Source organism: Amblyomma americanum, chromosome 1 (genome assembly GCF_052857255.1).
Source record: "Amblyomma americanum isolate KBUSLIRL-KWMA chromosome 1, ASM5285725v1, whole genome shotgun sequence".
In the NCBI taxonomy this organism is placed as follows: Eukaryota; Metazoa; Arthropoda; class Arachnida; order Ixodida; family Ixodidae; genus Amblyomma; species Amblyomma americanum.
This window is the reverse complement of record NC_135497.1, coordinates 101,920,834-101,992,922: the sequence shown is the minus strand read 5'-3', so window position 1 is coordinate 101,992,922 and position 72,089 is coordinate 101,920,834. Positions and strand designations below refer to the sequence as shown.

The window sequence follows — 72,089 nt, the reverse complement described above, 5'->3', positions numbered from 1 at the left end:
ATTATTATTATATTTTATTTTTTCATCGTTAAATTGGACCAACACAGAAGAGAGCGTAAGTACGCCATTCCACCTCTCCATGATAAAAAAATTTCTTCGCTTTGAAAAAAAAGGGGGATAAATCAACTGCAGAACTCTTCATTGCACTCATCAGGAAATCACATATAAAATTATCAAAGTAAATGTAAAAGGTCGACAAGCCACCCTTTGGTTGCACAAAAAGCCGAATATCTCGAGTAGATATAATCTGTTCGACTTGAGAAAATTTATGCTCTGTTCTTTCTACATCGGCCCAACGCTTCGGTTGCCCCTGTTGGTGCGGTTGGTGTTGCCCCGTAGACAGATAAATCCTCGCATCCGGGAGGTGCAGGCTTCGATGGCCAGTGCATCCGGATACCCACTGGTGATGGCATGGGTACAAGCTTCTCTTCGCCTGGTGTTCAGCTTATTCAGGGTGGAATGCTTGTTAAAAACGACTTTGAACCCACCTTGATGAAACGAAAATATCTTGAGCAATGGCGCTCTTTGGCTCCAGACGCCATTGCACCATGAAAATTTACTATCATGAGACAAACGAACGCTATGACTCTGCAACAGCGAAGGCAGTGGACGTGCACAGAAAAAAAATGCACTTCAAAAGAGTGGCAGAAAAGCAACGCCGCCGTCATTGCAGGAGAGACCATCCTGGGAATGAATGCATGTAGAAGATGGTCAATTAACTCGAGGAATTCGACTTCTGCGTCAAAGATAGGAGTGCAGTAAGTTCGATTCTGTAGTCTTTGGCAGAGGTGTAGTCCATGTCGATGAGAATTTTTTCTGATTGTCCTTCGCCTGGGTGACAGCTGCTGTAGCTGCAAGTCCATTGTAAGTTGAAAAAGTTTTTTTGTGTGCCCTCTATTTTAGGGGTAAATAGCAAAAACTTGAAATAATATTGCACAACGGTGGACTGCCAGTAGTGAGAGTGTGAGTGCGGTGTTTTTGAACTGTTCCAAAAAGAGAGTTTAGATATGAGGCATAGCCTTTTTTTCTTTGTGTGCTGATCGTGATAGCAGAGTGGAGGTGTTCGTGCATCGTGCAGAATGTGTTGATAAGCATGTAGGAAGGCTGGACGTATTCTGTAATTCTCTTTTTACAGAGGTCCACCTTTTCACTTCTTTTCTTTTTTGAAAGAAATGGATTGCTAAATCATACACTTCTAGACCAGCTTAGTAAGTTGTGCTCTCATAATTACCACCAGTAAAGAATACATCGACTGAGAAATAATCTGCTTCCCAAGCAGTTTCGTAAAGCATGCTGCCGTCACCAGCGCACAAGAGTTGCTGCCGTGCATCAGCAAATCAAGAATTTATATCCACAGGATATAAAAATAAACTGTTCTCTCTTTGATATGTAACATTCGTTTAATGTGCTGCATCAACTTGTTAATAAAACCGACCACTGCCCTAAATTTAAAGTTCATTGAAAGAAACTTATTGGTCACTCAGGTACAGCTTTCAAGGTACCAAGAGGCTGCGGAGGAAGCTGCCTCTACACTTGCTTGTGTAGGCGCAAAATCAACGCCGGGTGCGTTTCGATGGAGACGAAACGCTAAAGCGCCCCTGTGCTATGCGATGTGATGTCAGTGCATGTTAAAGATCCCCAGGTGGTCGAAATTATTCCGGAGACCTCCACTACGGCACCTCTTTTTTCCTTTATTTCACTCCCTCCTTTATTCGTTCTCTTACGGCGCAGTTCAGGTGTCCGCCGATATGTGAAACAGATACTGCGTCATTTCCTTTCCTCAAAAAAACGAGTATTATTATTTTCATTATTTAGAAAGGAAATGGCCGAATAACTGTATCACATTTCTCGGTGAACACAAGAATCGCTCCGTAAGGGAATGAAGAAACGAGAGAGTGAGAGAACAAAGGAAGAAAGAGGTGCCTGAGTGGAGGGCTTGGGAATAAGTTCGACCAGCTGGGAATACTTACGTGCACTGACATTGCACAGCACAAGGGCACCTTCAGCGTTTCGCTTCCATCAACGTGGCTGCCGTGGTCGTGTAACCCGGTCACGGCATGTTTCCGTTTGCTAGCCGCTACAGACAAGCTCAATGTTGCCCACACCCGACCTATCTATCTATACGCGTGGTACGAAGCCGGGTACTGAGAGAGAGAGAGTTGTGGGCTGTGTGCATTAGCGCTGACAAATTTGTAGTACACACTCGGCACTCCAGCAATGGCCGCAGCGTTCATTGCGAGACCAATCTCTCGCGATCAAACATTAAGTGCCGCCTGCTGGTCTGGCAGGGTGGGCGTGCTGCCTATTCAGTGTGCGAAACGAAAAATTGAAAATTGATTTTTGAGGAAAATAAATTGCGTAGTAAGTCTCACATGACTCGGAGGACGCACGAACCGCGCTGTAAAGGAATATTGAAGAAATAACTTTAACTCCACCCGTCAACGAATCAAAGGGCGATGAAGTCGTAAGTCTTGACCACGGTCATCCTCCCTTTTCAGCAGGCTGTCAGCGGTGTCCAGGGGAAGACGATTAACTTTCTTAACGCGATAGCGTAAGGAGCTCGTGTGTGTCGCAGAAAAGCCGGTGTTGTCGGCGTTGGCCGTGAGCGTTAAGGAGCTCCTGTGTGTCGCAGAAAAGCCGGTGTTGTAGGCGTTGGCCGTGAGCGCAAAATTCCTCCCCCTCTTCCTCTCAATGTATGCCACTGCCCCATCAGATTGCGCGCGACGGAAACGCCTCCCGCTCGTCTCGTTCGGGCGCAGTGGGGCCGTGCGGGCACGCGGGAATCAAGCGGTGAGCGGCGAACAACGCAGCGCACATCCGAAGCGCATTCACCACGAAGCTTGCGGCTTGCTGCCCGTTCGTTCGGCGCGGAAGCTATGCTGGCATTCCGTGGCATCGGGTTTGTAGAAAACGATGTGCCAACGAACTACGACGCAGACAGACAGACAGAAAAACTTTATTGAGCAAGTGAGTTTTAGACCCAGCTGGGTCCCTGGGCCACTGCGCGGTCCCGGACTGCATCAAGTTGATCATGCCAGGACATGACGTCGGCAGCCCGAGTCACCGCAGCAAGCAGCGATGTCGGGTCTGCAGACATAAGCCGGACCCTCCCAGTCCTCCCAGTTCGAGATGGCGTGCTGTCCCCGCGGAGGAGGGTCAGCAGGGCAGCCAAAAAAGATATGGGAGAGTGTGGCGTGGGGGTCACCGCATAGGGAGCATGCAGTGGATGTGCCGCAATACTGGGAAAAAAGCTGGGGGGGGATGACAGAGAGTGCGTCTGGAGGCATATGAAGGGGTTCTGTTGGGAGTGCGTAGGAGAGGGGTGGGGAGGAGGGTAAGTCCGACGGTCCAAACGGGGTATTTGCGTGAGCTTCACAAAGGTGTGCGCACGCTCCCTCGAGAATCCTGGATCGAGACTGTCCTGAGCCCGGAAAATCAAACCTCGGGCCAATTTATCGGCAACCTCGTTTCCAGGGTTCCCAGAATGAGCCGGCACTCACTGAAGCTTTACCCTGTGCGGTAAATTTTGGGTCGGGGTGTTCAACAATTGGTAGGCTGGGGCGTGAATCCTGCCCCTGGTAAAGTTGGACAGAGCCGTTTTGGAGTCGCTGAAGATGTATTGGGAGTCCGAATGTGCAAGGGCTAGTGCGATGGCGGTCTCCTCGGCCTCCTCAGGCGTAGAGCCCGAGGGAAGACGGTGAGTTAGGAGGTGAGGTAGGGTTGGATTGTAGGCAAATGCTACCGCTTCATGCGCTGTACATGCGGCGTGTACCCAAACGGTATCGTGGGCTTGCCGATAATACTTATGGAGGACACTAGCGCGAGCTACGCGGCGAGGGAGATGATATTGGGGATGGTCGTGTCGAGGAAGGGGTTTCACAACGAGAGATGTATGGAGGTGTCGAGGGATGGCTATAAGGGTTGACTGGTTAGCGGGTATGTTGATGAGAAGGGAGGAGACTATATGGCGGCCAGTGGCGCTCGTGGCAAGTCTAAGGTACTGTATCTGATGGTGCGCGTCAACTAGTTCATGAATGGTGTTATGCATGCCTAGTGCAAGAAGTTTGCCTGTGCTAGTGCTACGAGGTAGGTTTAGGGCTGCCTTAGTCGCAAGGCGGATCATTGCGTTCACGCGTTCGGTTTCCGTGCTGTTCAATTTGAGATATGGGGTTTACCCGCCGCGGTGGCTCAGTGGTTAGGGCGCTCGACTACTGATTCGGAGTTCCCGGGTTCGAACCCGACCGCGGCGGCGGCGTTTTTATGGAGGAAAAACGCTAAGGCGCCCGTGTGCTGTGTGATGTCAGTGCACGTTAAAGATCCCCAGGTGGTCGAAATTATTCCGGAGCCCTCCACTGCGGCACCTCTTCTTCCTTTCTTCTTTCACGCCCTCCTTTAACCCTTCCCTTCCGGCGCGGTTCAGGTGTCCAACGATATATGAGACAGATACTGCGCCATTTCCTTTCCCCCAAAAAAACAATTATTATTATTATTAGATATAGGGTTGCGTATAGAATGCGGCTAAGCGTAAATGCGTGCGCTGCTTTCAGGCTGTCCGCTTCGTCTAAACCCTTGTTAAGGGAGGACACTCGGCGTAGAAGGTGCAAAATGGATTGCGTGGAGACCTTGAGTCTTTTAAGGGTGTGTTCATTTCATCCAGAATCCTGCAAGTGGAGGACAAGAATGCGGAGGGCGGGTGTGATGGGGATAGGGGATCCTTTTAAATTGATTTGGATGGGCGAGTTAGAGCCAGATTTTGGCCTAATTAGGAAGAGCGCGGACTTAGATGGGGAACATTCCAGCCCGATGGATGACGCGAGAGAGGAGATGGTGTCTGCTTTTCCCCGTCAGAGCCATGAGTGGTCCATGTGGTAATATCATCAGCGTACAGGGTATGTTTTAGGTGTGGGATTAGAGCCAGTTTGTGAGCTAGGGGGATGAGAGCAACGTTAAAGAAAAGGGAAGAAAGGACCGCCCGTTGAGGGGTTCCGAGCTCTCCGGGTGTATAAGGGGATGTGCTAATCTGATATATGTTCAGGGAGGAAGTGCGGCCCGAGAGAAACGCGCGAGCGTAGTTGTAGGTTTTAGGGCCTACATGTAGAGCCTGCAGTTCCTGTAAGATGGCATCGTGTCGAATTCTGTCAAATGCCTTGGTGAGGTCAACTGCCAGGATAGCTTTAGTGTGGTGGGGGATGGTATCATCAAGCACGTCATGCGTAATTTGAAGTAGGGCATCCCGCGCAGATAGATGCGCACGAAAGCCGGGCATACTGTGGGAGAAAAGGTGGTTGTCTTCAATGTACGTTGTTAATCGAGCAAGAATTATGTGCTCGAAGACCTTGCCTAGACAGGATGTAAGAGAAATGGGGCGGATGTTGTCTATGGTGATAGGCTTGTGGGGTTTTGGAATAAAAATAATTTTTCCATGCTTCCACAAGGCAGGGAGAGTACCTGCCTCCCAACATTTGTTAAAGTAGTTGACTAAGTCAGAGATGGAAGCATCGACAAGTTTTCTGATAGCTGCATTGGTAATTTGATCATCTCCGCGAGCGGTATTCCGTAAATTCAATAGGGCAGCCGAAATTCTGATTCTGTAATAAGGGTGTCAAGCTCGGGCTGGGGTGGGCCTGAATAATCAGGATACTTGAAAGGGAGACCAGCGGTTGTACAGGTGCATTTCACCTGGGCGAGGAAGGCGTCGGTGTCCTGTCGATGGTTGTGAGCGAGGCGGCGAATGCTAAGGCGCGTCTGAGATTTGGATTGCGTGGGGTCTGGCATGTGCCGTAACAGGTGCCAAGCGCGGGTTGGGGAGAGATTGCCGCGGAGACCGTCACAAACCTGAGCCCAGTTAGCTTTGCAAAGAGGGGCACTACATTGTACTATTTGGGATTGAATCTGGGCAAGTTTGAGTTTTAGTCTCCTATTGTGCCTCTGAGTCTTGCACCTTTTCGTTATGTTGTCCTGTGCTTGGAGGAGGTGGGCGAGCTTGCTGTCAATAACAGGGGTGTCTGGGGTAGAGTCGGGCGTTTGAGTGTGTTGGCGAATGTTTTTTTGCAACTGAATAATCCAGGTGTCTAGGTCTAAGGGAGCCTGTGTTGGCTGTGCTTGTCTAAATTTGCGGACCGCGTCCCAATTAGTGTGCCTAACGGGAAATTTGCGCTGAGATCGGCGATAGTTTAGCGTTATTCGAATTAGGTGATGATCGCTGCCTAGTGTGGAATACATTCTTTCCCACTGCAGGTGGTCCAAGTTTCTACCAAACGTGAGGTCTGGGCTAGTATCGGCAGTAACAGTTACCAATCCGCGTAGGTAAGCTGAAATCATTAAAGATGGTCAAGAGAAGCGCCAGCGTCTCATTGTATAAAGCTGTGCCTCTGTGGTTGGTGCGCCGATAGCCCCAGTCCACGTGAGCGCAATTCAAATCTCCAGCAATAAGTAGGGGGTTTTATCTGACTAACTGGGTTGCGGATTTGAGAAGTGAGGGGAGTAAGCTAATTGGCTGACGTGGGAGAAGGTAGCAGTTACGAAAGAACAAGCTTGATTTTGCAGGGGTGGGCGGTAAGACTTCAATAAGGCTGTTAGCGATAGGGGAGGTAATTACGTGCTCCACGTAATGCAAGGATTTACTGACATATGTGACCACCCGAGGAAGATCAGTGGGGTCTGAGGGGATAAAAGCATATCCTGGCAGCTGCCTGCAAACATTGGCGTCGTGAATGGCGATAATGTCTGGTGGGGATGACGAACTTGCGATAGTTTGCTGCAGAGGATCGCGCATTCGTCGAAAGCCCCTGCAATTCCACTGAATAATCTGTAAAGAATTAAGGCCCATCGGAGGAGCCATGTTGTTGGGTAGTGAGGGGAAGGAGGGGTGTGGAGAGTGGGACTATGGGAGGATAGTCCGTTGAGAGTCCAGGAGTGAGGCGAGTTAAGCGCTCCTCTACCTTGGTCATGATGCTACATATGACACTATCCATTAGACGGGTAATGGTAGATTCTATCATAAGCTGGCACTGTGCAGTGAGCTGCGCAGTAATGGCGCGCTGTGAGCCTGACTTTCAAGTTTTGGGCGAATTAGTGAAATTTGGCGTCTAGGTCTATTGGTTCGACTGGGCTCTCATCAGGCCTTCTTTTTTTAGGGGGAGGTTGGGCGGGTTGGGCGGGTTGGGTGGGTGAAGGGGAGGGGGTAGGATGGGGAGATACAGCAGAGGTGGCGGTAGAGAGGGCTACTCTGAGCTGCTTTACCTCCTCTCTCAGAGCCTTCACGTCCGGGTCCTGGGAGGTCCTAGTGTTCACCCCGGCAGCCTTGGAGGCCCATGTTGCAGTAGATGGGAGGGTCGTTTTCAGCGGAGGAAAGTCGTTCTTGTTCGTTTGCAGCGGAGGAAAGTCATCCTTTTTTGGGGGCATTGCCTTCTGGGGCGATGGGTTGCGTGGTAGGGCGGTGCGATTTCTAGCCATGCACGAGCCGGAGCCCGTGATGTGCTGGCCTCCACGGAGAATGCAGGTCGGGATGTAGGAGGGCACATCTTGCGGTTCAGGCTTGTCTCCGCACCGCGGGCAGAGACCAGGCTTGGGGTGCGGGCACACGTCGTACCTATGGCCCGGTCGATGACAGTTCGTGCACGCGTCTGTACTTCCCTTGTACGGCGTCCATCTGTACACTACACTCATGTAGCGTATGGTATGGGGGACTGGTCAGTGCGCAAAGGTGATCAGTACGGAATGACTCCTACCCATTCTGCGGGCTACAATGATATCAGCGTAGGGGTTACGGGTCTGGAGGTCCTGTAGCATCTGCTCCGGCGTCTCCTCCCAAGAGGCTTGCGAGATGACTCCACGCCCAGCAGCCGCCGGCGGGGCAATGTAGACTGCGAGAGGGTAAGCTGTCTCTTGGAGGATCACTTCCATGAGCTGGATGAGGTGAAGGGCGGTTGTCTCATGCGGGGTAGCGACCGTGAAGGTGTTATTCGTAGGGTGGATCGTCAGGTGAATATCCCCAAGGTCCCCGAGGTCACGGCCAGCAGCGGTGACTTACAGGGCCTGCAGGAGTGGCTGCGCCATGGTGCCTTTCAAAGAGATGCCTCCTCTTGGTCGGTAAACGATCCGTATAGTGCCGGGAGGGAGTGAAGCAAGTTGTTTGATTCGGTGTGCGACTGCGTGCGTCGCACGCAGCGGTTCTTGTTGAGGCCTGTATGTAAGCTTGAAAGTCGCAGAGGTAGCGGACGCGGACGCCGTAGGCTTAGATGGAACAGACGCTGCTTGATGGGATATGGCCAGCGTTTCCGCGCTTTAGATTTCACCCTTGTACGCGCGGAGTATCGGGGTCCACTCACTGGGACGAAGGTCTTCCCTCTGCGCTTGCACCTCCATCGCTGCTGGGTGGAGGTGCGCTGCCGGTGAGTGAGGAACGCAGCGGGCCGGCGAGGCTCGCCTCGATGAGGCGAGGCTTAGCGCAGCGGCACAGCAGGCGGAGACGTTTTCACTTGCCTGTTATTGTAAATCATCGGGCACATCCAAAAGATGATAACGGTTAGGGCCCGTGTACCTTCCTGGATCCGTTGTGGTTCTTGATGGGTCCTTGGGAAGATTGAGCTGGCCACAGGAGCCAGAAATTGGCGGAGTCGATGCGAGACGCGTCCACTCACTCGGGCCCCTAGCGGCGATCCCTTCACGAACTACGACTGAAACTTGAGTCCCGCGCTTTTAGGCAAGGCGCCTGGCAGCGCTTCTACGTGCTTTGCAGCTCCGCGCGTCCATTCACCATATGTAGCAGAGCAATTTGTCTAACGGGCAAGGCGTCACGCCGAACAGGCGATGGCGTTCCGTGGACTCACTGGCAGTGCTGCAACACGCTGTCGCGTTCCACTCTTAAAGGCAAAGCTTCAGCGTCCCCCAATTTTTGTTTGTCTGTGTAGAAGTGAGCGCGTTCTTTTATTAATGCGAAAGCAATAAATGGACACTTTCAAGGTCATACCCGCAAAAAGTGTCCGCAAGAAACGGCACCAGGTGACGTCACGAGCCGACGAGTCATGCGAATAAGATGATCATGATGTCACATAATTAATGATTATTAGTATAATTAGACAACGCTAAGACTAATAGTATAACTGGTGATGACATCATATGAGTGCGACGTCATACCAGGTCACTTGACTGCGATGTATTAGGCCATCAAACCTAGGCACGTGATAATGGTGTAATATGACATCACACCTACTCACGTGACAACGATGTAATTTCTTGTTATACCAGGCCTCCATCCAACACCCTTCCACCCCCATTTCTATGTCCATATAGATCCCACATTACTACACATGCAGCCGCCGCGGTGGCTGAGTGGTTATGGCGCTCGGGTGCTGGCCCGAAAGACGCGGTCGAATATCGTTGGAAGCGAATTTTAGAGGCCAGTGTTCTGTGCGATGTCAGTGCACGTTAAAAAACCCCAGGTGGTCGAAATTGCCGGAGCCCTTCACTGCGGTGTTTCTCATAGCCTGAGTCGCTTTGGGACATTAAACCCCAATAAACCATAAACCATCACTACACATGCGCGCATGACGCATTACAAGGAGTGCCCACACACCGGTCCTCATTAATGACATTAGGATTGTCCAACAGGTAAACGCGCCAGTTCTCATTCATGACATGCTGCTAAGATCATGCAACGACGCATGCCTTTGACTTTCTAGATGATAGCGATAATGATGATGCTAGCAGTGTATCTTTATGAACGCCTGGGGAAGTCTGATATACCGCTACCAATTGAAAAGTTGTCAGAATATTTATTAAATATTGTATATTAACCAGCAACCGAAGACAGTTAATGTGCGGGAAAGTAGAAATACCTGCAGCTAATAAATAGGGAAGATGATGTTGATGTTCCTGTGAGGGCAATACCCTCCCCTGTTTCCGCCACATTCATCCAGGTGGTGATGGCAATGGTTCCGAAATCCTGGGAATTCTCCGATGACTCGGTGATCCCACGGCATTTTGAAAGAAAGGGCTAGATCACATCTTTGAACACTGTGCCAACTATTAAAATCGCACGGGTCGAAACAACTGGCGTAGAGTGGGCAGCGTAGACCGCTCTCTGTGTCATGAGTACCACGGCTCTCGGCTCAAATTTTTCCGCAGCGAAATCTATTTTCCAACCCCCCCACACCCCAAGGAAAAAAAATCGCTGAAATACTCACACGCCTCAACAGAATTCTGAGACAAGCTGCTTTAAGTCAATCACTTGCTTACCTTCAAAACTGAACTACTCAATTATACGCCAGCATCCTGGACGTTTTTTAACCGCAGGCACCGCTTGAGCATTCTGCGAAGCCTTTTAAAGTGAACGATGGGTCTCTGCAAAATAGTTAAAGGAAAGATAACGTTTAGCGCCTGGTCGTCTGCAAGGCAGGCCGCCAACCTAACTGATCCCCCAAGAGAAAAGAAAAAAAGAATGATTATAAATAAACAAAAATCGAACATTAAAAACAGAAGAGAACACTGTGCCCCATTCAACGTCATATTAGAAGGTTTGAAACAGCGACTCAGCAGCACAGCGCGAGCATGTAATCAGTTCTATTCACATATCTTCATTACAAAAAAGGAAAAAGAATCAGCTACCACATCACCATACCTTCATTATACTTTTGCATATTTTACCGCTTTAACACCGCTATGCTGGTGTGTTCGCCTCGTGTTGCGGTGTTTCGGCATAATAAGCAAATTTCCGAGAAGGAATAAGGAACCGGAGACTAAAAGAGAGGTTGCTCGGAAGGATAAAAATGGAAATTACGTTTGCATCTGATTTCATTACCGAACGGAAATATACAGAATTAGAGTGAGATTCGCAAGGGGAAGTCACTGATAAAAAGCTTCGACGGTGTTTACAGGTTTTCCTGGCTTCGGGCGTTTTTAATAAAATCAGCAGATGTCGTCGTCAAGAACAGTATTAATCATATTCTGTCGCCTGTGCTGACTACTCTACTTTCTGTTAAGTCAGCTTGTGATAATAATAATAATAATAATAAGTTTATTCTGAGCATGGCTAGACAGTACAGTTGTTGACTTAATTCTAACAGATACCTTTTTAACTACTACATTTATATGTGTGTTGGTATTTAGAGATTTGGCGTTACCAATAGCCACAAGCTGTAACAATACCACAACTGGATTTTGTGAGGCGCTGTTGCAGAAATAATATTGGCTCTCCGTACGCATCGAAGCCATATTGCTTGCCGTTATAGATGTGCATACAGCCACACACACGAGTACAGATCACACTCGATACCTATGACCAGATGGCGCGCGGCAGTAACCATGGCAGTCGATCAAGCGAATGCGTTGAGCACGCGGTTATCACCGTGCGCCTTGGGCATGACACTTATCACCATTCCTGTTATCGCTGCTCAGCATGCACGAGTTGCTCTCTCACCATGCCGGGTGTCTTGGCGTGCTTCATGTTGCTTTTGTCCTTACGGTCCTTCTTCCTCCGCCTTCCAAAGCTTTAGCGGGGCGTGAGAGCGGGGGAAGAACCGAAAGAATAGTGGCAATAACGCAACTGCTCGCCGAATGCAGGCTAACTGCTTTAGCTGAATATTACCCATAGCAACAATGCGCCGGCGTTTGCACTGATATTGAATGTTGACAAGAATATAAAAGTAGGGAAGATGGCATATTTGCATTCTCCGCTATCTGCGACCAGGAATGCCACATGCAATCGCGAAGGCAACATTCAGGGTGTTTCATCTAAGATTTTGCACAATTTTTTAAAATAGGTTTCCTGAGTTAGAAGAGCGCTTGTTTCGGCATAGTATTGTCATTGGCAGTACAGTACATAAAATATAGCTAAGAAGTGCTATCTAGCAGGATGGTTAAGTAACATTGAATAGTTAACTTTTTAACTGTTACAGTTAGGCTCCTTCATTACTGAGAGGCCTGTAGCCCACCATACGCAATATCCATATATGTTTTTAGAATTTCGAAAACGCGGTTACCCTCGGCGCTGTGACCCAACAAAATATGGCGACATCGAGCCAAAATACATGTGCTTTCCGGAAGATTACAGGCAAAGCAACCTCTCCAGTGCATGTAACTCATCGAAATGGCCAAATTTGTTGGGCTATACCGCCGAGGGTAACCGCGCTTTCGAAATTCTAAAAACTTATATGAATATTAATTACGGTGGGCGATCTCCTCCCAGTAATTAAGAAGCCTAACAGTAATAAATAAAAAGTTAACTATTCTATATTAGTTCACCACCTTGCTTGCTGGCACGTAATTATGATGTACTACACCGCTGACAATGATATGCCGAAAAGAAAAGCGCTCTTCTAACTCAAAAAGCCTATTTTTGTTGTTGTTATTGTTGTTGTTGTTATTGTTGTTGTTGTTATTGTTGTTGTTGTGCGCTGGCGGCCGTGTATCCTCGCACTTTGCCCTTGATCTTGAACTTCCCCTTTACTTCCTGCAGCAGGCATGACTGCAGCACGCCGGAGTTGGTGCCCAGGAAGGCGGCGCCGTTGCCGCGGCCATGGTTGTATAAGTCCGTTTGCTCGAAGCCCTCCTCGACTCGCTGGCCCTGGGTCTGCTGGAAGCCGCCGCACTCGCAGAACTGGCCGCCGCCGCCTCCTGGCAGAGTGCCGCCTTCCGCATCCAAGGGACCGGCTACAGCGGGGCTTCCGCCGTGCTTCCCTCTGCCCTGGCCGTGACCCTAGCCTTGACCGCGACCTTGGCCGTGACCCTGTCCTCTCCCGCGACCGAGGCTCTTGCCCTGGCCTTGGCCGCTGGTGTTGCACACTCCCAGCGCCAGCAGAAGCAACAAGGTTATCGCCTGTTCCGGATTAGAGATCAGAACAGGGCGGGCGGTCTTTCAAACTCACAAGTCGCATGTGGCGCGGCAATCGCCTGTAAGAATGACTTTCCGGGTTACTCGTCGACGTCTGCCCCAGGAGGAGGCATTGTTGGGGCATTAGACACAGCCACAATGGTACAAATCGCTGCTTCATGCAGTCGGCCGCAAAATGAACTTGAGTATAGAGTGTTGGATAAGGGGCTCATATCTCATGATCGTGCTGGTTTCTTATAGCGTTTGCTTCGTCCATCACGTCTGTTGCAGGCTCCATCTCTTTATGTCTGTATATCAACGGCACTTCATTGACTTATTATTATTGCTTGAAAAGAACGCCGCTTGGAAAATCACAACGATAGTAATTCCAACTGGTGAATCCCCGTTCTGCACCTCAGGAATGCAATATACGTACACAAACAAAATGAACAAAGGAAGGGGAAACCTCACGGAGCTTGCCAACGTTTTGCATATATGTTAGGCAGAAGCGTTCGGTTACTACAACAGACGTGTATGCATAATGCGGACCGTCTATTCGTCCTCTTCTATCGTGCGCATTCTCTGATCAGGGTGCTCAGTTTGGAACAAAAGCCAATTATGCAAAGTGCAGCGGAGGTGCTCGAAGCGCGTGGGCACGACACGAAGCTGTAATCAGAGCACAAGCAGTCCTCCGCCATCAAAGCCTCTAGGGCGCAATCACAGAGGTTGGGTGAAGAGATTGTTGAGAAGTAAAATTCCGTGTCATGGAGTCATTCAACGTCCCGTTCTGGCTAAAATTTGGTACCCTGCAGAATTTCTACAACTCAGCCATTCCCTCATCACAAATTGCAACCCCAGCTCAAACTTGAAGGGACTGCTGACGGTGTAGGCTGATTCAGTAAAAAAATAATAATGGTAGTGATTTCACGACTTTACGTGACCTTATCTTGCGGTGGCCTCTTACCGTACTGTGAACAAAATTATTTCACAGTATTTAGATCGGATGCAAGCGTCTGGCCCTTTAGAATAAACGATCCGGAGTACATTACATTACAAGTCCATTTCTGTCGTCATTCTATGCACACCTCTACTTCGTTTTTTTTTCGCTTGCGTAATCCTGTGCCGCCATAGTCAATGTTGTGTGTGTGCCCTTGTAGGTAAAACGTGACTGCTACAGACCCAGAAAAATAAACCTGGGCAGGGTTATGGGTGTCGCCATGGGTCACACACAATCGCTCATCCATCCGAGGGCGTCCGACGTATCAGGCGCAAATACAGAATGTGTGAGGTTGGGGTGCGGCAATGTAGCGGCCACCGTGGTGGAGGTGCGAGGTTGAAAGGTTGGAGTAGGGTGGTTCCAGATAAGATCAACCAAAGGGTGCCTGGTCGACCTTGTACATTTACTTTGATATTTTTGTTTGTCGTTGCCTGATGACTAAGTAATCTTTCGTGTCAGAAGGCAGCAGAAGAAATTTGGATGAATTAGTACACAGTGAGGCAGTGACATAATAAAACTGACCTCGAATAATGTTCTAAAATTTTCCTGCGACCCCTAGTGTAAATTGTTTCCCAGATTTCTTTAAGGACTTAGGAAGTGCAAGTATAAAACTAATTATGAAACGGCCAATGCACAGAGATACATAACAGCTGAAATGCAGGCTTATGGCTGTTATTTGAACTCTAATTGGTGGTAATAAGAGATAAAAGGTGCTTTATCGCCACTTGAAATGCAAGTGAATTCACTTGCTTCTTTTTTTTTTTTTACCGCCACTACAAAGCAATCATGCACTGTCTTCCACCTTTCCGACGGCGGCAGCAGCACAAGTATGAAATTAACTGAACATGGGATTCTTACGGAAATAAACCTCGTTCCATGGCTGCGGCGTATGTGATACTCTTCCTCAATGTAATGGAGAAATTTTCCAATCCCAGGTCTCAGGAGGATGTAAACACAGCAGTGTTCAAAACAGAAAAACTATGAATTCATTACATTAAGATATAAAAAAAAACGTGAAGCCGCTGCAGCACTAATAGGCCTGTCAGAATATTTGCACCCTACAGGAATTTAAAATGCACTGTGCATATCTAATGTTTTGGTATGTTTGGATGCGATCATTGCCAACTTTCGCCGCGCTGAAGCTGCCAACAATTGTTTTCTCGTCAGAGTAAAAAATGGCACCAAGAGATTTATAGAGAGTTCGCCACAATCCATATTGTGTGCTTTAAAATATGCCTTTCGCTCGAAGAACGAGAATCGCAAGGAGTAGGTTGTTGACAGTGCCCGTTCCCGAAATTGCGTTCGAATTGGGAGGATACTAATTTGCACAGGTAAAAGAAAGAATTTCTTTCTCGGACTAGTAATATGAATGCAATGAAAGGGTCTTGTTTTAATTGCATGATGTGAACGCGAGACTTGAGAAAATTACCAAACGCATGAACCATATTTCAAGGACTGCGCTGGTTCCCCTCACACAATTTTACTGACACGCCTAACCTTTCAGGTGCAGTCAAGAAGTGCCTTTTCTAAAGCTTTTTAGGCGTGTACTTGCTTTTCAGGTTTAAATTGGCTGAAAAACTCACCGACCACATCTGGGCGTTTTCTTACCTTCGGAAATTAAAGAAATATATGATCTTGCTGTTTTGCGAGAATCTAGGATGAGAGAGCAGGCATAATAATAAAAAAGTGCATGTGAAAAACAAAATAAGAATTCTCCCTCCTTGAACATACTGCTGCCGATAACACTAGCAAGCACTAATCCGGAGTCATGTTCTTCAGCATGGTTTCTAGCGATATATATTTATTTCAGTGAGCATATGTCATGTGCATATTAAGGTCTTATTTTTTTCCCGGAACACGTTAACAAAAGGAGCAAAAAAAATAAACATGGCTTTATTCATTGAAAACAAACGGGTGCAATCTCGAAACCAAAGGATTGTTGTTCGCCGCCGAAGTCGAATGGCTGGAAATCTCCAATTGGCAGTGTGGCTGTATGCTTGGTCTTGAACACGAACACAGTCTTGCCGTCGCAAAACTGAAACAAATGCAAACAAAGCAAAGCAAAACAGGTTATAAACCTCGGTGGGCAGAGCTTCTGCCACATGAACAGTCTCCCCAACGTCTGAATTTGCGCCAGCTCGAATTATATGCCACAGCTCGACGCGCCTCTTTTAACTCTAACGTGTGACCCCATATTGGACGCGCATACACATTTGTCGCTTTGCTGCCTCGCAAAAATTGTTTTTCCTCTGACGGTGCCTGCAACCAGAGTTTGTGTAACGCGTTAGAAGTATTTGATTACTTGTAACCAATTATAATTTCTTGTAAATTTGCAATTAATCAATTATGTTTTCAAACAGTAACGTTCCGGATAATTCAGTTACTTTTTTCTGTGAATGATTGCCGGCAATCACTTAGTTCTTCTTTAAGTGTTAGTAACCAACGGCACAGTATTGAGAACCTCAACATGACGGCAAACACTGGTGCTAGCGGGGATGTGGGATGTTTCCTTCGTGAAAGAGCAAGAACGAAATGGCTACGGAGGAGCATCGTGAAAGATCATGTCCCTACCACAGCCGGGTGACCACCGTCCTCTACGACAATTCTCGCCCCAGGAAGTATCACGTGCACACTCTGTAGGCACGCCCCGTCCTGTCACATGGCACCGCAACTTCCCTCCCACTAAACCGAACTCGGCTGCTTCTTACAATTTTTTCTCAAAGTTGTTACTTTTCAAGAGGAGTTGTTTTTTGAAGTAGTCTTCTCTAGTACAACTTCAAAAAACAACTCGTCTTGAAAATTAACTTGTAAAAAAATTGGAGGGGCACTGAAGCTCCTCATTAAGGGTATGACGCGATAGCGTTAAAGGGGCGTTAATTCTCATGTGTGCGGGATTAGTCATTCTCGACTTTACATTCATAGATCCATGGGAATGCGCATACACACTCCCGGCGCAGGGATTGCAGCGGTTAAGTGATGCACCACTGCCCTGCGATGGCAGGTGCTCCCAACGGTGGCGCTTTTGCGACACGGGCCGGTCTTTCTGAGCAACCTCTCGCGACATATCATTAATTTAACTGCCATCTGCCGTGGTTGTCGTGAGTTGGCTCACAATCCAGTGGACAGGTTGAGATAACACGACAAGGTCACGTGACATAGGTGGCCAAATTAGGTTGCTTCTCTGGTGATTTTTCGCTCACAGCGCCGACGGTGATGACGCCAGATTTCCTGCGGAACCGGAGCTTTAACGGTATCGCGTTACCAAACTGAGCAATTAGTTTCAGTAGTTCATTGAAGACTCAGTAAATATGTGCTATGGCAATAACCGTTCGAAGGCAAATAACGCAACAATAATCAATTAATTTTCTGTAGTTTTTCAGTTACTATTTTGTGGCTGTAATTGACCACTGTAATTATTAATAACTCAGGTGGAGTAACGGTAATTGCCATCGGTGTCTTATTTTCTGTAATGTGTACAAGACTACCTACGACTAGCACCAAAAACTTCTAAATGTTTGCTTATACTGAGTTTGTAATGCCGGTCTTGAGTATGCAAACATTGTTTAGTTCCCACAATCAGTTACTAACAAACACCATGTGCCTGGAGAGGTTTCAACGAAAAGTAGTAAGGTTCAACCATGACAAATACAAATATTCTGATTCTTTTACCAACCTTGCAGGCTTCTGTAATCATCATCTAAAGCGAGGAAAGATTGCCTTAAGTTTTTATTCTAGTTGCTACACAATCTTTACAGCATAAACCCGCTAAAATATGAAGTTCGACAAAAGCATTTGTTGGGCGAGTTGGTGTTTACGATGATCCATAACTACAGCGCAAACGACAGGACAGCGCTGTGTGGCGTCCCTTCTTCATCTCTGTCCTGTCGTTTGCGCTGTAGTTATGGATCATCGCTAAAATATGTGTCTCTTTCAAAGTCATGGCAAACAGAGAATAAACACGAGCATACACTGAACGAATACACATGTCGTACCGACGCCTTCAAGAATTAATTTTCAGCTCTAGTCATTCGCAAATTGAACCAACTGGATTCATAAATCACCAGCTCAAGTTCCCTTTTTAACCTCAAGGCAATGGAATCTGTCCCAAAGCGGTAACCCGGTGATCGTCGTCCATCCTTCCAGCCGGTAGTGCAACCTGTTCACTTTCCATCCCCATATGGCCTTTTCTTTTTGTTTTCGTGCATGTGCGTGTGCTGCTCGAAGTGGCTCTTTTTTATTTTTGTTGTCTTATTCATAGATACAGGCGTAAAATATTATACCTGCAGGACTAATTGCTACCATCAACCACCATTATTACATTATCAGTTTACGATTGTTTTCCCACGCAGGGTTTTGAGTTTGATGTTATTGAATGTTAACCTGCTAATTAGTTTGTTATAGTTCTTGACTAGATTATTGCTAATATATAACTATGATGCATTTTTGTTTATTCTCAACTCAAAGTAGGACTGAGTATCGACTTGTGAGGGCCTCATAATTATACTTGCAGTATTGGAAAAAAAAATAATGTAATTTAGATGTCTGACGGTTCTCACTGCTCATGTTTGCAGATACATTTCGAGCGACGGAACGCAAAGCAGTGATCAGGGAGACTAGAGCGATTGTCTAGCACCGCCATACAGAAATACACACATTCAACGAACGCACACAGCGCTATAAGCAGCTGAACGCGGGGCATACATTTGCTCAAAGTGGCCTTGTGAGACACCGTCTTAACTCCCCTCCCCCTCCCCCAGCCATCGCCTTTCATACCTTCACCATTTTAAAATGCGTCTTCCTCCACAGCTAGCAGAGAAATGGCCATCATCATGACGGACATCATATATGTGTAGGACGAGAGTACGCACCCCATGTATAGGGGGAACTCGCAACGCTCCTCGTGTGGCTATATTTTGGATTTCTCTAATATACAAATTCAGGTGCAACGAGGCACTTTTGTATGACTTTTCTCAGTGGTGACTAATCACTAGCACAAAAAAGTTCATCTTCATCATTTCTGTCACTTCTAACTGCGACAAGAAGGCCTTGTTTTCGATGTCGCCTTGGTTATTTTTGAAAATGCGTTTGGGGATTTTCCGGACGGTGCTAAATGATAACAGCGCATTCATATCTATCAATGCAGGTCTCCACCATTCTGAGCGGGCATGCACCTATCTCTATCGTTGCGAGCAGTCAGAGTACAAGTCGAAAATTACAGCCTTTGCATTGCCTAATACTTTTAAATATCCAGGAAAGAAAATAACAACTCTGTTCACGCCTTTCACTGACTCCTTTCGGAGCACGACAGAACGTTCACAGAAAGCACCAGCCATCGCTGATGAGCACGCGTATACATCCTGTCGCGTTTCGTTAAACTTCGTCGCATGTTCGAAATAAAACGGCGCCTTGAAGAGGCATCCAAAAAAGCAGCGTCTTGAAGTCCGCGGCAAGCGTTCCCACCTGGCAATCGTCCACGGGTACCGTGGGACTGTCCTTCGCGAAGCTCATCTGCGCCTCGTTGCGGCCCCGGAAGCGAAGAGCGCGTGCGTGGTCTTTGGTACGCTGGCTGTACCAGGCGTTCACGTTGTTGCACACGAAGGTAAAGTTTTGGTACGCGCCGGTGCTCAGGAGACTGAGGAAGCGCAGCTGCACGTCCCCCACGGTTCAGTAGCGCAGCCGGAAGCCGCCTTTAAGGCTGCTGAACCACGAGGACGCGTTGCTGGCAGCGGAGGCGGACTCTGGCTTCTCCCACCGGCGCGCCTTGGTAACATGGAGGAGACATTGCAATCATACGCGCTGCCTTCAGAGACTCTGATAAGTTGTCCGTGCAATGTTAGCCGCTGAAGTATTGTCGTTTTTTTTCAACTATCGCCATTTAGCTGGCATCACTCGGGCTTCGCTTCCCTCAGCAGGCAGGGGGCCTATTATTTTTTATTCCTTTTGTTTTGCTCAACAGATTCTTTGTACATACAGGGCGATTTTATTAACCATTGGATATATATATATATATATATATATATATATATATATATATATATATATATATATATATATATATATATATATATATATATATATATATATATATATATATATATGGGGGGGGTGTTTAAAAACTGTGAAAGATACATCGGTGCAGTCTGTTGAGCTAGACTGTACAGCGAGGTGGATATTGTGTACCTCACAAGGATCCATAGTTAGACAATTAAATGGCTCAAATATAATCATATTCTTCTTGTTTTTTTTAATTTTAGGAGCCAAGATTAAGCTGCGAAATTGATGGTTATCAGCATCAAAGTTGAGCCCTGTTTTTTAATATTTTTATTCGGTAACGTGGTTTGAAATATCCATTTGAAAGCACGTTGAGTTGGCATTCCCGCATTTCCTAGTTAAATAATAACGGCGCTGCGCGTGGTATATCGTCATCGAAAAGTTAACTTCGTGTACATCATGAAATACGCAAAATGCGGCTGTTTTGATGCATAAGAAGTGCAAGAGACGAAAATTTATCAGTATGCAATGCGCAAAAGCCAACCCAACACGCTTTCAAATGCGTATTTTCGACATAAACTATTTCGAAAGAGACTGCCTATCAAGAAAATTTAAAAACGCAGCTCCCTTCGATGTTGACGGACATCAATTTCGCAATATAATCTTGGCTCCTAAAATCAAAAATAAAAAGTTTATTCGTTAGTGTTATTTAACTAATATGTTAAATACTGAAATTTACGCTCTCACGGAAACCCTTTTGGTGATGAATGTCTAGTCGGGAATAATGAACCACTTCACACATTCTATCTATTTTTTTTAGGGGCCAGCTATAGCTCTAAATGACCGTCTTTTCTGCTTCTCGCTTTTTCCTGTCCTCGTTTTCTTTGCACTTTCTTTGTCACCATTACCAAAAAAAAGGGACCAAGATGAAACCTTTGTATTTATGTTATCTTGGTCTCCTTGTGAAGAGAATGACATCTTGTAATACCACAACATTCCGTCCGGCTATATGAGGCACATTCGTTTATCTCGCACATCGAAACAATATCGCATCACACATATAGCGCCAGAAGAAAATTAAACAAGCTGTTCGTCATTCTGAAGAAAAAAGAGCCTATGGATAGAAGGCGAAGGAAAAATAACCTTATTAAACTAATCCAAGAAAGGCCAGGGTTATGCGCTGCACTGGCCAACTCTATTCTCCGGCCGACCTACCTGGACAAGCGCGCCGAGTCCGTGTCCCCGTCGGCGAACACGCAGGTCTCTCCGCCGGCGCGCATGCAGCCGAAGACGCGCCATGAGTTGTCTGGCACGCCCCAGTTGGAGTCCACCCAGTACAACCCATCAGAGGAGTCTGGATGCGCGAGCCACAGGTCGCGGCACGATCGAGACGGGTTGTGCCGGGAGCCCAAGGGGCGCCGGATCTGCTCTATCTCGCGCCGCAAGATGTACACTTTAGCGAAGATGTGCGTCAACGTTCGGCTGATTTTTTCTTACGCCACTTCGTCCACTGGCTCCGCGGCGGCCGTAGAGTTCTTGTCATCGTCGTCATTGCCGTCGTCTCCAATGATGACCACGTAGTCTTCTTCCGGGCAGGCGTTGTCTACTCATTCGAGGCTACGTTTGAACCTGTTGTGCAGGTCCCTCTGGAACAGCATCTCTGGGGGAAACTGAAGGCCTTCGCCCGGCGGACCCTGGGAATCACGCACGCAATGCGAGTTAAGAAGAAATCAATTCACCTTGTTTGACTAACCTGTTTGTTACACTGAGTGCCGTACAGAGTGCCTGTTCAGGGCTCTTTGTTCGTACCCCCAAACTTCTCCCCATGCTTGCAAACAACACTAGTTTCCATATGATTTGACTCCTGCATGCTGTAACGTTCGTGAAGAAAGTGACATAGTTCTTACACACGCACCGTATTAACTGATTCGCAGCGCTCATTACTGAAAGATGTGTGAAACACCTTAAGACCAGGTCGATTATTTTTCTGCTCCGACAAGAACGCAGATCCTGGGCACATATTCCCACAGTGCAGCATGCTGCACCGGGGCGTTTGTCCGGTGCTCCGGACTTCACATTCTCCAGTGAAGTGCGCGCTCTTCACAGCATTATATGTTCATGAACTTCATGAAGTTTGGTCTCAGGATTACTTTCAAGGTTTGCCGACACAAGCTTCAGCATGATAAGGCTATTTTCTTATTTTCATCCTACAGGTGACACTGCTTGTCTCATATGATTGGGATCATCACCGAGACATATATAAAGCGGTAACCGCACGAAGCGGTGTTCCTGGCGACGTGACATACCATGGCAACGGCTGTCGCCTACCGCGGCCCCAGGTACGCCCGCACGAAGCGACGAGACTTGGCAACAGAGCGGCGCATTTTCAGTGCCGCTATGTTGCCGCCGCCTCACCGTTGTCACCTCGTGTCATGAGGGGACTATTACGATTCTAGTACCCCCCCGCCCCCTTTTAAGTCTAAACTACGTTAAAAGCCCTGATGAGAATTCCTCTGGCAACACATTGTATTTCTAAGAGACAGGGTGCTGTGGTGTCAAACTACATTCCGCGGTGCTGAGACTTGCAATAAGTGACGGTTCTCTTTGCATTATAGATAACAATGCATACGACACAACAGGCTTTCTTTTTATATTCTTACCAATCATTCACTGAACTATTTTCATGCATGGCTCAGACGGAGTAGGCGTCAGCGGCTTCTCCGCTGAAACCATGCTAGACAAACAAACTTTACTCTCAAAATAGCTAGATTGGAACTTACATACCCTCAAAGCATTCTGATATTAGCTAGTCTCGCGAGCTGGTTTCGGGCTATAAGCGAAATTTTCTGCAAAGCCAGAAACTGAGCGACGCGATGAGCGACAGTGTCGCCAACAATTATTGCCACACGCGGTTAGCGCTTCGCAGCTCTCCCGATATTCTTCTCGTTCCCACACTACAGATTGCTTCTTGAAGAAAAAGCATGGCAAACACTGAGATTGACACGCTTAGAAAAGTCAAGCTATATAGTCAAACATCGCTATAACGAAACAGTTTATAACGAAATAATGGATATAACAAAAGAATACCTGTTCCCCTTCGAAGCTCCCTTAGGAGACCATGTATTCAATACCTCGTTTTTACGAAGCGAAATATCCTACGACGTGACATCATGAATAGAAACTGAACATCACTGGCCATTTCATGCTGAGTTTTTCCATTTGTAACGATACGCCGCAGTTCCGTAGCCATACGATGCGCAAAATCGAAATGGCCGCTTATAACAGGCTCGCTACAACGCCGCACAAGCATACGGAAAACTTTTCGCATGAGGCCCGCATGAGCGTTTCTCCGGACCCTTCGTCGCCTTCGGCGCGAGATGCCCAATCACCCATTTTTACCGAAACTCGAGCCCGCGGCCCACTCAAAAATGCCACTTAACACGGCAAGAATTGCATGCTGCATCTCGACAGAGTAGCCAAGGTTATTGGCGCACCTCCGCTCTCCAACCCACTCGATGTGCATGGCTCGCTGGGAGCGCGCTGTACTTCTTAGGTGCCGTCTGCAGACCAGTTTCGGTTTTCGCGGCCTGACAATATCAACACGCCGCTTGTTTCAAAAGGTCAATATTAGTGACAACGGCGGAATACAAAAGGCATAAGACGATTTCCGTTCACCAGAACGCGGCCACAATCAAAGCGGTCACATCGGGTCAAATTGTCAGCTAGCGAGGGGCTTTGATGTCGCTGCGCGCCAGCCGTCTGCAATATTCGGCAACAAAGAGCCAATCACTAGCACCGTCACCCGCAGTGTGCAAGGAACAGGAAAGAAGGTAAGAGACATATGTCTCCGAAGCAATTGAGGGAGCTTTCAGAAATTATAAACGGTTCTGCGGTAGACCTCAGTCTAGCGTACTCGTCCCCGGCAATACATTACTGTCTTACAGTGACGCCTGCAAGCTCATGCGTCATGCGGGGAAGAAAACCAACTCGGCCACTATAGCCGCGTAATCGCAGCGCCCTCTTTCACCTGTGTCCGTATCTGCTTCAGAACCGAGGACGTTGGGCCAAATATTCTGGATGAGTTTCATACCGTCCTCTATGACAATATTCCTTCAAGACTCATTTGCTACGCCCCGCGGGAAAAAAATGCGCCTGCGATTACACGGCTGATATGTTTAGTCGAGGGTTTGACGGCATACCATTTGGTAAGGAATCATGGTGATGCAGATTGCTGGTCACTGGCCAAACTCAAAAGATGAAAAGACGTTTCGGGAGCACTACGGCTCCCTTGTTCACTATATTTATGCAGATTGCTGGTCACTGGCCAAAGTCAAAAGATGAAAAGACGTTTCGCGAGCACAACGGCTCCGTTGTCACTGTATCTATACGATATAGTAAACAAGGGAGCCGTAGCCTCACGCTGATATGTTTAGTTCGTCTACCTATAATGAGCCGCGTCGGGAGCGTTTGGTGCGAGTGTTGGAGATCGGGGGCAGACTAAACACCACACATTTTTCCCTCGGTCAACACGGTGCCAGAATACCCGTTGACATGTGACAGCTGTGGCCAATGTTAATGCGGCTGTAATGAAGTAGCGGTTGTAACGAAATGATCTTGGACCCCCTTCGACTTAGCCATAGTGAAATTCTGCTGCATACCAAAAAAAAATTGTTGCCTTCACAGAAAAGGGCTGACGTCATAAAATAAAGGTGGCAGCGGTTATTGACCTTGCACAAGATGTTTTAGTTGCCACCGCCGTGGCTCAGTGGTTTTACCGTTCAAGTTCTGAGCCTACGATCGCGGGATAGAATCCCGGCTGCTGCGTACATATTCCGGCGGCAGGTAAATGCAAAAATAGTGTTGTGTGGCACACATGGGCAATGAAGGGACGCAGAAGTTGAGGGCCGAGACTTAATTTCGACCACTTTGGTTTGTTTAACATGCACTCTCATCGCACAGCGCGCGGGTGCTGTTGCATTTCGCCTTCATTATCGCCAGGTTAGGACTCCAACCCGCTGTTTCGGGCACAGCTGCCAATCACCATAGCCACTGAGCCACCGTGGCGGGTCGAAATGCAAGCTCGTGTGGTTTGCGATTTCATGTCTGGTCAAAAGCTTCGGGACGTTAAAGAATACAGAGTAGGTGCTTTCCTTAGCCGCGAGAGCCCAGAGATTGTCGCTTTAAGCTATGCTCTAGCTCCTGACCTTTCAAAGAGCAGGACTGATTAGTTGTGTATAAACAGTTTTCATTATGGTCGCCTACTGACTACTCTGTAATGTTTGTCTCGTTATACCACAAATGCAACCAGTATACATCTCTCCTCTTCACGCTTCCACTTTCAGCTCAAGTCAAAAGCTTCCGGCACCCCAGTTTCCAATTGGAAGAAAGGCAACGGCTTGAACCAGTGCTACCTTTCGACGAACAGTTGAATTTTGTAATAATACGGTTTGCATTTTGTAATGATATGGCCTAGTATTTAAGCGAGCTCCAGGAGTCTAGAATTAATAGCCGCTTAGGTATCTTTAGAAGTAAACTTCGGCGAGTTTACCAGGTCCAATTGGTCCTGCAATGGGCGAAAAGATTTGCAGAGCTATTTCTTTGAATGCCCTGTCCGCTTCCAGATGTTACGTTAGTATAACCTTCAAGATACTATTTACGTAACCGTTCTCTCATCCGAGATACGTTTTCTTCTGAGGACATATATTATCAGCGGGCCTAAATAATAGATTTTGCCGTTCGGTTATTGTCAGCATCATGCTAAATATTTTGAGCGAAGTCCATCATTGGTGACAATGACCATGCAAACATATAAGAACAAAAAGCAGATAAAAGCAAAAAAAGGTACTTCACTTGGCAACAGTAAGAATTCACATCACGCATAGCTAACTTGCAAATAGAGATTTCTTAAACGGTATACCCACAGGGGACCTCCGGGTCCCTGTAACAAATAAAGAAAGCAGGAAGTTCAAGTTACCGGTTATGGCCGGAGAACCAATGGGGTATTTTTTCGCTAAGATTTTATACTTCCTTACGTGAGGCCCAGTTTCACCTTTCATTCCGGCTAGCCCCTGCATCAAAAAAGAAAATGATAACATTATTTTGCGCCCCAATGCCTGCTGTGCTGCAGTGCCAGCTGTGGAAAATGGAATTTATTTAGAATAACAGCCTGAGGGGTGGGTTGGTGCATGATGAAATGAACGGCGGCGCTAACAAGGACAGGAACAAGAAAGAGAGAAATCGCTAGAAAACGGAGGCGGGTCGGATTTGCCTCCCCATTGTAAAGAATGCAAGTGTGAGCCAAGGCTTAACGGAATAAGGATTCTGGGCGGGAGTCGCGATCAGGTGGCACGGGAAATTCTTGAGGCTTTTATGATTAAAAATAAGGGAAGCACTTGTTTTAGCGACCCTTCGGTATCCCTCCGTAGAATTAAAGTATCATTTCTTGATAACTTTTTGTGACATCTTGTACTGTGCGACTTCTCAGGCCTCAATTTCTAGCGGCCGTCTGTTGTGTTTGTTTGTTGTTGTTCCTTACGAGAATGTTATTGGTTTTATCCTTTTTAGTGTTTGTCGTTTTTCGGTTTCTGACTGCTTTTGCTTCTCATGTATGACTGCTTTTGGTACGATTGTTTGACACTGGTTTTGCTAAGAAATGCCCCCTCCTTTTATTTTTTTTTATTTTTATCGTTTTATTATTTTTAGTTTTTTAATTTCTTATCTGTTACTTTATCTGCATGGATTATATTTTCTTGTTCGTTATCCTGATGTTGCTGCTTTTTTTTCCACATGCTGGGTTCGGAGCGAGTATGCGATGAGTCTCATGCTTGAGCTGAATGTTTAAATATGCCACTTTTCTCTGCAATAAACAGTTGGGATTTTTTTATCTGAACGCTTTTAGGTCCCGGAATTCCTGTGGGTCCCTGCAGTCCCTTGCCCCCCAAACAAATAAATATATAATACCTGCTCGAAAAACCAACGGCATTTGCACAAAAGACCCAGCACGCGTACGAAAAAAAAAGCCGAGACGAATATCTGCATTCGAGTAATGGAAATTCAGAGCGACAAATTTATTGAGATATTTATTTGTGTACTGCAAAAACTAGGTCAATGAAATTTTTTTGTCTTCTTGCTTTTATTATTCGCCTTGTCATTTCAAAACAGAATGATACACGCTACAATTCTCTGGAACCAATATTTACTGAACCTCCTTTCCCCAGTCTCATGAAATGTTACGCGATTCCGAGCAGGGGGGGGGGGGTGAGGGATGAGAAGGGGCACAACAAATTATAATAACGGGCTTCTTGGATTCGAGAAACCGAAACCATTCACGTCATACTCACGTCATACCCGCCTCTATCCACCATATTGGATCGTGACGTCATCATTGGCACGCGGCAGGTGGTTGTTTCTAGAATGCTATTTTAGATGGCGCTAAAGGTCTCGATGTGAGATGTGCTGTTTTCTAGTTGCAGCCACAGATGGCGCTTTCATCTCGGGGTCGTAGCAGACCTCACGAAAACTCGAATTGTCATGAGTAGTTGCTGCCACAGATGGCGCTGGGATCAAGGGTGGTAGCGGACTCCACGGAATCTCGAAACGTGATGAGTAAGAGCTAAGGCTCTTTATACGTTTAACGTCGGCTCGAACTGACCGCGAAGACTATAGTCAACATTAAAAACTGACAGAATTAGCTGTTTAATACATACCGGCTCTCCCTTTGGTCCATCCGATCCTTTGGGCCCTTCCATGTAACAGGACTCTGTAAAAGCAAGTTGGACTGAACTGAAACTTTTCCCTACCTCTCTTTGTTGATAGCCCCACTTTCAGCCGCAGCTGTATAAAAAAAAGAAAAATATTATTGTGCCAACTCATTCGGATCGAAGGCACGTCTGGTAGCAATGTACACTGTAAAGATCATTTATGCAAATAGAAATGTACTTCGAGAAATATACTACGAAAGAAGAAAAGAGAGTTCTGCTTAACTGGTGAATGAAGGTATATAAGGAAATCTCGATTATGATGCGAAAATTGCATAAAGGCAACAACCTGGCTGGGCTTGCGAGTGCTTGCGAAGTCGACGTTAAAGCCGCTTTAAATACTTCAACATTTTTCGGAGTACCCGGCAAAGCGGCAGTGAAATATCTGCAGCGCACAACCCCCACCCCACCTCTGAACTCGCTTCCTGGTGCACCTATATCACGTGACCGAAGCCGCCGCAATCCCAAGAGCTCCCTCTCCCAGGCTCACAAGGCCTCGTTGCCCGAGTCCACAGGGATAATATTGTATTTCCGCGAACGCCAGATTTATTGGTTACGCTTTTCTATGACGCAAATGCCGCAGCTATTTACCCTGGAGAAAGTACCGCACACAGCTCCCGCTAAAAAATAAAGAGAATAATAGTTCTTCCTTCTGTTTTAATAACCGAAGTGCCCGTTAGGGTATTACATAGGAGGGGGGGACGCATCATGAAAAACTCGTCAAAGCATTGCATCGTCGTCGCAAGTTAACAATACCAGTTATTTAAAAAACAAATAAAATTATTAGCTTTCTTTAGGCAACACTGAAGAAAACATACGGTAAGTGCGGTATACACTGCAGTATATACAGCGATGCGCATGCAGCCGGGTTACGATAAACACACAAAGAATAAAAGATGTATTCAGGGCAAAAGGAAAAAGTATGGATAAAAACAACGAGAGAGAGAGAGAAAGAGAGAGAGAAATAAACTGAGGGCGGGGAAACTTCTCTCATTGAAGTCAGTTATCCTGCCTTAACCACTTACTCATAGTAGCGTGAATAACTGTCTTCAAATTTTTCGTTGCTCGCGAAGCAAACAATGTCTTCATTAAGATCATTTCATTCATTATACCGCAGATAAAGAAATGAAAACCATAATAAATTCGCTCGCGCAATTGCATGGCTTCACCTCACCTCACCTCACGCAAATGCATGGTTCCACTTCACGCTGATCTCACAAAAGGTGAGATCAGCATCTGAATCACACGCTGAAACTGTATCTACATAGCTACAAAACCAAAAGCAATAAGAACAACTGAATCCAGATGCACTAATCACACATTAGCTGTCATGTATTTTCGTAGAGTATGATTTCAGCAAGAAGTTTCACGGGAACTGCCGATCCAGCACGCGGACTACTGGAAGAATGCATAAACATTGAAGGTGTTACTATAATCAACAGCCAGTTTCTATACAGTGAAAAGAAATGCATAAACTCTACCTTCGGCCCAGTAGATCCCCCATATGTCCTGAAAGGCCGGGAACCCTCTTTACCCTTGTGGAGAAAAACATAAAAATATCAGTGAATTTTTAAGAACTTCTAAAAATACTGAAAAATCATAAATAAAACGTTGTGTACATTATACTCAAGGCATGTTCTCAGCAATCCACAAGTGCCGGCTGAAAGTAAAAGAATGGAATGGAGACCATACAGATAGTGATTTTCTTTTTAACATACATCCCAGCGTAATCAAAGCTGCGCTACCGATATAGTTTCTTTTCTTTTCAATACTTCTTTCTCGCTTTATGTAGCGCTGATATCATTGGTTCTTTGTCAGAATGTCCACAAGCTTGAGCTTTTTTGCGCACAATATTTGCTTTCTAAGTCGTCGAACACAGTACGCAATAATAGCAGTAATAACGATGAAGCGGGAAAGACCTGTGACATATGCCAGAGAACTGAATATTTAAGAGAATAAAGTCAAACATGTTAAAGGTCCGGCTTTATCGGCACCTGTCTGAAACTTGGTGTCTTTGTTCAAAACAAAAAATTATAGTTAGTATGGACGTGAAATTGTCGGGATGTTGCTCTAAATTGCAAACAGAATAAAATGCACAAGTATACCACTGAAACTGCCTAGAGCTTTGCCATGTTAACCGCAATTTTCTAAAAATGAGCTTTTTGAGTTAGAAGAACGGTTTTTTCGGCATAGCATTGTCTGTGGTGTAGCACCCCAGAAAACAGCTGAGACATGCTAACTAGTAGGCTGGTTAACTAATATTCAATAGCTAACTTTTTATTTCTTACTGTTAGTCTCCTTACTTATCGAGAGGCGTGTAGCCCTTCGTAAGTAATATTCATATCAGATTTTAGAATTTCCAAAACTCAGATGCCTTCGGAGCTGTGGCCCAGCAAATTCTGCCTACATTGCGCCAGAGTACATGCGCTTTCGAAAAGCTTTCAGGCAAAGCAACCTCTACAGTGCACGTAACTCGTCGAAATAGACAAAATTTTCCCGGCCATAGCACCGAGTGCAACAGAGTTTTCGAAATTCTAATTCTCATATCAATAATACCTACGGCGGGCTACTCGCCTCTCAGTAATTGAGGAGCCTAACGGTAATAGTTAAAAAGTTAACTACTCAATATTAGTTAAGTAGCCTGGTAGCACGTCTTAGCAGCATATTCTGACAGCTCCACCGCTGACAATGCAATGCCACAAAAAGCGCTCTTCTAGCTAAAAAAGCCTATTTATAAAAATAGCTGAATATCTTAGGTGAAACACCCCGTATGCATCATTTTTAATGCACTGACCTATTCAGCTTTGGTATGGTATGCCTGCAGTATACTGTCTAAATAAAGGCACGATAGCAAGGCCTGTGGCTTGGATGCTGTGACCAACCCTGTATTTAGAACCTCTGCTTTACATGCTTTTATACATTTTTGTTAACCTCCTGTGTAATGAATGGCGTATACACCTGGCGATTCGTTAGGTACTCTGTTAATTTGATAGATTTTGAGGCAAGTTTTAAATTTTGACGAAAAACCTGCAGGTTCTCTTCAGCGACTGAACAAATTTGCCAAACGTGGTTTTTCCAGTATACATCCTGAGATACAAGGATTCCCAGATAAATGTGTAACTTCATCCACTGTGGTTAGTAGGGTAGATCCGAGTACACTGTCGAAATCGTCTCCTATTCGTGAGCGGCAGAGCCACTCTATTTCCTAGTTTACCTGCACTTTCCAATATACTTCGACTCCAGAGCATCCTGACTCGTATAGCGCATGCACCTGGCTGTCTGAGCGTCACTCGTGCTTATCAGCAGAAAACGCACAGCCTTTGTCAGGAATTGTTCGCCTGGCGGTGTAATGCATGCGTGCCTCTTAAACCAGCACACTTGTATTTTCCCCACTAACCCCATCATTACGGAGCAGCCTTGTGGCATGTTGCACTGTCGGCAGAACACAAGCGAAAGCGCAACGCCCAGCGGACTGTGTACACGGCGCAAATCCCGAATCTGCGGCTCATAAACATCCTTTTGCTAGTAGGCCTGGGTATCTTTTCAAAGGTAAACGTCCGCACAAACGTGAACGGAGCGCGGTATTGCATTTCAACATTTATCACGCATTACCTAATTGAAATTACTTGCTGGTGTTGGACGTTGATGCGCTCTCTCGTGGACAAAGTGTTTCTTCCCCTCCGATAGTAAATTCGTGATTGAATTTAAAACGCAATAGAGTGCTCCCTTTGCTTATGTCCTTATCCGTACATTTCTCTAGTAGTTACGCTTGTGTCAATAGTGCCTGTTGTGTTTCCAGAGCTGCGCTTTCCCCAAGTTAGTGCGAGCGCGGGTAGTGCTGTCAAGCCGAACTGCACACGCGCACAGGTATCCAAGGTAATCCCACACACCACTGAGAGAGTCAATTGGGCGTGTTTTCAGTCATCTTCCCGTGTCTTTCGTGTCCATAAACTACTGGGCAAAATAAAACACTGAAAATTTAAAATGCCGTCAATCGAAATAAAGGAACAAATATTTCGGGACAAAAATGCATCGAGTTGTATTCCTGGTTATTTTGTAAAGAAGTATAAACCTGCATTTTTGGTTATTACTGGTCGATTGCCTATCCTTTCCTTCGAAAATCATGCAGAAGCCTGATTACTTCCTAGTCACATGATTTCAGAAGAACAATGGCCTGCAGTAGATATGCTTCAGAAACATCCAGGTGCGGATTCGAAAAAATGTGCAATGTGTGGCTTAGGTCACACCAAGGTTAGCCAACGCACGTTAACAGCCCAGGGGAAGCCCACGCACTTGCAGATTTTACACATGAAATACCTCGTGAACCTGTTTCTCGGCGCGTAAATGAACACAAGAGTGCCCCACCTTTTCTCTTGGTTCTCCCGGTGGCCCCTTTTCTCCCCATAGTCCTTCGAACCCCTGCGACAGATTCAACAAAAATGTAGCGCACAAAGCCGAAGAGAAAGCAAAAGGCGAAAAATGCTCTGCTCCAGCAGTGAGGAGAAAAAGGCACGTAGTCCACAGCGAAGGCATCAGACAGGGCTTCGTTCTGTGCGCTGGCTGGGTATCTGCTTGGGGCTGCCAGATCGGTGCTGGGCCGCCGGGCACCTACAGTTAATCTTAATAGCTTCAAGTTACCTCCACTAAGCCTTTTCGTACGGCCTTCCGAAGTAAGAAATTTTCGAAGAATGTGCCATATGTTCCCCGCAGAAGTTTGATTTTTGAATACCCAGAAATTCTGGACAAGCGAATGTGTCATCCCGAAATAGCTTATGAACGCCATTTTTTCATGTATTGTAAGATTTCACTATAAAAATCAACGTATCCGATTATCGCCCGTCGACAGACCTGCATTTTGTTCCTATTAACGTTTTTCTTATTCCCAAAAACATTCCCCATCGGTTCTCTAAAGCAGTTTCAAGTATTCGATGCGAGCGATGGACAAACTAAAATAAAAAATTTACTCGCATCGGAAGAGTAGACCGTTACCTTCAATATTTCTATAATAGTACCTTAAAATATTTCCACAATTAAAAAAAGATCTCCAAGAATTCTGAACTTCGGAGAATGTGCCGCATGATCCCAGCAAACGCAGTTTATTTATTTATTTATTTATTTATTTATTGTTTATTTATCAGCCCCTGTACGCCATTACAGTGGGGGGAGGGGGGGAGGGGAGTAAAATACTCAAAGCAAGAGCGTAAATACAGGAATTTCATCAACAATCAAAAATATGCTAACACTGGAATCAATTCAGCATAGAAGCAAGAGAGTCATTTGATACGACAGTTGCAAGAGACCATCAAGTCGATTCCAATCCCTGAAACTTCGGGGAAAAAAGGACATTTTGAAGGGCTCTGTTCTACAGTATATTTCTTTCACTTTGTTCCTGTGATCTGTACGCGACGGAATGTAGTTGGGACTCAGTATGTACCGACCCGGCGTGGCTGGGCTTCCCACGTGGCTTGAAAAATTTCATCAATATGCAAAATTGCACTCGTGTAGGCATAAAGATAGTTTCCTTGGCTCTGTGGCCCTTCAGTACACAGTCGTGTCAGAGAGTTAGCCGAATACGTTCGCTTTTTTTCCTTCCTTGTTGCAAAGTGTCAGTCAAGATCGTAAGCGGGAAAAGCAGGCCGGCATCGCTAAAAGATCAAATGTTGTTCGAGTCATAAATACAAGCAGTTCGAATAGTGCTTGATGACTATCGCAGCACTGCACCGTAAATAGGCTGGGATAACAGAACAGCTACGCGGCTGATATATACTTGTCTTCGGACCCCCAGGGCCTCCTATACCCTGGACGCCTTCGATGCTCGGGGCCTCACCTTGGAGCCCATGGTCGCCTTTCTGGCCGTTGGCCCCGGGTGAGCCCTGTGATAACGGGTAGCACGTGTCATAACAAACGCTCCACCACTTGCACGCGCGTCACCGAGAATGGTAAGACAGGAAATCCATAGCGCTTCAAAAAAAAAACATAAAGCTCATAACGATAACATTCCTGCCTTTACTAACTACTGTCATAAATTTGTGCATGCGTAAGCCCGAATAAAAAAATAATAAAAGCTCTTCATCAACGTGAAAACTTTCCGCTGCGTCGCCTGAAAGACAGTCACTTTGTCACCTTTGTCACCAGGCGGCCCACAAGGACCGTCGTCACTCTGCATTTCAGAGGGATAGGAAAGAAGTATAAACAGGAATCGTCATTCCTTACTATAGCACGGCAATCATTCAGAGTCACTGTGGCTCAAGACAGTTGCCTAACCTCTCGTGTCGCATGACATTCCTGATACAATTTCGTATCAAAGGTACACTGAGGACAAACTGAAGCTGGGCTGCAGCTGTAGCTTACGGCATTCTGACAATGAAGGCGCTACTATGACTGAGAATGGGACTTTCATAAGCTTGAAAAGGTCAAAAAATGAATCACAGGTGTCTCTACCATCGGCCGAATTCGCAGTCGAACAACGGTGGGTAAAATTTTTTCAGTCATATCTCTGAGGCTTGGCTACAACGCCAAGCCCTTTCAGTCTACGATCCATGAGTAATTTTCGGTCTTGACCTCCATGAGTAATTTTAGGTCTTGACCACCATAGCCTGAAAAAGCCATGGAATTGATTTTACTCGGTAGAAATGTATGAATTAGTGCTCAGTTTCCCATTAAGACGCGTGTGCAGAAAACCCCTTCATACTCACAGAGAAGCGCACACGCGCGCACGCACACACGCACGCACACACTTCGTGTCCGGGCAGGGAGACCCTCAGCCGAAGCGGACATCGTCCAACCGGTGCGGGGCCTCGCATGCGCTGAGAACAGCACGCATCCAGCACCCGGAAGCGCCGGGTCTCTCGTTGGGCGGCGAAACGTGTGTTACGTGGACATAGGCACACCATCAAAAAATCTTTATTCATGTCGAAAAGCTGTTTCCACATATATAGTTCATTACATTTGTGACATGAAGCAACTGTCAAAGTAAAAAAAAAGCTCCAGCAGTACGACGACCCCGTTCTCAGTCGCTAGACCATTGTTAGGTGTGGGGCTCCGACCCGTAGCAGGCCACCAGTCTTGGGGGATTTCGCTTCGATCCCACCGCTGCCACCAGTTGTTAGGTGCGGGGCTTCTCTCCCGTAGCAGACCACCGGTGTTGGGGGATGCCGCTTCGATCCCACCGCTGCCACCAGTTGTTAGATGCGGGCCCCTGGTTCGCCTGTGCCGTCTCTCGCCAAGGTCGGTGTCCCCGGGTTCCGGATCGGGAGACTGCTGTAGTGGGGTTGACGAAGAGATGAGAGGGTCTTCGAGGTGAAGGAGAGACTGAAGGGTTTATTTACATTTATACAAAGATTGAAAGAGTGAATCGGGAGCTGGCGAACACACGCCAGATCGCTGCTTAAATAGGGTCCGCTGTCCCCAGGTCCCTAGTTGGGGAATCTAGTTCATTAAAAATGCGTCGAATCACTGTGATGTAGATCACGTGTCCAGTCTTCCGGGTCCGCCCCCAGCCACACACTCTTGCCACTTCTGGCAGATTGGGGTCCGCGCTGTCCAGGCTTCAGTGATGAATAGCCCGAAGGGGGGTCCCACTGAGAGCGTCGAAGGTCAGTCACCTGCACTTCACAGCGGTAGCGTGGGGGCGAATGGATCCCACCGCAGTTCGCAGAAGCTTTCACGTAGAGCGTGGGAAAGCACAGTCCAAGTCGAAGTTGTTTTCGAAGCACGAAGATTCCAGAGACGTTGGCTTAGTTAAACCCGGCCGCATTTGTCACGGCTGATTTGCAGTTCCGCCGCTCGCCGGCTCCCCCCGTCGTCCCCTCCGGGAGAAAAATGTCCCGGGTGGGTACGGCGTTGAGAACAAAAGACAAGTTCACCAAAGCCTTTCTCAAACAGCAGGGGGGGGGGGGGGGAAGGACCCTTGTAGACGCCACCACCTGCACTCGTAGCGCTGCAACCACATCGACGGCCCTTTGAAGCCTCGGTAGATTGATGATTCCCAGTGGCTTTAATATTCTTGGCATGTTGGCGTCTCCAAACGTAACAGCTCCTCCGCGGCCAGGACAATCTCGATCGGCCAGTGGTCACAATCACTGGTCGAGGAGAGATGACTTGAGTTGTAGCGTGGGAGGCCCTTCTTCATCTTGTCTGCAAGCACAGAGTAGAGTCCTAAACCTCGGACAACGGAGGCATTAGTCGAAATCAGCCACTCAACATGGCGCCACTCCCCAGGCAGTGCACGAAATTCACCCGAGAGCCGCCAGGCTGTTTTGCAATACTACTGCATTGTCAATGTAAACGTAAGCACAAAATTTTGTAGCTGACAGCAGTAATCTCGGCTACTAAGAACAGCTTCCATGTCTGCCAAATTCGCTGCCAAAGCCCGATTCGCCGAACACGGCTTGAAGAGAGGTGGCAAATTTGGAAGCAAAAGAAAAAGGATAATAGGACACCACGCCAAAACAAAGCTAACTAGCACCTAAAAAAAATACGAAAAGGCACCAAATTGCCACCGAACGGATACCTCAATTATGGGAATAACCTGCTCAATCCGTCGGCATTTCCATGACATTTGCCCCTTTTGTATCGCACAGAAAAGTTATATTGCTGGAGGGCTAGACTCCATCGAAGCAAGCGGCCATTCTTGGGCGACATTTGACGCAGCCATGTAAGCGGACAATGATCTGTCTCGAAAGTAAATTTCGCCCCGTAAACATAACAGGCTAGCTTCTGTGCGGCCCAAACCAGACAAGCGCATTCCTTTTCCGAAGTGCTGTAGGCTTCTTCCCTTACGGTTAACTTCCTGCTGGCATAAAGGATAGGGTGCTCCTCATTGTCGTCTCCGACTTGGCTTAATACGACCCCCATACCCCGGTCGCTGGCGTCACACTGGACCACGAATTCCTTGCTGTAGTCCGGCGCGCGTAACACGGGCCACGAAACCAGCACGCTTTCAAGCTCTGAAACGAAATTTCTTTTGCTGCGTCCCAGATAACGCTATTCTGCTTTTCTTTGCGAAGCGCATCGGTCAAAGGACTTGCTAGCTGTGAATAGTTGGGTATGTACCTTTGGTAGTACCCCACAAGACCGAGAAATGAACGTACATCCGTCTTAGTTCGGGGCTGCGGGAATTCAGCGATAGGGGCTATCTTGAGGTCTGACGGCCTCCTCGTCCCCATCACTTGTACAGAAAGCTGCTACAGCTGTTCTCCGAAGAAGTCTGTAGCCTCACTTCGTTCGCTTAATCTTTGAATAGCAGAATCGGCTAGCTAACCCAGCGCCGCTAAACACAGGTACTCAAATGGGCACAAATTCACGTACATTCATTGCCTCTGCAATGCGTTAGCTACACTATCGCGAATGAGACAAACGTTTGGTATCTAACTATGGCCCCCCCAACAAAACTTGTCTTCCGGTATCTGCTAAAGATACAAAGCGAAACGTGTGCTTAAAATTCAAACACAAAGAAATTTACTTGCTCGGGACGGTTCTACATAAGCAAACAGCTCATCGTCTACTAGGGAACTGTCTTCGCGAAACTCCTGTGAGTGCCGTTATCACTCGGTAGCATCCCAAATTAACACATGTCCTTTCCACCTGAATGACACAATAACCTTGATCTAAGTGTTAAGAAAACAGGAACACCTGATCAAATCCAAATCATTAACGTAAAACAAAGTAGCATTTCCTTCCGTTTTTACACGCACACACAAAAAAGAGGAATAAAAAAAACAGCTACTTCGAATTGCTACGCGGGGTCAAACATGGCTCACCACCCCCGCGTCGAAAGGATTAGTCCTTCAGCCGCGCCCGCCGGGGTCGCGCTCTGACTGATTGTACTGCTGTCAACTCGTGACAAAGGGCAACTGAAAAAAGACGTTCCTGATCGCTACTGTCATCTCCATGGCCTCTCGACGCGCTCAAAAGGCCCCGGTAGCCCATGCAGTGCCGATAACCGATTCCGGGCGACGGACAGCGACCGGAGCGAGAAGCTGCTCTCTGTTGTCGCCCCAAGCAAGTCCGCCTACCCTTTCGCTCTGCGCGCTTGCTCGAATACAGTGCGGAAAGTGCAGGACCCATCCTTGTCAATTGTGGGCGCTGAACACGCCTGCATGCGTGGTCGCTATTGCTCGACCCCTGAGCTCGCATGCGCCGGGTGTACCGCAATCTAGCGCCCTCTGATCTTTCCTGCCACTTTGCCTTTTTCTTTACCGCCTTTCTGTCAGGTCGGGGTTGTCTGGGTCTTAACGCTGGCCGATGCCCTTTCAAGAACCTCGCTCCTGTCCTGCTTGCAAGATGCGCTTTCCTCTTTCTGTTACTGCGGTCACCTTTAGAAGCACCTGCGCGTGCCGCCTGACCAGTAACTTTAGCTACAAAATTACAAGGTTCCATGCGGGAAGTCTTTTCTTTCCCTTCTGCCGCACTTATATCTGTGCTAACGTTAGCACCTGTCTGCGCTCCTGGATTTAGGGCTTGGCATTTCAACCGCTTTTTCTTGGTCCGTGCCCTCTTTCGGTTTTTACGCCTAGACACTTCCATTTGCCTCTCCTGATCATAACTAGCTTGATCTAGTTTTACAGAGGCACCTCGGAGACATTCATCCAATTGCAAACTGGCCGCTTTGACTTCACAGGTCAGTGTCAGCTCCACACTGCTGACAGACGAACCTTCCGCTGCCCCCGAGTTGGGCAGTTCGCTTTCCTGAAGGCAGTCATCCACCGCCCGCTTATCGGCCTGAGCGCTTACCCCTGAAACGGCCTGCTCGTCTGCAAATGAGCATTCGTCCACTGTCTCCGCGTGGCTTTCGATACTGCGTTTCAACATTACAGCTCCGCAGTCTTCCTGACGGTTGTGCGCTGTTTCACAGTACTGTTTTACGTCGTCACGTCTGTCCAACTGGAACGATCCGGCCTGACTCGCTCTCTCTGGAGTCCTGCCTCTCAAGATCTCATCATCCAGTTTCTTTAGCTCATACGTGTGCGCTGTTTCACAATACTTTTTTATGTCGTCACGTCTGTCCAACTGGAACGATCCGGCCTGACTCGCTCTCTCTGGAGCCTTGGCTCTCGAGATCTCATCTTCCAGTTCCTTTCTCTCATGCGCAAGCTGCAACCTTCTGAGCTCCCATTTCTTTTTCTCTGCCGCTAGCCTTTGGCGGTCATTTTCCTCTTGCTTTCGCTCATCTTCCTTTCTCTTTCGCTCTGCATTGAGGAGTTCCCACGTATAGATAATTATTCTTTCCTCTTCGGTTTCCAAGAGCAATTTGCAAATGTCCGAGTTTTTGATCTCAACCTCTACGTCTACACCCAACTCTTCGCACAATGACAGCAAATCTGTCCTTGGCAACTTCATTAGATCCATGTTTACTGCTCCGAGCCTTGACTTTGCTGACCAACTGTTGACGTGAGCTACACGCAATCAGACTCACTGATCAACTTCCCTCGATTCCCAGCAGTTCAATGTATTAACCCAAACAATTGAAGCCTGGCGAATCTCAAGCAAAGTTCAAGCACTCACCCACGGAAGCAACACCACGCCGCATGGTCGATCCAACCGCTGCCAACCAGTTGTTAGGTGTGGGGCTCCGACCCGTAGCAGGCCACCAGTCTTGGGGGATTTCGCTTCGATCCCACCGCTGCCACCAGTTGTTAGGTGCGGGGCTTCTCTCCCGTAGCAGACCACCGGTGTTGGGGGATGCCGCTTCGATCCCACCGCTGCCACAAGTTGTTAGATGCGGGCCCCTGGTTCGCCTGTGCCGTCTCTCGCCAAGGTCGGTGTCCCCGGGTTCCGGATCGGGAGACTGCTGTAGTGGGGTTGACGAAGAGATGAGAGGGTCTTCGAGGTGAAGGAGAGACTGAAGGGTTTATTTACATTTATACAAAGATTGAAAGAGTGAATCGGGAGCTGGCGAACACACGCCAGATCGCTGCTTAAATAGGGTCCGCTGTCCCCAGGTCCCTAGTTGGGGAATCTAGTTCATTAAAAATGCGTCGAATCACTGTGATGTAGATCACGTGTCCAGTCTTCCGGGTCCGCCCCCAGCCACACACTCTTGCCACTTCTGGCAGATTGGGGTCCGCGCTGTCCAGGCTTCAGTGATGAATAGCCCGAAGGGGGGTCCCACTGAGAGCGTCGAAGGTCAGTCACCTGCACTTCACAGCGGTAGCGTGGGGGCGAATGGATCCCACCGCAGTTCGCAGAAGCTTTCACGTAGAGCGTGGGAAAGCACAGTCCAAGTCGAAGTTGTTTTCGAAGCACGAAGATTCCAGAGACGTTGGCTTAGTTAAACCCGGCCGCATTTGTCACGGCTGATTTGCAGTTCCGCCGCTCGCCGGCTCCCCCCGTCGTCCCCTCCGGGAGAAAAATGTCCCGGGTGGGTACGGCGTTGAGAACAAAAGACAAGTTCACCAAAGCCTTTCTCAAACAGCAGGGGGGGGGGGGGGGGAAGGACCCTTGTAGACGCCACCACCTGCACTCGTAGCGCTGCAACCACATCGACGGCCCTTTGAAGCCTCGGTAGATTGATGATTCCCAGTGGCTTTAATATTCTTGGCATGTTGGCGTCTCCAAACGTAACACCATATAACACGTCCTCTGTACTAATAAGGTGGTGGCTGTTTGCGCCTCGCTGTCAAATCTTTTCGTGCATGGCAGCACTAGTTACAGGTGCGCGGAAAAAAAAAGAAAGGTCCTCTGAGGCGCGCTGCATGTGCCCTAAAAACGACGAAGTCAGCGACAGTAGCGTCTGCAGAGGAAAAGCCAAAAATAAAAGCTATCATTCCCCGCGACCAATGGCGTGCAACGTAAAAACGCGAGGAGTGTGCGTACGTGGTATCGTGCATGGAAAGTGCTGTTGGTCTTCGTCGTTAGTGCCCGTAAAAGGTGAGGATCGGGAGGCCAGGAAGGGGTGGCGGTAATACCGAATAAATTTAACAGGGGAAGTGGGGCTAGTTGGTGCTTTGTACTTCAATGCTTATTGTAACAGAGTGAAAGACAAGGGACGAAGGAGGAAACAGGGTGAACGGTGCACGCAACCTCAACTCTGCTTTGGTGCACGGACACGTCACATTTATTAGACACGTCACACTGACACTGAAGTAACAGCGGTGGTCGGTGGCGATCCCGCCGGCGCGACTAGCGTCGTTTCTGGTTGCTGCCCAAAACAGCAGACTTGAGTCGAATGAGAGAAATTGCTCAGAAAATTACACAGCCTTGAAGAAACGCCCTTGTCCTGAAAAGAACACTCAGTTATCACATGGGGTTGATGTGACAGCTTCATACGTTAGTCAGCACCCCAGTGATAAACGCGCAGCTTCGCTCGCTCAGTGTCAAAAAATATACGATTTGTCTTGAATATAAAAACCGAAGGAGCCTATATTCGCATCGGGGGCTTCTATATGGATTTGAGAATACGATGAAATGGCTATAGACCAGAACGTCGTCCCTTCACGTCTTCAGTTTATTCCAGTTTAACGACGTTATAGTGAAACCACTGTTTCTTTTTTGATGACGGTGATGGAAGTGGACGCTGTTGAACTTCAGTCCGGTCGGTCAGCCGCTGCCGCCCAGAGGAAACGTCTTGGCCTCCCGAATGACGCAAGTAGCCAGGCTACCTTGGTGTACTCTGCCACCAGTGAAGACTCTTCGGCTGACGACGGCTTCATCAGAGTCGTAAGCAAGAAGGCCAAACGGAGACTGCGAAAAGGTGAGGACTCGTCGTCGTCGAGTACGTCTGCGATTACTACGGAGCGAGGATCATGGGCACATACTGTCTTATTTGTGCCAGAGACTCCCACCGACAATCTCAACCACATCAATAGGCAAGCCGCGTTTGCGTTCCTGGAGGCTCGCGTCCCGGGAGCATTTAAAGATGTGAAGGTGAATCGTTTTAGGAATGTCGTCGCCATTGATATCATGGACCGGAACGCGCTTGAGAGTTTGAGCAAAATCAGAACGCTCGGCGGCATCAGCGTTCGTTCCCATGTCCTCCTAGGCAGTGACAATGCGGGAGGCGTCATTTGCGACATCGACGTAGCCATCCCCGACTCTGATCTGCCCATTATATTTCAACCAGCTACCGACAGTGTTGCCATACTGCAAGCTCAGCGCCTTGGGAGGACAAAGTACGTCAAGTTGACCTTCCCAGGGGACTGCATTCCAGCGTACGCGAAGGTTGGGCACTTTCGGCATGCAGTTAGGCCTTTCGTCCCAAAGCCTCTCCAGTGCCGGAAATGCATGAAGATAGGACACGTGATTAGTGTGTGCAATTTCCCCATCGTTTGCACACGGTGTACTACGCCACACAGCGGCGTTTCTTGCCGGGCAACAGTCCTTGCGTGTGCCTAATGCCGCGGCCCTCATGACGCTGCCTCAAAAGATTGTCCTCGCCTGAAAAGGGAAAGGGCAATACTCAAACAAATGACAAGAGAAAATTCCACACAAAGAGAAGCTGCCGCTAAGCTGCTACGCCGTCGTTGCCCTCGTCAAAGACATTCTAAATGTGTAGCGATCGTAGGAAATAATCATTCAAGAATTTCCGCAACCTGTCCTCCCCCTCCGCATACTACTTTAAGGTTTGGGAGCAATATGAACGGCGAGGATTAGACGGTTGTCGCAGACGGGCCTTTGCCATCTCTGCCTGAGCTACACACACCCTCTGTGACCAACCAGGTATTGCGTACTCAAAGTCCCGAGCCCATTGCTATTCAAGCACAAGTCGCAACTCCGGTCCAAGAGTGGGGCCGCCAAGTGACTTGGCCAGTACTCCCGAAGCACCCAGCACCCACCCCAGCACCGCGCACCCAGTGTGTTGAGCCTACTGCTCGTCGGGTAGTAGGTCAGAAACCGGACCAGGTCGCAGACGAGCAAGTGATTGCAATGCTAAAGCCAATCCCGAATTTCATGCGTGTGCTGCTTTCCAGCATGCAGATACCAGCTGCACAGAATGCACTGCATATGCTGTACTTGTTGAATACAGTGCTTGCAGCTGTCCAATAGGTGGCACAACGCATCCTTTACGCTCATCCGTCCGAGAGTAAGTACCATGCTTATGCTGGGGGGGGGGGGGGGGGGGAATCATCAACATTATCAGCCTCAATGGCAAGCAGCCTTTCTTGACACTGAAACGTCTGCACTGCGTTGTGATGGAGGGCCCACCATAGTTTCCACTCAGGTCGCAGCGATGGACGGCCCTCAAGGTGTGCAGGCTACAGCTGCGGTGGCCTGTGACTTACAGTGCTTGTGTCATTGCCTGCCGTGCTTGCTACGGACCGCAGGTTTCTACTTATTTTTTTAGGCCCCCTCATCCCTCTCCCCTAGTGCAGGGCAGCCAACCGGAATATTATACTGGTTAACCTCCCTGCCTTTCCTCTACCAGTTCAATCTCTCTCTCTCTCTCGCTCTCTATGTGGATTTCATGGCAGTTACAAAAAACTGCATTCTGAACCGTGCTAAGCCTGGAATACCCCACTGGAGGAATGCATGCGTTTTCTGCCGCTATGTAGTCATGTGTAGACAGCAAGCATTCTCACTAAAGAAACCCTTATGGGCTCGTTTCGTTACGTAAGTAGAAAGCAGTAGCGTGGCAAAAACACTGACGAAGCGTCTATGACATATCATCATTTCTATCTCAGAAGAAAAGGAGTATCTGCCTTTTCTTTTGCCCGGGGATGTCACACGTTCCATGTGAGGCCGGTCAGGCGTACGTAAAGAACGAGTACGGCAGGGTGCGAACGGGCGCAGACGTTTATTGCACGTGATGTGGCAACCAAAACAAGCACCACACCATCACATAAGAAAGGGGGAAATGCGGACACTGCAAGCCCCTGCGAGCGCGGACCCGAGTACGATCTAAGGTGCCCACACTTGAGCGATGAAAGCAACCCCCTCGCATCCGGGTGGGTGCTGGGTTCAATCTCCCGCACCGCCGAATACTCACCAGGTTTCAAATGTTTAAAAGATTTCCCATTCCCTGGAACACGGCTCTTCCGGGCTGAAGTGCATGGGAAAAGTCCTTTTTTTCTTTTAGAGTTAAGCATATCCAACATTTCTTGTGCCCTACAAACATGTGTGCTTACATCTACACAATCAAGTATGCTACATTGCTGTTATGCCGGCAACAATCCACAGATGCACTGAAAAACAAACCACGTGGTTTTAAATAACCTAGCATACTCAACATGCATGCAGAAGCGAGATTAAGCAATATTTTGCAAAGATAGCTCTAGTGGTGTTGTTTTGCGAGATCGTGACGTCGTCCGCGCTGTCCCCGCACGCTGCAACTCTTAAGTGGATTGATGATTGACCGTGCGTGGCGCCGCACGGGATGCACCCATAACCTGGACCCCAACTTACCCCCCTCCCCCCTCCCATCTTGCACTTACGCCCACACCCCGCGACTAATTAGTGCAGCCGGTCGCTCGAGCTCTCTCAGCGAAGTGCATTATTTAAACCTTATCCGTATACGAAACGCAGTTACTACCCTCATACTATAGCCTCAGAGTTTCGCATTGCCTTAGCAATCTCCTGAATCCACATTACCAAAAGGCTAAAGTTCTGGTCTCTTTTGCTTTCAACTTTTGAGGAACACTCATAAACCGTGACGTACTTGTCATCAGTGAGATGGCGGACCGTGAGTGCGAGGTGCGCAGCCAGCCAGCAGGACTCTTCTTGTTTGCGATCAGCAGTCTGCAGCCTGGCGGGTAGCAGTCCGTTAAGGCAGATTGCTAAGGCAATGCGAAACTCTGAGGCTATAGTATGAGGGTAGCAACTGCGTTTCGTATACGGATAAGGTTTAAATAATGCACTTCGCTGAGAGAGCTCGAGCGACCGGCTGCACTAATTAGTCGCGGGGTGTGGGCGTAAGTGCAAGATGGGAGGGGGGAGGGGGGTAAGTTGGGGTCCAGGGTATGGGTGCATCCCTTGCGGCGCCACGCACGGTCAATCATCCATCCACTTAAGAGTTGCAGCGTGCGGGGACAGCGCGGACGACGTCACGATCTCGCAAAACAACACCACTAGAGCTATCTTTGCAAAATATTGCTTAATCTCGCTTCTGCATGTATGTTGAGTATGCTAGGTTATTTAAAACCACGTGGTTTGTTTTTCAGTGCATCTGTGGATTGTTGCCGGCATAACAGCAATGTAGCATACTTGATTGTGTAGATGTAAGCACACATGTTTGTAGGGCACAAGAAATGTTGGATATGCTTAACTCTAAAAGAAAAAAAGGACTTTTCCCATGCACTTCAGCCCGGAAGAGCCGTGTTCCAGGGAATGGGAAATCTTTTAAACATTTGAAACCTGGTGAGTATTCGGCGGTGCGGGAGATTGAACCCAGCACCCACCCGGATGCGAGGGGGTTGCTTTCATCGCTCAAGTGTGGGCACCTTAGATCGTACTCGGGTCCGCGCTCGCAGGGGCTTGCAGTGTCCGCATTTCCCCCTTTCTTATGTGATGGTGTGGTGCTTGTTTTGGTTGCCACATCACGTGCAATAAACGTCTGCGCCCGTTCGCACCCTGCCGTACTCGTTCTTTACGTACGCCTGACCGGCCTCACATGGAACGTGTGACATCCCCGGGCAAAAGAAAAGGCAGATACTCCTTTTCTTCTGAGATAGAAATGATGATATGTCATAGACGCTTCGTCAGTATTTTTGCCACGCTACTGCTCTCTACTTACGTAACGAAACGAGCCCATAAGGGTTTCTTTAGTGAGAATGCTTGCTGTCTACACATGACTACATAGCGGCAGACAACGCATGCATTCCTGCAGTGGGGTATTCCAGGCTTAGCACGGTTCTGATACAGTTTTTTATAACTGCCATGAAATCCACATAGAGAGAGAGGGAGAGAGAGAACTGGTAGAGGAAAAGCAGGGAGGTTAACCAGTAAAATGTTCCGGTTGGCTACCCTGCACTGGGGGAGACAGATGAGGGGGCATAAAAGAATAAGAAGTAGTAGAAAATGCGGTCCGTAGCAAGCACGAGAGGCAATGACACAAGCACTGTAAGTCACAGGCCACCGCAGCTGTAGCCTGCACACCTTGAGGGCCGTCCATCGCTGCGACCTGAGTGGAAACTATGGTGGGCTTCCATCACAACGCAGCGCAGACGTTTCAGTGTCAAGAAAGGCTGCTTGCCATTCAGGCTGATAATGTTGATGACTCCCCCCCCCCCCACCCCAGCATAAGCATGGTACTTACTCTCGGACGGATGAGCGTAAAGGATGCGTTGTGCCACCTATTGGACAGCAGCAAGCACTGTATTCAACAAGTACAGCATCTGCAGTGCATTCTGTGCAACTGGTATCTAAAAGCTGGAAAGCAGCACACGCATGAAATTCAGGATTGGCTTTAGCATTGCAATCACTTGCTCGTCTGCGACCTGGTCCGGTTTCTGACCTACTACCCGACCAGCAGTAGGCTCAACACACTGGGTGCGCGGTGCTGGGGTGGGTGCTGGGTGCTTCGGGAGTACTGGCCAAGTCACTTGGCGGCCCCAGTCTTGGACCGGAGTTGCGACTTGTGCTTGAATAACAATGGGCTCGGGACTTTGAGTACGCAACACCTGGTTGGTCACAGAGGGTGTGTGTAGCTCAGGCAGAGATGGCAAAGACCCGTCTGCGACAACCGTCTAAGCCTCGGCGTTCATATTGCTCCCAAACCTAAAAGTAGTATGCGGAGAGGGAGAACAGGTTGCGGAAATTCTTGAACGATTCTTTCCTACGGTCGCTACACATTTAGAATGTATTTGACGAGGGCAACGACGACGTAGCAGCTTAGCGGCAGCTTCTCTTTGTGTGGAATTGTCTCTTGTCATTTGTTTGAGTATTGCCCTTTCCCTTTTCAGGCGAGGACAATCTTTTGAGGCAGCGTCATGGGGGCAGCGGCATTTGGCACACGCAAGGACTGTTGCCCGGCAAGAAACGCCGCTGTGTGGCGTAGTACACCGTGGGCAAACGATGGGGAAATTGCACACACTAATCACGTGTCCTATCTTCATGCATTTCCGGCACTGGAGAGGCTTTGGGACGAAAGGTCTAACTGCATGCCGAAAGTGCCCAACCTTCGCGTACGTTGGAATGCAGTCCCCTTGGAAGGTCAACTTGATGTACTTTGTCCTCCCAAGGCGCTGAGCTTGCAGTATGGCAACACTGTCGGTAGCTGGTTGAATTATAATGGGCAGATCAGAGTCGCGGATGGCTACGTCGATGTCGCAAATGACGCCTCCCGCATTGTCACTGCCTAGAAGGACATGGGAACGAACGCTGATGCCGCCGAGCGTTCTGATTTAGCTCAAACTCTCAAGCGCGTTCCGGTCCATGATATCAATGGCGATGACATTCCTAAAACGATTCACCTTCACATCTTTAAATGCTCCCGGGACGCGAGCCTCCCGGAACGCAAACGCGGCTTGCCTATTGATATGGTTGAGATTGTCGGTGGGAGTCTCTGGCACAAATAAGACAGTATGTGCCCATGATCCTCGCTCCGTAGTAATCGCAGACGTACTCGACGACGACAAGTCCTCACCTTTTCGCAGTCTCCGTTTGGCCTTATTGCTTACGACTCTGATGAAGCCGTCGTCAGCCGAAGAGTCATCACTGGTGGCAGAGTACACCAAGGTAGCCTGGCTACTTGCGTCATTCGGGAGGCCAAGACGTTTCCTCTGGGCGGCAGCGGCTGACCGACCGGACTGAAGTTCATCAGCGTCCACTTCCATCACCGTCAACAAAAAAGAAACAGTGGTTTCACTATAATGTCGTTAAACAGGAATAAACTGAAGACGCAAAGGGACGACGTTCTGGTCTATAGCCATTTCATCGTCGTCTCAAATCCACATAGAAGCCCCCGATGCGAATATAGGCTCCTTCGATTTTTATTGTCAAGACAAATCATGTTTTTTTGACACTGAGCGAGCGAAGCTGCGCGTTTATCACTGGGGTGCTGACTAACTTATGAAGCTGTCACATCAGCCCCATGTGATAACTGAGTGTTCTTTCCAGGACAAGGGCGTTTCTTCAAGGCTGTGTAATTTTCTGAGCAATTTCTCTCGTTCGACTCAAGTCTGCTGTTTTGGGCAGCAACCAGAAACGACGCTAGTCGCGCCGGCGGGATCGCCACCGACCACCGCTGTTACTTCAGTGTCAGTGTGACGTGTCTAATAAATGTGACGTGTCCGTGCACTAAAGCAGAGTTGAGGTTGCGTGCACCGTTCTCCCTGTTTCCTGCTTCGTCCCTTGTCTTTCAGTTGGTTACTATAAGCATTGAAGTACAAAGCACCAACTAGCCCCACTTCCCCTGTTAAATTTATTCGGCATTACCGCCACCCCTTCCTGGCCTCCCGATCCTCACCTTTTACGAGCACTAACGGGGAAGACCAACAGCACTTTCCATGCACGATACCACGTACGCACACTCCTCGCGTTTTTACGTTGCACGCAATTGGTCGCGGGGAATGAGATGTATAGCTTTTTTTTTGGCTTTTCCTCTGCAGACGCTGCTGTCGCTGACTTCGTCGTTTTTTAGGGCACGTGCAGCGCGCCTCAGAGGACCTTTCTTTTTTTTTCCGCGCACCTGTAACTAGTGCTGCAATGCACGAAAAGATTTGACAGCGAGGCGCAAACTGCCACCACCTTATTAGCACAGAGGTCGTGTTATATGGTCTAGCGACTGAGAACGGGGTCGTCGTACTGCTGGAGCTTTTTTTTTACTTTGACAGTTGCTTCATGTCACAAATGTAATGAACTATATATGTGGAAACAGCTTTTCGACATGAATAAAGATTTTTTGATGGTGTGCCTATGTCCACGTAACACACGTTTCGCCGCCCAACGAGAGACCCGGCGCTTCCGGGTGCTGGATGCGTGCTGTTCTCAGCGCATGCGAGGCCCCGCACCGGTTGGACGATGTCCGCTTCGGCTGAGGGTCTGCCCTGCCCGGACACGAAGTGTGTGCGTGCGTGTGTGCGTGCGCGCGTGTGCGCTTCTCTGTGAGTATGAAGTGGTTTTCTGCACACGCGTCTTAAAGGGAAACTGAGCACTAATTCATACATTTCTACCGAGTAAAATCAATTCCATGGCTTTTTCAGGCTATGATGGTCAAGACCGAAAATTACTCATGGAGGTCAAGACCAAAAATTACTCATGGATCGTAGACTGAAAGGGTTTGGCGTTGTAGCCAAGCCTCAGAGATCTGACTGGAAAAAATTTAACGCACCGTTGTTCGACTGCGAATTCGGCCGATGGTAAAGACACCTGTTATTCATTTTTTGACCTTTTCAAGCTTATAAAAGTCCCATTCTCAGTCATAGTAGCGCCTTCATTGTCAGAATGCCGTAAGCTACAGCTGCAGCCCAGCTTCAGTTTGTCCTCAGTGTACCTTTGATACGAAATTGTATCAGGAATATCATGCGACACGAGAGGTTAGGCAACTGTCTTGAGCCACAGAGACTCTGAATGATTGCCGTGCTATAGTAATGAATGACGACTCCTGTTTATACTTCTTTCCTATCCCTCTGAAATGCAGAGTGACGACGGTCCATGTGGGCCGCCTGGTGACAAAGGTGACAAAGTGACTGTCTTTCAGGCGACGCAGCGGAAAGTTTTCACGTTGATGAAGAGCTTTTGTTATTTTTTTATTCGGGCTTACGCATGCACAAATTTATGACAGTAGTTAGTAAAGGCAGGAATGTTATCGTTATGAGCTTTCTGTTTTTTTTCTGAAGTGCTATGGATTTCCTGTCTTACCATTCTCGGTGACGCGCGTGCAAGTGGTGGAGCGTTTGTTATGACACGTGCTGCCCGTTATCACAGGGCTCACCCGGGGCCGACGGCCAGAAAGGCGACCATGGGCTCCAAGGTGAGGCCCCGGGCATCGAAGGCGTCCAGGGTATGGGAGGCCCTGGGGGTCCGAAGACAAGTATATATCAGCCGCATAGCTATTCTGTTATCCCAGCCTAGTTACGGTGCAGTGCTGCGATAGTCATCAAGCACTATTCGAACTGCTTGTATTTATGACTCGAACAACATTTGATCTTTTAGCGATGCCGGCCTGCTTTTCCCGCTTATGATCTTCACTGACACTTTGCAACAAGGAAGGAAAAAAAGCGAACGTATTCGGCTAACTCTCTGACACGGCTGTGTACTGTAGGGCCACAGAGCCAAGGAAACCATCTTTATGCCTACTCGAGTGCAATTTTGCATATTGATGAAATTTTTCAAGCCACGTGGGAAGCCCGGCCACGCCGGGTCGGTACGTACTGAGTCCCAACTACATTCCGTCGCGTACAGATCACAGGAACAAAGTGAAAGAAATATACTGTAGAACAGAGCCCTTCAAAATGTCCTTTTTTCCCCGAAGTATCAGGGATTGGAATCGACTTGATGGTCTCTTGCGACTGTCGTATCAAATGACTCTCTTGCTTCTATGCTGAATTGATTCCAGTGTTAGCATATTTTTGATTGTTGATGAAATTCCTGTATTTACGCTCTTGCTTTGAGTACTTTACTCCCCCCTCCCACTGTAATGGCGTACAGGGGCTGATAAATAAATAATAAATAAATAAATAAATATATATATAAATAAATAAATAAATAAATAAATAAATAAATAAATAAATAAACTGCCTTTGCTGGGATCATGCGGCACATTCTCCGAAGTTCAGAATTCTTGGAGATCTTTTTTTTAATTGTGGAAATATTTTAAGGTACTATTATAGAAATATTGAAGGTAACGGTCTACTCTTCCGATGCGAGTAAAATTTTTATTTTAGTTTGTCCATCGCTCGCATCGAATACTTGAAACTGCTTTAGAGAACCGATGGGGAACGTTTTTGGGAATAAGAAAAACGTTAATAGGAACAAAATGCAGGTCTGTCGACGGGCGATAATCGGATACGTTGATTTTTATAGTGAAATCTTACAATACATGAAAAAATGGCGTTCATAAGCTATTTCGGGATGACACATTCGCTCGTCCAGAATTTCTGGGTATTCAAAAATCAAACTTCTGCGGGGAACATATGGCACATTCTTCGAAAATTTCGTCCTTCGGAAGGCCGTACGACAAGGCTTAGTGGAGGTAACTTGAAGCTATTAAGATTAACTGTAGGTGCCCGGCGGCCCAGCACCGATCTGGCAGCCCCAAGCAGATACCCAGCCAGCGCACAGAACGAAGCCCTGTCTGATGCCTTCGCTGTGGACTACGTGCCTTTTTCTCCTCACTGCTGGAGCAGAGCATTTTTCGCCTTTTGCTTTCTCTTCGGCTTTGTGCGCTACATTTTTGTTGAATCTGTCGCAGGGGTTCGAAGGACTATGGGGAGAAAAGGGGCCACCGGGAGAACCAAGAGAAAAGGTGGGGCACTCTTGTGTTCATTTACGCGCCGGGAAAGAGGTTCACGAGGTATTTCATGTGTAAAATCTGCAAGTGCGTGGGCTTCCCCTGGGCTGTGAACGTGCGTTGGCTAACCTTGGTGTGACCTAAGCCACACATTGCACATTTTTTCGAATCCGCACCTGGATGTTTCTGAAGCATATCTACTGCAGGCCATTGTTCTTCTGAAATCATGTGACTAGGAAGTAATCAGGCTTCTGCATGATTTTCGAAGGAAAGGTTAGGCAATCGACCAGTAATAACCAAAAATGCAGGTTTATACTTCTTTACAAAATAACCAGGAATACAACTCGATGCATTTTTGTCCCGAAATATTTGTTCCTTTATTTCGATTGACGGCATTTTAAATTTTCAGTGTTTTATTTTGCCAAGTAATTTATGGACACGAAAGACACGGGAAGATGACAGAAAACACGCCCAATTGACTCTCTCAGTGGTGTGTGGGATTACCTTGGATACCTGTGCGCGTGTGCAGTTCGGCTTGACAGCACTACCCGCGCTCGCACTAACTTGGGGAAAGCGCAGCTCTGGAAACACAACAGGCACTATTGACACAAGCGTAACTACTAGAGAAATGTACGGATAAGGACATAAGCAAAGGGAGCACTCTTTTGCGTTTTAAATTCAATCGCGAATATACTATCGGAGGGGAAGAAACACTTTGTCCACGAGAGAGCGCATCAGCGTCCAACATCAGCAAGTAATATCAATTAGGTAACGCGTGATAAATGTTGGTAGGCAATAGCGCGCTCCGATCACGTTTGTGCGGACGTTTACCTTTGAAAAGATACCCAGGCCTACTAGCAAAAGGATGTTTATGAGCCGCAGATTCGGGATTTGCGCCGTGTACACAGTCCGCTGGGCGTTGCGCTTTCGCTTGTGTTCTGTCGACAATGCAACATGCCACAAGGCTGCTCCGTAATGATGGGGTTAGTGGGGAAAATACAAGTGTGCTGGTTTATGAGGCACGCATGCATTACGCCGCCAGGCGAACAATTCCTGGCAAAGGCTGTGCGTTTTGTGCTGATAAGCACGAGCGACGCTCAGACAGCCAGGTGCATGCGCTATACGAGCCAGGATGCTCTGGAGTCGAAGTATATTGGAAAGTGCAGGTAAACTAGGAAATAGAGTGGCTGTGCCGCTCACGAATAGGAAACGATTTCGACAGCGTACTCGGATCTACCCTACTAACCACAGTGGATGAAGTTACACATTTATCTGGGAATCCTTGTATCTCAGGATGTATACTGGAAAAACCACGTTTGGCAAATTTGTTCAGTCGCTGAAAAGAACCTGCAGGTTTTTCGTCAAAATTTAAAACTTGCCTCAAAATCTATCAAATTAACAGAGATACCTAACGTTAACCAAATTAACAGAGATACCCAACGTGCATATTAACTACTGCAGTCTTGTATGGACGGACACAACTCAATCCAACCTTACCAAATTGATGTTATTACAAAAGAAAGCAATTAGTCATGTAGCAAATGCCTCATATGACGCCCATACAAGAGAACTTTTTGCTTCGTTTAATGTACTCCCCATACACCACATACATAAACTTAACCTCATTATGAAGTACAAACACAGTGTTCAAACTTCAACGAAACTTTCCTCAACTTATGTAATTTACATCGACCTTTAGAAGTGCCCTACATATTCAGAAACAGAGAACACTGGTCTATACCTTCTTCCTGCACTAATCAGAGTCGGCACATGCTGCAGTACCACATGCCTACATATTTGAATTTCCTACAAAATAAAAATATAGATATACATAACCTTAGCAAATACAAGTGGCAGAAATACCTTATTCTTGAAGACATATGAGTTTAATTATGTTTCTCCGACACAAACTGCTTTTGTATTGCGGATGTATTGTATCTTTTTATCATCGTCTATTTTCCTGCTTCTATTATGTGAACTTGTGTACACCCGATTATATTTGACCCTTTGGAGCTGTTGACGCGATTTTTTTGTTTTCCTGCTAGATATGTTTCTTTCATTTTCTGTGCGTTGAATTGTAATCTTCATATGTATAAATAGTCTGCGACGAGTTAACACAGATACATGTTCATTTCTCACATCAAAACTATTTCAGATATAGCACCTGTCTTACTGCACATTCCATTGCATATTTTTTTTTCGCTGGTTCTAAGTCCTGCATATATATATATATATATATATGTAATAACGTGACAGTCTGTTGGCCTTGTCAATTAGGGGTGGGAGCCTCGTCAAGCTACTGAGTTTGTGGCTTTTTGCTCCTACCCTAGCATTTTTTTTCTGTTCTTCAGGACAAAAAATGCTGAATAAAGTTGATTGAATAAAGTTGATTGAATCGCCAGGTGTATACGCCATCCATTTCACAGGAGATTAACAAAAATGTATAAAAGCAAGTAAAGCAGATATTCTAAATACAGGGTTGGTCACAGCTCCCAAGCCACAGGCCTTGCTATCGTCCCTTTATTTAGACAGTATACTGCAGGCATACCATACCAAAGCTGAATAGGTCAGTGCATTAAAGATGATGCATACGGGGTGTTTCACCTAAGATATTCAGCTATTTTTATAAGTAGGCTTTTTTAGCTATTTGTGGCATTGCATTGTCAGCGGTGCAGCTGTCAGAATATGCTGCTAAGACGTGCGAACAGGCTACTTAACTAATATTGAGTAGTTACCTTTTTAACTATTACCGTTAGGCTCCTCAATTACTGAGAGGCGAGTAGCCCGCCGTAGGTATTATTGGTATGAGAATTAGAATTTCGAAAACTGTTGCACTCGGTGCTATGGCCGGGAAAATTTTGTCTATTTCGACGAGTTACGTGCACTGTAGAGGTTGCTTTGCCTGTAAGCTTTTCGAAAGCGCATGTACTCTGGCGCATTGTAGGCAGAATTTGCTGGGCCACAGCTCCGAAGGCATCTGAGTTTTCGAAATTCTAAAAACTGAAATGAATATTACTTACGAAGGGTTACACGCCTCTCGACAAGTAAGGAGACTAACAGTAAGAAATAAAAAGTTAGCTATTGAATATTAGTTAACCAGCCTACTATTTAGCATGTCTCAGCTGTTTTCTGGGGTGCTACACCACAGACAATGCTATGCCGAAAAAACCGTTCTTCTAACTCAAAAAGCTCATTTTTAGAAAATTGCGGTTAACATGGCAAAGCTCTAGGCAGTTTCAGTGGTATACTTGTGCATTTTATTCTGTTTGCAATTTCGAGCAATATCCCGACAATTTCACGTCCATACTAACTATAATTTTTTGTTTTGAACAAAAACACCAAGTTTCAGACAGGTGCCGATAAAGCCGGACCATTAACATGTTTCACTTTATTCTCTTAAATATTCAGTTCTCTGGCATAATATGTCACAGGTCTTTCCCGCTTCATCGTTATTACTGCTATTACTGCGTACTGTGTTCGACGAATTAGAAAGCAAATATTGTGCGCAAAAAAGCTCAATCTTGTGGGCATTCTGACAAAGAACCAATGATATCAGCGCTACATAAAGCGAGAAAGAAGTATTGAAAAGAAAAGAAACTATATCGGTAGCGCAGCTTTGATTACGCTGGGATGTATGATAAAAAAAAATCAGTATCTGTATGGTCTCCTTTCCATTCTTTTACTTTCAGCCGGCACTTGTGGATTGCTGAGAACATGCCTTGAGTATAATGTACACAACGTTTTATTTATGATTTTTCAGTATTTCTAGAAGTTCTTAAAAATTCACTGACATTTTTATGTTTTTTTCCACAAGGACAAAGAGGGTTGCCGGCCTTTCAGGACATATGGGGGATCTACTGGGCCGAAGGTAGAGTTTACGCATTTCTTTTCACTGTATAGAAACTGGCTGTTGATTATAGTAACACCTTCAATGTTTATGCATTCTTCCAGTAGTCCGCGTGCTGGATCGGCAGTTCCCATGAAACGTCTTGCTGAAATCATACTCTACGAAAATACATGACAGCTAATGTGTGATTAGTGCATCTGGATTCAGGTGTTCTTATTGCTTTTGGTTTTGTAGCTATGTAGATACAGTTTCAGCGTGTGATTCAGCCGCTGATCTCACCTTCTGTGAGATCAGCGTGAAGTGGAAACATGCATTTGCGTGAGGTGAGGTGAGGTGGAGCCATGCAATTGCGCGAGCGTATTTATTACGGTTTTCATTTCTTTATCTGCGGAATAATGAATGAAATGATCTTAATGAAGACATTGTTTGCTTCGCGAGCAACGAAAAATTTGAAGACAATTATTCACGCTAAATGAGTGAGTGGCTAAGGCAGGATAACTGACTTCAATGAGAGAAGTTTCCCCGCCCTCAGTTTATTTCTCTCTCTCTTTCTCTCTCTCTCTCTCTCGTTGTTTTTATCCATACTTTTTTCTTTTGCCCTGAATACATCATTTATTCTTTGTGTGTTTATCGTAACCCGGCTGCATGCGTATCGCTGTATATACTGCAGTGTATACCGCACTTACCGTATGTTTTCTTCAGTGTTGCCTAAAGAAAGCTAATAATTTTTATTTGTTATTTTAAATAACTAGTATTGTTAACTTGCGACGACGATGCAATGCTTTGACGAGTTTTTCATGATGCGTCCCCCCTCCTATGTAATACCCTAACGGGCACTTCGGTTATTAAAACAGAATGAAGAACTATTTTTCTCTTTATTTTTTAGCGGGAGCTGTGTGCGGTACTTTCTCCAGGGTAAATAGCTGCGGCATTTGCGTCATAGAAAAGCGTAACCAATAAATCTGGCGTTCGCGGAAAGACAATATTATCCCGGTGGACTCGGGCAACGAGGCCTTGTGAGCCTGGGAGAGGGAGCTCTTGGGATTGCGGCGGCTTCGGTCACGTGATATAGGTGCACCAGGAAGCGAGTTCAGAGGTGGGGCGGGGGTTGTGCGCTGCAGATATTTCACTGCCGCTTTGCCGGGTACTCCGAAAATTGTTGAAGTATTTAAAGCGGCTTTAACGTCGACTTCGCAAGCACTCGCAAGCCCAGCCAGGTTGTTGCCTTTATGCAATTTTCGCATCATAATTGAGATTTCTTCATATACCTTCATTCACCAGTTAAGCAGAACTCTCTTTTCTTCTTTCGTAGTACATTTCTCGAAGTACATTTCTATTTGCATAAATGATCTTTACAGTGTACATTGCTACCAGACGTGCCTTCGATCCGAATGAGTTGGCACAATAATATTTTTCTTTTTTTATACAGCTGCGGCTGAAAGTGGGGCTATCAACGAACAGAGGCAGGGAAAGGTTTCAGTTCAGTCCAACTTGCTTTTACAGAGTCCTGTTACATGGAAGGGCCCAAAGGATCGGATGGAGTAAAGGGAGAGCCGGTATGTATTAAACAGCTAATTCTGTCAGTTTTTAATGTTGACTATAGTCTTCGCTGTCAGCTCGAGCCGACGTTAAACGTATAAAGAGCCTTAGCTCTTACTCATCACGTTTCGAGATTCCGTGGAGTCCGCTACCACCCTTGATCCCAGCGCCATCTGTGGCAGCAACTACTCATGACAATTCGAGTTTTCGTGAGGTCTCCTACGACCCCGAGATGAAAGCGCCATCTGTGGCTGCAACTAGAAAACAGCACATCTCACATTGAGACCTTTAGCGCCATCTAAAATAGCATTCTAGAAACAACCACCTGCCGCGTGCCAATGATGACGTCACGATCCAATATGGTGGATAGAGGCGGGTATGACGTGAGTATGACGTGAATGGTTTCGGTTTCTCGAATCCAAGAAGCCCGTTATTATAATTTGTTGTGCCCCTTCTCATCCCTCACCCCCCCCCCCTGCTCGGAATCGCGTAACATTTCATGAGACTGTGGAAAGGAGGTCCAGTAAATATTGGTTCCAGAGAATTGTAGCGTGTATCACTCTGTTTTTAAATGACAAGGCGAATAATAAAAGCAAGAAGACAAAAAAAATTTCATTGACCTAGTTTTTGCAGTACACAAATAAATATCTCAGTAAATTTGTCGCTCTGAATTTCCATTACTCGAATGCAGATATTCGTCTCGGCTTTTTTTTTCGTACGCGTGCTGGGTCTTTTGCGCAAATGCCGTTGGTTTTTCGAGCAGGTATTATATATTTATTTGTTTGGGGGGCAAGGGACTGCAGGGACCCGAAGGAATTCCGGGACCTAAAGGCGTTCAGGTAAAAAAATCCCAACTGTTTATTGCAGAGAAAAGTGGCATATTTAAACATTCAGCTCAAGCATGAGACTCATCGCATACTCGCTCCGAACCCAGCATGTGGATAAAAAAGCAGCAACATCAGGATAACGAACAAGAAAATATAATCCCCGCAGATAATGTAACAGAGAAGAAATAAAAAGCTAAAAATAATAAAACGATAAAAAATAAAAAAATAAAAGGAGGGAGCATTTCTTAGCAAAAGCAGTGTCAAACAATCGTACCACAAGCAGTCATACATGAGAAGCAAAAGCAGTCAGAAACCGAAAAACGACAAACACTAAAAAGGATAAAACCAATATCATTCTCGTAAGGAACAACAACAAACAAACACAACAGACGGCCGCCAGAAATTGAGGGCTGAAAAGTCGCACAGTACAAGATGTCACAAAAAGTTATCAAGAAATGATACTTCAATTCTACGGAGGGATACCGAAGAGTCGCTAAAACAAGTGCTTCCCTTATTTTTAATCATAAAAGCCTCAAGAATTTCCCGTGCCACCTGATCGCGACTCCAGCCCAGAATCCTTATTCCGTTAAGCCTTGGCTCACACTTGCATTCTTTACAATGGGGAGGCAAATTCGACCCGCCTCCGTTTTCTAGCGATTTCTCTCTTTCTTCTTCCTGTCCTTGTTAGCGCCGCCGTTCATTTCATCATGCACCAACTCACCCCTCAGGCTGTTATTCTAAATAAATCCCATTTTCCACAGCTGGCACTGCAGCACAGCAGGCATTGGGGCGCAAAATAATGTTATCATTTTCTTTTTTGATGCAGGGGCTAGCCGGAATGAAAGGTGAAACTGGGCCTCACGTAAGGAAGTATAAAATCTTAGCGAAAAAATACCCCATTGGTTCTCCGGCCATAACCGGTAACTTGAACTTCCTGCTTTCTTTATTTGTTACAGGGACCCGGAGGTCCCCTGTGGGTATACCGTTTAAGAAATCTCTATTTGCAAGTTAGCTATGCGTGATGTGAATTCTTACTGTTGCCAAGTGAAGTACCTTTTTTTGCTTTTATCTGCTTTTTGTTCTTATATGTTTGCATGGTCATTGTCACCAATGATGGACTTCGCTCAAAATATTTAGCATGATGCTGACAATAACCGAACGGCAAAATCTATTATTTAGGCCCGCTGATAATATATGTCCTCATACGAAAACGTATCTCGGATGAGAGAACGGTTACGTAAATAGTATATTGAAGGTTATACTAACGTAACATCTGGAAGCGGACAGGGCATTCAAAGAAATAGCTCTGCAAATCTTTTCGCCCATTGCAGGACCAATTGGACCTGGTAAACTCGCCGAAGTTTACTTCTAAAGATACCTAAGCGGCTATTAATTCTAGACTCCTGGAGCTCGCTTAAACACTAGGCCATATCATTACAAAATGCAACCGTATTATTACAAAATTCAACTGTTCGTCGAAAGGTAGCACTGGTTCAAGCCGTTGCCTTTCTTCCAATTGGAAACTGTGGGTGCCGGAAGCTTTTGACTTGAGCTGAAAGTGGAAGCGTGAAGAGGAGAGATGTATACTGGTTGCATTTGTGGTATAACGAGACAAACATTACAGAGTAGTCAGTAGGCGACCATAATGAAAACTGTTTATACACAACTAATCACTCCTGCTCTTTGAAAGGTCAGGAGCTAGAGCATAGCTTAAAGCGGCAATCTCTGGGCTCTCGCGGCTAAGGAAAGCACCTACTCTGTATTCTTTAACGTCCCGAAGCTTTTGACCAGACATGAAATCGCAAACCACACGAGCTTGCATTTCGACCCGCCACGGTGGCTCAGTGGCTATGGTGATTGGCAGCTGTGCCCGAAACAGCGGGTTGGAGTCCTAACCTGGCGATAATGAAGGCGAAATGCAACAGCACCCGCGCGCTGTGCGATGAGAGTGCATGTTAAACAAACCAAAGTGGTCGAAATTAAGTCTCGGCCCTCAACTTCTGCGTCCCTTCATTGCCCATGTGTGCCACACAACACTATTTTTGCATTTACCTGCCGCCGGAATATGTACGCAGCAGCCGGGATTCTATCCCGCGATCGTAGGCTCAGAACTTGAACGGTAAAACCACTGAGCCACGGCGGTGGCAACTAAAACATCTTGTGCAAGGTCAATAACCGCTGCCACCTCTAATTTATGACGTCAGCCCTTTTTTGTGTGAAGTCAAATATTTTTTTTTTGGTATGCAGCAGAATTTCACTATGGCTAAGTCGAAGGGGGTCCAAGATCATTTCGTTACAACCGCTACTTCATTACAGACGCATTAACATTGGCCACAGCTGTCACATGTCAACGGGTATCCTGGCACCATGTTGACCGAGGGAAAAATGTGTGGTGTTTAGTCTGCCCCCGATCTGTATTTGGGCAGTCTCCAACACTCGCACCAAACGCTCCCGACGAGGCTCATTATAGGTAGACGAACTAAACATATCAGCGTGAGGCTACGGCTCCCTTGTTCACTATATCGTATAGATATAATGACAAGGGAGCCGTAGTGCTCGCAAAACGTCTTTTCATCTTTTGACTTTGGCCAGTGACCAGCAATCTGCATAAATATAGTGAACAAGGGAGCCGTAGTGCTCCCGAAACGTCTTTTCATCTTTTGAGTTTCGCCAGTGACCAGCAATCTGCATCACCATGATTCCTTACCAAATGGTATGCCGTCAAACCATCGACTAAACATATCAGCCGTGTAATCGCAGGCGCATTTTTTTTCCGCGGGGCCTAGCAAATGAGTCTTGAAGGAATATTGTCATAGAGGACGGGATGAAACTCATCCAGAATATTTGGCCCAACGTCCTCGGTTCTGAAGCAGATACGGACGCAGGTGAAAGAGGGCGCGGCGATTCCGCGGCTATAGTGGCCGAGTTGGTTTTCTTCCCCGCATGACGCATGAGCTTGCAGGCGTCACTGTAAGACAGTAATGTATTGCCGGGGACGAGTACGCTAGACTGAGGTCTACCGCAGAACCGTTTATAATTTCTGAAAGCTCCCTCAATTGCTTCGGAGACATGTGTCTCTTACCTTCTCTCCTGTTCCTTGCACACTGCGGGTGACGGTGCTAGTAATTGGCTCTTTGTTGCCGAATATTGCAGACGGCTGGCACACAGCGACATCAAAGCCCCTCGCTAGCTGACAATTTGTACCCGATGCGACCGCTTTGATTGTGGCCGCGTTCTGGTGAACGGAAATAGTCTTAGGCCTTTTGTATTCCACCGTTGTCACTAATATTGACCTTTTGAAACAAGCGGCGTGTTGATATTGTCAGGCCGCGAAAACCGAAACTGGTCTGCACACGGCACCTAAGAAGTACAGCGCGCTCCCAGCGAGCCATGCACATCGAGTGGGTTGGAGAGCGGAGGAGCGCCAATAACCTTGGCTACTCTGTCGAGATGCAGCATGCAGTGCGTGCCGTGTTAAGTGGCATTTTTGAGTGGGCCGCGGGCTCGAGTTTCGGTAAAAATAGGTGCCTGGGCATCTCGCGCCGAAGGCGACGAAGGGTCCGGAGAAACGCTCATGCGGGCCTCATGCGAAAAGTTTTCCGTATGCTTGTGCGGCGTTGTAGCGAGCCTGTTATGAGCGGCCATTTCAATTTTGCGCATCTTATGGCTACGGAGCTGTGGCGTATCGTTACAAATGGATAAACTCGGCATGAAATGGCCAGTGATGTTCAGTTTCTATTCATGATGTCACGTCGTAGGATATTTCGCTTCGTAAAAACGAGGTATTGAATACATGGTCTCCTAAGGGAGCTTCGAAGGGGAGCAGGTATTCTTTTGTTATATCCATTATTTCGTTATAAACAGTTTCGTTATAGAGATGTTTGACTATATAGCTTGACTTTTCTAAGCGTGTCAATCTCAGTGTTTGCCGTGCTTTTTCTTCAAGAAGCATTGTGTAGTGTGGGAACGAGAAGAATATCGGAAGAGCTGCGAAGCGCTAACCGCGTGTGGCAATAATTGTTGGCGACACTGTCGCTCATCGCGTCGCTCAGTTTCTGGCTTTGCAGAAAATTTCGCTTATAGCCCGAAACCAGCTCGCGAGACTAGCTAATAACAGAATGCTTTGAGGGTATGTAAGTTGCAATCTAGCTATTTTGAGAGTAAAGTTTGTTTTTCTAGCATGGTTTCAGCGGTGAAGCCGCTGACGCCTACTACGTCTGAGCCATGCATGAAAATAGTTCAGTGAATGATTGGTAAGAATAGAAAAAGAAAGCCTGTTGTGTCGTATGCATTGTTATCTATAATGCAAAGAGAACCGTCACTTATTGCAAGTCTCAGCACCGCGGAATGTAGTTTGACACCACAGCACCCTGTCTCTTAGAAATACAATGTGTTGCCAGAAGAATTCTCATCAGGGCTTTTAACGTAGTTTAGACTTAAAATGGGGGGGGGGGGGGGGTACTAGCATCGTAATAGTCCCCGGATGACACGAGGTGACAACGGTGAAGCAGCGGCAACATAGCGGCACTGAAAATGCGCCGTTCTGTTGCTAAGTCTCGTCGCTTCGTGCGGGCGTACCTGGGGCCGCGGTAGGCGACAGCCGTCGCCATGGTATGTCACGTCGCCAGGAACACCGCTTCATGCGGTTACCGCTTTATATATGTCTCGGTGATGATCTCAATCATATGAGACAAGCAGTGTCACCTGTAGGATGAAAATAAGAAAATAGCCTTATCATGCTGAAGCTTGTGTCGGCAAACCTTGAAAGTAATCCTGAGACCAAACTTCATGAAGTTCATGAACATATAATGCTGTGAAGAGGGCGCACGTTCCTGAAGAACGTGAAGTCCAGAGCACCGGACAAACGCCCCGGTGCAGCATGCTGCACTGTGGGAATATGTGCCCAGGATCCGCGTTCTTGTCGGAGCATGAAAATAATCGACCTGGTCTCAGGGTTGTTCACACATCTTTCAGTAATGAGCGCGGCGAATCAGTGAATACTGCTCGTGTGTAAGAAGTACGACACTTTCTTCTCGAACGTTGCAGCATGCAGGAGTCAAATCCTATGGAAGCAAACTGTTGTTTGAGAGCATAGAGAGAATTTTGGGGGTGCGAACAAATAGCCCTGAACAGGCACTCTGTACGGCACTCAGTGTAACGGACAGGTTAGTCAAACAAGGTGAATTGAATTCTTCTTAACTCGCATTGCGTGCGTGATTCACAGGGTCCGCCGGGCGAAGGCCTTCATTTTCCACCAGATATGCTGTTCCAGAGGGACCTGCACAACAGGTTCAAACGTAGCCTCGAAAAAGTAGACAACGCCAGCACGGAAGAAGACTACGCGGTCATCACTGGAGACGACGGCAATGACGACGATGACAAGAACTCTACGGCCGCCGCGGAGCCAGTGGACGAAGTGGCGTACGAAAATATCAGCCGAACGTTGACGCACATCTTCGCTAAAGTGTACATCTTGCGGCGCGAGATAGAGCAGATCCGGCGCCCCTTGGGCTCCCGGCACAACCCGTCTCGATCGTGCCGCGACCTGTGGCTCGCGCATCCAGACTCCCCTGATGGTTGGTAGTGGGTGGACCCCAACTGGGACGTGCCAGACGACGCAGTGCGCGTCTTCTGCGGCATGCGCGCTGGCGGAGAGACCTGCGTGCTCGCCGACGGGGACACGGACTCGGCGCGCTTGTCCAGGTAGGTCGGCCGGAGAATAGAGTTGGCCAGTGCAGCGCATAACCCTGGCCTTTCTTGGATTAGTTTAATAAGGTTATTTTTCCTTCGCCTTCTATCCATAGGCTCTTTTTTCTTCAGAATGACGAACAGCTTGTTTAATTTTCTTCTGGCGCTATATGTGTGATGCGATATTGTTTCGATGTGCGAGATAAACGAATGTGCCTCATATAGCCGGACGGAACGTTGTGGTACTACAAGATGTCATTCTCTTCACAAGGAGACCAAGATAACATAAATGCAAAGGTTTCATCTTGGTCCCTTTTTTTTGGTAATGGTGACAAAGAAAGTGCAAAGAAAACGATGACAGGAAAAAGCGAGAAGCAGAAAAGACGGTCATTTAGAGCTATAGCTGGCCCCTAAAAAAAATAGATAGAATGTGTGAAGTGGTTCATTACTCCCGACTAGACATTCCGCACCAAAAGGGTTTCCGTGAGAGCGTAGATTTCAGTATTTAACATATTAGTTAAATAACACTAACGAATAAACTTTTTATTTTTGATTTTAGGAGCCAACATTATATTGCGAAATTGATGTCCGTCAACATCGAAGGGAGCTGCGTTTTTAAATTTTCTTGATAGGCAGTGTCTTTCGATATAGTTTATGTCGAAAATACGCATTCGAAAGCGTGTTGAGTTGGCTTTTGCGCATTGCATACTGATAAATTTGCGTCTCTTGCACTGCTTATGCATCAAAACAGCCGCATTTTGCGTATTTCATGATGTAGAAGAAGTTGACTTTTCGATGACGATATACCACGCGCAGCGCCGCCATTATATAACTAGGAAATGCGGGAATGCCAACTGAACGGGCTTTCAAATGAATATTTTCACCTTCGATATTTCAAACCACGTTACCGAATAAAAATATGAAAAAACAAGGCTCACCTTTGATGCTGATAGCCATAAATTTCGCAGCTTAATCTTGGCTCCTAAAATAAAAAAAAAACAAGAGATTATGGTTATATTTGAGCCAATTAATTGTCTAACTATGGATCCTTGTGAGGTACACAATATCCACCTTGCTTTACAGTCTAGCTCAACAGACCCCACCGATGTATCTTTCACAGTTTTTAAACACCCCCCCCAAATATATATATATATATATATATATATATATATATATATATATATATATATATATATATATATATATATATATATATATATATATATATATATATATATATATATATATATATCCAATGGTTACTAAAATCGCCTTGTATGTACAAAGAATTTGTTGAGCAAAACAAAAGGAATAAAAATAATAGGCCCCCTGCCTGCAGAGGGAAGCGAAGCCCGAGTGATGCCAGCTAAATGGCGATAGTTGAGAAAAAAACGACCATACCTTTCACTACATGGCATTTAGGGAATAACCAAGGAGACATCGAAAACAAGGCCTTCTTGTCGCAGTAAGAAGTGACAGAAATGATGAAGATGAACTTTTTCGTGCTAGTGATTAGTCATCACTGAGAAAATTCATACAACAGTGCCTCGTTGCACCTGAATTTATAGATTAGAGATATCCAAAATATAGCCACACGAGGAGCGTTGTGAGTTCCCCCTATACATGGGGTGCGTGCTCTCGTCCTACACATATGTGATGTCCGTCATGATGATGGCCATTTGTCTGCTAGCTGTGGAGGAAGTCGCATTTTAAAATGGTGAAGGTATGAAAGGCGATGGCTGGGGGAGGGGGAGGGGAGTTAAGACGGTGTCTCACAAGGCCACTTCGAGCAAATGTATGCCCCGCGTTCAGCTGCTCATAGCGCTGTGTGCGTTCGTTGAATGTGTGTATTTCTGTATGGCGGTGCTAGACAATCGCTGTAGTCTCCCTGATCACTGCTTTGCGTTCCGTCGCTCGAAATTAATCTGCAAACAGGAGCAGTGAGAACCGTCAGACATCTAAATTACATTATTATTATTTTTTATTTCCAATACTGCAAGTATAATTATGGGGCCCTCACAAGTCGATACTGAGTCCTACTTTGAGTTGAGAATAACCAAAAATGCATCATAGTTATATATTAGCAATAATCTAGTCAAGAACTATAACAAACTAATTAGCAGGTTAACATTCAATAACATCAAACTCAAAACCCTGCGTGGGAAAACAATCGTAAACTGATAATGTAATAATGGTGGTTGATGGTAGCAAATAGTCCTACAGGTATTATATTTTACGCCTGTATCTATGAATAAAACAACAAAAATAAAAAAGAGCCACTTCGAGCAGCACACGCACATGCACGAAAACAAAAAGAAAAGGCCATATGGGGATGGAACGTGAACAGGTTGCACTACCGGCTGGAAGGATGGACGACGATCACCGGGTTACCGCTTTGGGACAGATTCCATTGCCTTGAGGTTAAAGAGGGAACTTGAGCTGGTGATGTATGAATCCAGTTGGTTCAATTTGCGAATGACTAAAGCTGAAAATTAATTCTTGAAGGCGTCGGTACGACATGTGTATTCGTTCAGTGTATGCTCGTGTTTAGGCTCTGTTTGCCATGACTTTGAAAGAGGCACATATTTTAGCGGGTTTATGTTGTAAAGATTGTGTAGCAACTAGAATAAAAACTTAAGGCAACCTTTCCTCGCCTTAGATGATGATTACAGAAGCCTGCAAGGTTGGTAAAAGAATCAGAATATTTGTATTTGTCATGGTTGAACCTTACTACTTTTCGTTGAAACCTCTCCAGGTACATGGTGTTTGTTAGTAACTGATTGTGGGAACTAAACAATGTTTGCATACTCAAGACCGGCATTACAAACTCAGTATAAACAAACATTTAGAAGTTTTTGGTGCTAGTCGTAGGTAGTCTTGTACACATTACAGAAAATAAGCAACCGATGGCAATTACTGTTACTCCAGCTGAGTTATAAATGATTACAGTGGTCAATTACAGCCACAAAATAGTAACTGAAAAACTACAGAAAAATAATTGATTATTGTTGCGTTTTTTGCCTTCGAGCGGTTATTGCCATAGCACATATTTACTGAGACTTCAATGAACTACTGAAACTTAATTGCTCAATTTGGTAACGCGATACCGTTAAGGCTCCAGTTCCGCAGAAAAGCTGGCGTCATCAGCTTCGGCGCTGTGAGCGAAATATCACCGGAGACGCAACCTAATTCGGCCACCTAGGCCACGTCACAGTGTGGTGTTATCGCAACCTGCACACTGGATTGTGAGCCAACTCACCAGGTGACAGGTGGCAGTTAAATTAATGATATGTCGCGAGAGGTTGCTCAGAAAGACCGGCCCGCGTCGCAAAAGCGCCACCGTTGGGAGCACCTGCCATCGCAGGGCAGTGGTGCATCACTTAACCGCTGCAATCCCTGCGCCGGGAGTGTGTATGCGCATTCCCATGGATCTATGAATGTAAAGTCGAGAATGACTAATCCCGCACACGTGAGAATTAACGCCCCTTTAACGCTATCGCGTCATACCCTTAATGAGGAGCTTAAGTGCCCCTTCCAATTCTTTTACAAGTTAATTTTCAAGACTAGTTGTGTTTTGAAGTTGTACTAGAGAAGACAACTTCAAAAGACAACTCCTCTTGAAAATTGGCAACTTTGAGAAAAAATTATAAGCCGCCGAGTTCGGTTTAGTGGGAGGGATATTGCAATGCCATGTGACAGGACGGGGAGTGCCTACAGAGTGTGCACGTGATACTTCCCGGGGAGAGAATTGCCGTAGAGGACGGTGGTCACCCGGCTGTGGTAGGGACATGACCTCTCACGATGCTCCTCCGAAGCCAGTTCGTTCTCGCTCTTTCACGAAGGAAACATCCCACATCCCCGCTAGCACCAGTGTTTGCCGTCATTTTGAGGTTCTCAATACTGTGCCGTTGGTTACTAACACTTAAAGAAAAAGTAAGTGAGTACCGGCAATCATTCACAGAAAAAAGTAACTGAATTATCCGGAACGTTGCCGTTTGAAAACATATTGATTAATTGCAAATTTACAAGAAATTAAAATTGGTTACAAGTAAGCAAATACACCTAACGCTTTACACACAACTCTGGTTGCAGGCACCGTCAGAAGAAAAACCATTTTTGCGAGGCAGCAAAGCGACATTTGTGATATGCGCGTCCAATCTGGGGTCACACGTTAGAGTTAAAAGAGGCGCGTCCACCTGTGGCATATAATTCGAGCTGGCGCAAATTCAGACGTTGGGGAGACTGTTCATGTGGCAGAAGCTCTCCCCACCGAGGTTTATAACCTGCTTTTGCTTTGCTTTGTTTGCCTTTGTTTCAGTTTTGCGACGGCAAGACTGTGTTCGTGTTCAAGACCAAGCATACAGCCACACTGCCAATTGGAGATTTCCAGCCATTCGACTTCGGCGGCGAACATCTATCCTCTGGTTTCGAGATTGGACCCGTTTGTTTTCAATGAATAAAGCCATGTTTATTTTTTTCTTCTTTTGGTAACGTGTTCCGTGAAAAAAATTGGACCGTAATATGCACATGACATATGCTCATGAAAATAAATATATATCGCTAGAAACCATGCTGAAGAACATGACTCCGGATTAGTGCTTGCTGGTGTTATCGTCAGCAGCATGTTCAAGGAAGGAGAATTCTGATTTTGTTTTTCACATGCACTTTTTTATTATTATGCCTGCTCTCTCATTCTAGATTCTCGCAAAACAGCAAGATCATATATTTCTTTAATTCCCGAAGGTAAGAAAACGTCCAGATGTGGTCGGTGTGTTTTTCAGCCAATGTAAACCTGAAAAGCAGGTACACGCCTAAAACGCTTTTGAAAAGGCACTTCTTGACTGCGTCTGAAAGGTTGGGCGTGTCAGTAAAATTATGTGAGGGGAACCAGCGCAGTTCTTGAAATATGGTTGATGCGTTAGGTAATTTTCTCAAGTCTCGTGTTCATTTAATGCAATTAAATCAATACCCTTTAATTGCACTTGCATTACTAGTTCAAGAAAGAAGTTCTTTCTTTTACCTGTGCAAATTAGTATCCTCCGAATTCGAACGAAATTTCGGGAACGGGCGCTGTCAACAACCTACTCCTCGCGATTCTCGTTCTTCGAGCGAAAGGCATATTTTAAAGCACACAATATGGATTGTGGCGAACTCTCTATAAATCTCTTGGTGCCATTTTTTACTCTGACGAGAAAACAATTATTGGCAGCTTCAGCGTGGCGAAGGTTGGCGATGATGTCCTCCAAAAATATCAAAACATTAGAAATGCACAGTGTATTTTAAATTCCTGTAAGGTCCAAACATTCTGACAGGCCTATTTGTGCTTCAGCGGCTTCTCGTTTTTTTATAACTTAATGTAATTAATTCATAGTTTTTCTTTTTTGAACACTGCTGTGTTTATATCCTTCTGAGACCTGGCATTGGAAAGTTTCTCCATTACATTGAAGAAGAGTATGAAATACGCCACAGCCATGGAACGAGGTTTAGTTCCTTAAGAATCCCATGTTCAGTTAATTTCATACTTGTGCTGCTGCCGCCGTCGGAAAGGTGGAAGACAGTGCATGATTGCTTTGTAGTGGCGGTAAAAAAAAAAGAAGCAAGTGAATTCACTTGCATTTCAAGTGGCGATTAAGCACCTTTTATCTCTTATTACCACCAATTAGAGTTCAAATAACAGCCATAAGCCTGCATTTCAGCTGTTATGTATCTCTGTGCGTTGGCCGTTTCATAATTTGTTTTATACTTGCACTTCCTAAGTCCTTAAAGAAATCTGGGAAACAATTTACACTAGGGGTCGCAGGAAAATTTTAGAACATTATTCGAGGTCAGTTTTATTATGTCACTGCCTCACTGTGTACTAATTGATCCAAATTTCTTCTGCTGCCTTCTGACACGAAAGATTACTTAGTCATCAGGCAACGACATATAAAAAATATCAAAGTAAATGTACAAGTTCGACCAGACACCTTTTGGTTGAGCTTATCTGGAATAACCCTGATCCAACCTTTCAACCTCGCACCTCCACCACGGTGGCCGCTACATTGCCGCACCCCACCCTCACACATTCTGTATTTGCGCCTGCCACGTCGGACGCCCTCGGATGGATGAGCGATTGTGTGTGACCCATGGCGACACCCATAACCCTGCCCAGGTTTATTTTTCTGGGTCTGTAGCAGTCACGTTTTACCTACAAGGGCACACACACAACATTGACTATGGCGGCACAGGATTACGCAAGCGAAAAAAAAACGAAGTAGAGGTGTGCATAGAATGACGACAGAAATGGACTTGTAATGTTAATGTACCCCGGATCGTTTATTCTAAAGGGCCAGACGCTTGCATCCGATCTAAATACTGTGAAATAATTTTGTTCACAGTACGGTACGAGGCCACCGCAAGATAAAGTCACGTAAAGTCGTGAAATCACTATCATTATTTTTTTACTGAATCAGCCTACACCGTCAGCAGTCCCTTCCAGTTTGAGCTGGGGTTGCAATTTGTGATGAGGGAATGACTCATTTGTCGAAATGCTACATGATACCGAAATTTTAGACAGAACGGGACGTTGGATGACTCCATGACATGGAATTTTACTTCTCAAGAATCTCTTCACGCAACCTCTGTGATTGCGCCATAAATGACGTTCCACGTCGCGCTCGCGGTATTACAGGACGTCCTACGTCCGCCGCTATGGTCGAGGGTGCCGCTGGTGAACACTCTCAAGGTTCGCTTACACCCAATGAACATAAATACCCACGAGAGCAGCAGATTGGACAGCCGTCGCCGTAGCTCAGTTGGTAAGAGCACCGGACGCGATATTCGGAGGCCGTGGGTTCGGATCCCACCGGCGGCATGGTTGTTTTTTCTGCTGATTTATAAGTAATTTTCTTTAAGCGATTTATTAGTCTAAGTACTATAATATCCCACTGATAAGCACAACACATAAAAACATTCCCCTATGCACCTTGGTTTCCGTGACTGTTGGCTCCCTTCATAAGTATATATATATATATATATATATATATATATATATATATATATATATATATATATATATATATATATATATATATATATATATATATATATATATATATATATATATATATTGTATTCTGTAGGGGTTCCAATGCGCCAGTTTACAAGTGTAAGTGCAGTATTACGACAAACGCGACTGTTCGTTTTAAAGGTTTATTGTGCCAACAGTTTGTGCCAACAGGGGAATACCATTCCCGAAACTGTTGGCACAATAAACCTTTAAAACGAACAGTCGCGTTTGTCGTAATACTGCACTTATATATATATATATATATATATATATATATATATATATATATATAGGGTGCCTCATAATAAATTTATCCTGAAGATGAAACCAATTGGTATACCTTCCAAAATAATCAATTGGCCTATATCGTACTTGACTAATAGAAAACAGTATGCAGACATAGAAGCCTCTTGTTCTGAAAATTTAGATGCTTACTCGGGAATGCCCCAAGGATCTGTAATAGGACCAGTCTTATTTAATATTTATATCAATGATTTGGTCGATTGTCTGGCCAACTGTATCAGTTAAACTGTTTGCAGACGACTGTGTCATTTTTAAAACCATAAATTCTGTTACGAATCAACTCGTGCTGAAAGCAAATCTAAAATTACTAGCAAAATGGTGTGATAAATGGGAGATGATGATTGACATTGAAAAGACTGTGCATATGTGTGTTACTAATAAAACAAAAAACTGGAATTTTCATATAACATGGGCGGCAATATGATTAAACAAGTACTGGAATACGAGTACTTAGGTGTCACAATTACAAAGAGGCTTAAATGCACGGCGCACATCGATCACATATGCTCTTCAGCTCGCAAAAAGTTAGGCTTCTTAAAACACAAATTAAGAAGATCATCAAGTGAACTGAGAAGCAAGGCGTACAAAGCGCTAGTAAGAACTTCGTTGGAGTACGCTATTATTGTGTGGTACCCACACACAACGGTAGATATAGAAAAAATTAAAAAAATTCAGAGGCTTGCCGCGCGTTTATTATACAACTGCTTCAAACGCCGTAACTCTCCATCTGTCATGTTACATGATGCAAAGCTTGAATACCTAGGTGAACAAAGAAATACGACTTGAACTAAACTTCTTGGTAGTTTGTATTTTTCAAAACTAGGCATAGACCCCCAGGATTTCATAACTAAATAGTCATCTAAGAAATCTCGTCATAAGCATAAGCATTACATTGAACGCATTTTTGCGCTCACGAATGCCTATAAGTACTCATTTTTGCGTAATACGATTACTGATTGGAACGCACTGCCTCATGATTCTCCTTTGCTTGCCTGCCCTGAGTAATTTCAACCGTCGGTTGGCGTTGCCTGTGACGCGCTGTGTTGGTGACACTGCGTGTTGCTTTTTTCCTAGCTCCTGAGCCTATTTAGCCTTGTATAAGTGTTGGTCGCCCTTTTGAAGCTGAAAGCTTTACTACGCTAGTCAACATCGCGCTTCGCGCGAGCCGGCATATGTCCAGTTCCAGTTCCAAAAACTTTTATTTCCATCAGAAATGGAGGCCCTCTACTCCCTACGCCATGGCGCGCAGGCCTAGGGGCCGAGGCCAGGGCCTCCGCGACTAGATACAGGCAAAGAGTTGTTGGCTCTTCGCGGCCTCTGCCGCCAGATGGATGGCTTTCTGCCGCCAGATGGATGGCTTTCTTCTGGGTCGCGGGGTCCGCGCTTTGCAGAAGGGTTTCCCAGGCTTCTCTACTATCTATTCTTTTCCTCACCCCTGGGGAGTGTACACACTGCCAAGTTATATGGTCGAGGGTCCCCCTCTTTTCATAATTTTTACATTTATCTTCTATGTCCTCGTCTTGTAGGACGTGTGACGCCCATACTGGGTTTATGAAATTTCCGGCCTGTAGCCTTCTCCAAATTACTGCCTCTATATTCCCGAGCTCCTTGTCTGGAGGAGGGACAGTTCTTCTCTGCAGTCTGTAATTATCTATGATTTCCGTGTACGTTTGTAGTCTCTCGTCTAGTTTCTTGCAATCTGGCTGTTCCGCTGCTGTACGGAGGTAGAGATCGCGAGCTAGAAGGTGCACCGCTTCATTGCCTGGTACTGACGTATGAGCTGGTGCCCATATTAGGCTAATTTTTCTATTCATCTTTTTCCCCGTTAGAATCCGCACCGCTTCTGGTGCGACTCTACCTCTTCTATAATTGTAGATGACTGTTTTACTGTCACTTATTATATAGTTTGCCTCTGTTCTCAAACAAGCAAGCGCTATTGCTACCTCTTCTGCTAC

General features: G+C 46.4%; 1 pseudogene; it reads right to left on the bottom strand.

Annotated features, from left to right (window-relative positions):
- Positions 1 to 15,701: 15,701 nt before the first annotated feature.
- On the bottom strand, positions 15,702 to 33,395 carry LOC144112911 (collagen alpha-1(V) chain-like; annotated as a pseudogene).
- Between the last annotated feature and the right edge of the window lie 38,694 nt (positions 33,396 to 72,089).